Source organism: Lygodium microphyllum, chromosome 8 (genome assembly GCF_053477565.2).
Source record: "Lygodium microphyllum isolate KBCC chromosome 8, Lygodium_microphyllum_v1.1.10, whole genome shotgun sequence".
NCBI classification, from domain to species: Eukaryota; Viridiplantae; Streptophyta; class Polypodiopsida; order Schizaeales; family Lygodiaceae; genus Lygodium; species Lygodium microphyllum.
In genome coordinates, this window is record NC_141142.1 from 42,064,842 (window position 1) to 42,136,930 (window position 72,089).

At 40.7% G+C, this 72,089-nt stretch overlaps 1 protein-coding gene across 2 annotated transcripts; it reads right to left on the bottom strand.

The window, feature by feature from the left end:
* Positions 1-2,544: 2,544 nt before the first annotated feature.
* LOC148032208 (MIF4G domain-containing protein / MA3 domain-containing protein) lies at positions 2,545-51,713 on the bottom strand. Of its 2 annotated transcripts, XM_087682861.1 has the most exons (11): positions 50,805-51,711; positions 50,540-50,607; positions 25,808-25,890; positions 23,809-23,908; positions 13,931-14,016; positions 12,717-12,799; positions 12,420-12,550; positions 10,806-10,907; positions 10,282-10,572; positions 9,675-9,797; positions 2,545-3,182 (listed from the first exon to the last, which is right to left on the bottom strand). In XM_087682861.1, exons 1-11 carry the CDS (start codon positions 51,538-51,540, stop codon positions 2,760-2,762), a joined length of 2,226 nt encoding a protein of 741 aa, XP_087538987.1. In that variant the 5' UTR covers positions 51,541-51,711; the 3' UTR covers positions 2,545-2,759. The 2 variants fall into 2 exon arrangements, with proteins under 2 accessions (XP_087538987.1, XP_087538988.1); XM_087682862.1 differs by lacking the exons at positions 2,545-3,182; positions 9,675-9,797 and adding an exon at positions 9,822-9,940 and having other exon boundaries at positions 50,805-51,713.
* Positions 51,714-72,089: the final 20,376 nt, after the last annotated feature.

The following is a 72,089-nucleotide window of genomic DNA, read 5'->3' on the forward strand; positions in this document are numbered from 1 at the left end:
AATCAATTGCATTACCAGCTTACCTACAACCAAGAAGGGGTAGCATAGCATTTATATGGTGGTGGATACACTCACAAAGGTAGCTCATTTTATTCCCATGAAGACTCAATTTACAACATTATAAGTAGCAAGCCAGTTCATAGAGTGCATATTTAAGTTGCATGGGCTACCACAAGCCATACTTCCATGACCGACATATCAAGTTTATGAGCAATTTACGGCAAGATATTTTCATCTCAATGGGGAAAAAATTAGCTTCATCTATAGCATATCATCCCAAATCGATAGTCAAACGGAGTGGATGAATGAATGGCCTAAGACTTACCTATGATATTTTTGTTGACATGATGTGTAATATGCATGGGATTTATGGATTCATTTGAGTTTGCCTACAACAACTCTACACATTCCAATATAGGAGTCCCTTTCTTTGAGGCTTTATATGAATATAAAGTGTCCCTTCCTACGATCATATTTAGTGAGAATATTAATCCTTAAGGACAAGAAGAACTAGAGCATATGCAAGCCCTACTTCAACAATGCAAAGTGAATCTTAGGAAAGCACAAAATCAAATGAAACTATCTATGCTAATGAGAAGAGACAACCTCTAGAGTTTCAAAAAGAAAAGCATATGCTTCTAAAGATACCCAAATCAAGGTATTCCACTCTTACATATGACTCCAAAAACAAGCTCACATAGATATTAGTGGCCATACAAGATTGTCAAGCGTGTGGGTGATCTGGTTTATCACCTAAAACTCCCTTCCTCCATGAAGATTCACAATGTTTTTCATGTGAGCTTAAACCTTTTATTGAAACCCAAGTGAATTGTGGAAAATCCACCTCCTACGGATGAGAAGAGCACAATTCAACACATCCATGAGAAATCGTAAAGCAATGTGAGAAAAAGCTCATATGTCAAAAACCGGAGAGTATTCGATCAAATGATACAATCTACCTCTTAAACAAGCTTCTTGGAGACCAACAACTATGTTGATGGAGTTTCATTATCTCAGAGATGTTATTTTGACTAAAAAATAGTTAAATTTGACTCTTGTTTTACAACAAATTGCTTTAAAATAGCTTTTATCCTAAACTAATGTTAAAAAATGAAACTTATATAAACTTAAAGTACATAAAATAAGCTTCATTTTGACATATGACACATTTGATTCAAAGCAACCCATAGAAAGTTATTACAGTTTTACTACATTAGCACTTGTAGTAGACATTCTATCTATCGTTTACAAGAATCTGTGCATGGTAATTCTGTGAGCTAAGTTTATAACTTTATGCTTCCAGATTAGATGTCCATGTGATATACTTGGTCCTCAACTCAAAATCCAATCCAATTCCTTTATATTTATTTCAAAAGTAAGTAAAATTAATCGTTACATTGGCATAGCATAAAATATATAAAGAGGCTTATTTGTTTAATAGTTCAACAATAATCAAGTTTATTTTCATCTATTAAGCTTCTTATACAACTTTCATGACTTACTTTACCTTCTTTCTATTCTTCTTGTCTCTATCTTTCTCGTCCTCTCTCTCTCTCTCTCTATTCTACAATCTTTCTTTCTTCGCTAGTCTCTCCCCTACATTTCCCAAAATGATAATGTTTCTTTAGCAAGACATTGCAACTTGACAATTATGGACTGCTATAAAAGCCGGTTCCCCTAAAAAGATGAAGTTTCTTTTGGAAAGCGATTGTAGACATTGAATTTTGAAATAGAATAATGGCTCACCAAATTCAATTCCAAAGCCATTTCAACCTTGACTCATTTTCCCACATATAGGTTCTTATGGCCCTTCAAATTTCAAAAAAGGAATAGAGCCATAGCTTTCTAATTCACCCCTAGCGCTTAAGTTTCATCCTTGTGAACATACTCCCAGATACTTAAACTAACAGTACAACATTGCAGGAGTCAATACCAACTCATATTGTGCATCAATTTGAATGAACCTTTAAATGCACCACCACAACACCCCACCAACTATTTTTTGCACAAATCTTGGATGCAAAGCTCAATAACCATTCGCATATGCTCTCTAATACATATGATCTGACTTTAAATTTGTATTTTATAGTTTCCAATACATTGAAACTTACTCCTAGAAAAGTGCCTTTGAGCTAATGCAAAGAGTAGCCAAATTTAGGTCTCAGGGCATGTCTACCTAAGGCTACATCTTTTTTTAAACAAAAGAAACAGGAATCAAGCTTTAAAACTCATTAGTCATGTGTAATGATTTTTCCTGCACATCTCTCACACTTACAGTGGACTCAAACCATCTATCATAACTGTATATGCGTGTTTGTACAGGTACATGTGCCTATTACCCGACCTAGTCATCATCCATAGCCATGTCACGTGAGGGGAGGGCTGCTTAGACTATCCAAGCTTCTGTGATATTGCTGCAAGGGATTAGCATGATGCAAACTCCTGAGAATAAGTGTTTGAAGTCCAACACACAACAGATAAGGTTTGCATGCAATAGGAAACTGGAAGCTAAAAATACCCTCACGAATCACAACTATGAGTCCAATGTACCTGAATGTGTAATAGAAAGCCTTGATAGGCCACATACATTCGCAAACCAGGAAATCGTGCATTAGCAAAGCATGTGGACCCATCAAAACCCCAAATCACAAACAAGCAACACTGGTAGTAACGAAAAAAGATGATGCATTTGAAGCTGTACACCAGGCAGAAACGAACCTCTGTAGTCAATGTACACAGAGCAAATCATCGAAGCAATCTTATTTCAAACCCATGCTGGTGGAATTTGCCAAGGCTTTCTTAGCAATGTGAGCTCTCTGTATTAGCAAAGTGTTTCTTTGTTCATCATGCAAATCTGATGTTTGCACAGCCTTCACTACATGTTGGTGAAGGAAAACAGACAATCCACTTCGAAGTAGGTCAAGCTCTTCAGCAGTAGCAATTCGTGAGAAGGTGTTCCAGACTGTCTCAGCAGTATACGAGGTCAATAAGACTTTAAGAAAAATGCGAAAGTGCCATATAACTTTTGGGTTTAATGTCTTAGCATCAGTGAAGTCCACTACTTTTAACACAGATAGGGAAAGGGAATAATTTGCAATCACGTCTGCAAGAAAATGCGCCAAATTCGAAATCCTCCGTGTGTCCATTGAGCTTAGTTGCTTAAAGTGGTCCCATAGACAATACTGCATCCACAAACATCCAACACTTATCGTCTGAGATAACCAATCATCAATGTTAGATATGCTTCTACATGACCACAATAGAGTCTATCACAAAAGATAAATTGAGAGCCCAACAGTAAAATTTGATGGGCTATGTTACAATATAACTCGTACATGCACCTAAGTCTTACTGCACATTGACATCACACGACCACATTTTCATTAACCCAATCGTAGAAATTTCAGAATACCAAATACATTCCATAGTCATAGAAGAGAAAATGTCACCTTTGTTGTTAAGATAAAACATTCTGTTACTAACAGTTCCTATGGTGACCCAGAAATATGACACATGAAGAAAAGAATCATTATTGATACTAGCTGCCTGAGGGACACGATTAAACTTCACCCAAAAGAGTATGGAAAAATCCACCTTAATCTGGCATTCAGTCATGTCAATGGAGAAACAGCATCAATAAAAAAGGTTTGATTCATGCTACACACGTAATGAAAACAGTCAATGTGTGTGATAGGTTAATAGCAAGGAAACCAATTTCTCAGTTATAACTAAGGCATCATGTATGGTTATAAGTGTACATGACTTGGGCTTCAAGAGGATCACTGGTTTCCTTTCTTCTTGTGGCCTAATGTACTCTCTACTTTTCAGCCTTATTGCACTTTTCTGCACCTCTACTTCCAGACATGCAAAGCCATTATGCAGCTAATGATCTCCTATCTGTTGGCCTGTCCTATCTGCAACTCTGTCAGCAAGAAATGTAGAGTAGGAACAAGAGTCATGACTCATCAACATGTAGAACCTTTGATACCATGGCCTAAGTCGTCCTGAATGCGATTAAGCAGCAGAGGCCTTCTCCAGTCAAGTACATAGACGAATATTCTCAACTCCATTGTGGGATACTCTTCACTGAGCTACTCATAATTAAGTGGATCTAGATTCATCTCCCCTTATCCGCAAAATAAGAGAGCATTCATGTGTTGGTTCAACCAGTGGTTCAGACATAATATCCTACAAAGGTTACTAGGTGGCATTTACCTTCCCTATCTTTGTTGTAAGAGGAGGTTGTCAATTAGAGCAGTAAAACTAGGCACATGTATATTTTAGATATCTTTTACTACCATGCTCTTTGGGACCTTTAAATAATGCAATAATCTTTTTTTGCAAATCAAAACAGAGTAAAAATGACTTAATGGGAGTTTCCAAGTCAAGTTCTAACTAGAATTTGAGTCTCAAAATATTCATAAGATTATCGTGGTTTCCATGATTCATTACAATTTTGTGACACCAATGCTGCAAAGTATTCATAAGATTATCATGGTTTCCATGATTCATTACAATTTTGTGACACCAATGCTGCAAAGAAGGAATATCAAGACATGCACTTGGAGTGATGCAAACTTGGCAACTCTTGGGATTAAAAGTTAGTCTTTTCAAGAAACAGGGTGTGTTTTCAAAGAGTTCAAGCTTCTCCAGTTTATTTTGTACCTTATCACAGTAATTCTTGGGATTGAAAGCTAGTTTCTTCAAGAGGGGGTTGTTTCTTCAAGATTTCAAACTTCTACTGTCTGTTCTGTACCTTATCATAATAATTCAGCTGCTACTTTCCATTACTTCTTTCTTGAGAAAGAATTTCAGAAGCCTACTGTAAAATTTATTCTTTTTTATGCATTCAAACACTCAAAGAGAGCAGTTGATACATGCTAGGGCTTTGGTGGCAAGACTTCTAGCATACATGTTTATAAAGCCACATACAAAGGCTTCCAGAAAGCTGGAGCTCTAACACTATTGTGCCTATCCTCAAGTTAGGTGATCCTACCTTACCCAATAACTATCAGACTATCATGGTTGCCACTGACTCTCTACAGGGGCTACAGAGACATTAGGATGCACTACATTCTTATGCATTGGATAGTGGGCTTTCAGTGGGCTGTGGTAAGAGTTAAAAACCAAGGTTATGGTATTTAATACCACATCACAATTGGTGAGGAGATCAGCACCTCTGTTTACTTATGGGCAGGAGGAGATGGAGTGTGGATTCTTATACATACATGGAAGTTTTACTCACACTCCACTTTCCCTCTATGAGAGGCAATTGATACTAGATTGATACCAGGATACACAGCACTGGGCAGTTTGGAGAGGATGTGCTCAAGCCTCATATGTACACTTCCACAAACCTCGCACTAAGCTCTGGCCATTTGATACTCTAGTCACATCCACATTAGTCTATGGAGTATAGATATGGGGGCCAAGTGTTGATCACCGCAGCCAATCAAGTCACACTTATGATGGATGGAGATCAATGGAGAGACCCCTCGTATCCATGATCTCTAGGATGATCAAATGTAAGGCCTCTATCCCACATGAGATCATCAACGCTTAGTTAGGGGCTACACTGATTGTAGGAGAGACCCTCACCAAATCAGTCTCATTCAGACACAACCTACGGGATCTAACCACACACATACATGCATGATCGACTCTCAAGTCCTTTCAACAACTTGCTAGAGAGAGAGATACCTCATGAAGGTATGCACGAATATTAGCTTGGTTTTAGCATGGAAACTACCCCCCTTTTAGTATTTCCTTACTGCACCATCTCTTAGTCTGCTGAGCCATTCAACGATTGGCAAGAGTGGAACCTAGTTAGTCGGATAATAGGTATAGTTTCCATGCATTTTGGAAACAGGAGTTTTGAAAATAGGAAGAAACAAAGCTTTAGAGTTTCAGCCATTTGAAATTTTTGTGGGAATGCTGTCAAAAGTAATAGGTATGCTCTGATACCATGTCAAAATAGGTGATGGTGCAAAGAGACAATAGGGTTTGCAAGGAGTAACACAGCATATGTACGGCAAACATTGAGAGAGAGGAAAAACTCAGAAACACAAGAACACGGTGACAATGCATTGAATCATGCTATGAGAGAAAAGTTGATACAACGGAGTTGAAGCTCATAAGATAACTGCACTGTCCTGTCTGAATCAGGCAACAACACCTATGGGGAATCTGCACAGTGAAGGGAGCGAAATGCAGTCCTTTGGGCAGTGGGCTATCGAAGACATCACTAGAAGGTGAAGGACAGCACATCATAACATCTATCATTTGAGAATCTGACTCCAAGGTCAAGTTCATGAGACTCATGGTAATGCGATAGACCATAGTGGATACATTAAAAAAGGCAATCTAAAGCAACAATGTCACAAAGCCAAGTCTGCCACATAAATGATAAAGGGCCGTTGGCCAACCAATTAGGATTAGGGAGCCATGGTAAATTGTTAGCTGCAAGCTTCCCAAACATGAAACAAACAAGACATAGGGCTGAAATAGTGTGCACATGGCTAACTCAAGTCTGGAATCTGCAGAAAAACAGGCTGAATGTCTACAGCTGAAGCTTACTTTTCAAGAAGAGAGCTTGCAACATTGCCAAGATGACCATGGGCTGATGTACAACAGTTGTAGCAGGTTTGCAGCAGTTTGAATAGGTGATGTAATCGCAAAACATGCAGGGAACAAGCGAAATAAGCCAGCAGCACAAAAACACAGCCAAAAAGGGGGTTTAACCCTCTCCATAACTTGCAGTGTCCGAAACACCGTTTTTGGGTAAACGACACAACCTGAAATAGCCGTTATGTTTCAGCAAGATGGAAATGACGTTTCTAGAAACACTAATACCAAGAGGACATGGTTGGCATTGGTACAACGAAGATGGAAATGGTGTTTCTAGAAACACTAATACTAGGAGGACACGGTTGGCATTGGTACAACAAAGATAGCTTTCTACCAAGAGCATCTTCTCGATACCACAGATAATGGCTTTATTGTTTGTCCAAGGTACATGGACACCCACCTTTCCCATGGGATTAGATATGCTATTGGCTAGTTGTGCACCTCTTCACATGAGTTAAAGATTGAGACTAGCACATATAGATCCACAACCTGAGAGGAGTGCACATGTAGCAGTATGTTAAATATGTCAGCTAGAGCTAGAGATTGAGGAGCACTACATTTGCCACTGCTATGAGATTTGGGGCCACTTTTATTGTCTCTTCAAAGACATGTTTGAGCCACTATCAAGAGTCATGGATTACACCAATCAATGATGTCTTAGCCTCTTTCTCCTTGAGATACGACCCCTTAGAGAGACTCTTCTCAAGAGTAGAGCTCTAGTGCACGAAGGACCTATCCAGAGGTAGCTTATAGATTTCTTTATGAGAGAGACCCAAGAGGCTTCAGAGCAATCCCAATCTCAATCTACATCTAGGAGGAGCATTCAAGATACCCCGACACACCCACACCTATCTTTGATTAAGCAATCCAGCTTGGACAATCCAAATGTCCTAGATCCCGACCCATGCATCAACAACACATGTATGAGGTATAGGAGATTATTGCTCCCATCTACCTTCATGATATTACTTGTCTTGTGTGACGAAAACTACTAGGGTTTGCACTGAGGAAACACAGAGTGTATGACCGCGACAAAAACACAAAGAGACAAACACAGACACAGAGAGCAAAACTCAAAACTCAAAACTCAAACACAGAAACTCAAACACAAACAGAAGAAGGAAGAGAAGAATACAACTCTAAAGTGAATGAATGTTGTAAATGAATGTAAGAGTGTACAATGTTGTGTGCTCAAGGATAGAGCAATGTCGGAGAGTGAAAGTCCACTGAAGATGGATCTCAAGTCTGTAATCACCAATCGGAGTGTGAAGAGAGAGGAAACTGCAAAACGCTGACACCAAGGGCTGCCAAAGATAGAAGCGACAGCTACAGAAGGGAGAGATGATGATGCTGCCGGACGGCTCCAGAAGGGTGCAAACGCATGCTATATGTTGTCGCCTGATAGTGGAGATGCTGGCGATGGCAACTAGAGGCCAAACACAACCTAGGAGATGGCACCAGACTAGGCAACAACTGGAAGAAGGCACTAGGGCGCTGCGAGGCTGGAGGGAGAGGTGGTAGTAGTCACGAAGGCTGGACAGCCACATGGAGGTAGACTGATGGCTGCAATCTACACTGGAGAGTGACACCTGCACAAACGGAATGGACTAAATGGGGACAACTTGTCTATTTATAGATGTTGAAGGGTACCTCAAAAATTAGGATTTTTGGGAGACCACTAAAACTCTCTCGGACCACTCCCCTTTTTAGGATTTTTCATTAATTAAGTGTGTTTTGGGGTTGTTTAAGAATGCTAATCAGCTGAAAAGCATGTTTTAGCTCAACATCTCGGTCCACGTGCATCAGGATTATCGCTCATGATTGTATCAACCACAACTTTCTTTTAGCTTTTAGCTCTATAGCCCTTAGCTTTCAAAATGACTGTTCATTTACATTACCGTTTTTATAGACAGTTGTATCATCACACAGATGGTTGTAACTCATAGCCTTGTAGGTCACTTTGGCCTTTTGTAGACATTAATAAATCATTTCATGTCATTTTGTCTTTCCTAGTGGATATTTCATTTCATTTCATTGCTTTTTTTCATCATTTCATCTCTCTCTTTTTTTCATGATCTCTCTCTCTCTCTCTCTCTCTCTCTCTCTCTCTCTCTCTCTCTTTTTTTTTCATAAAAGGCAATTGTATTAATTACGAAAAAAGGTACAAGATTACATGATTACATGATTACAAGAGACACGAGGGCCCTAGGCCAACGTGTGGGAAATCCCCGTACTAATGCACTAAAAAGGTTACACTCTCTCTCTCTCTCTCTCTCTCTCTCTCTCTCTCTCTCTCTCTATTTATTTATTTATTTATATTTATATATATATTTTTAAATTTTGCTTGAGGTATCTCTCTCTCTCTCTCTCTCTCTCTCTCTCTCTCTCTCTCTCTCTCTCTCTCTCTATTTATTTATTTATTTATTTATTTTTAAATTTTGCTTGAGGTCCATCCAGATACGATGGACCAGTAGGTAATTTGCTGATAATGCAGAGTTTTAGAAACAAGAGGACTATTGATTCATCCATTTTAAGCCCATTGAACATTTGACGTTCTGAAGGCATAAAAACCTTTTTCTATGCTAAGGATGCCAGTATCCCTCTGAACAAAAGTATTGTTCACTGGCTTTCTTTAATCCCATGGGACATAACGACCTTTTGAAGGCATAAAAACCTTTTCTTCAGCAACAACACCAATCCTGTTCCCACACAAACTAACACTAGTCTTGCAATTGAGCCACAAAACCAATTCAGGAGTCAATCTGAAAAAATGTTTCCATTCTTTACAAGCAGATCTGCAGATGGCAGGTATTTTATACTGAGACTTCAAAAGATATTTTGCAGCACACTTAAGGCTAGATTCTAAGTGTTTATGGACAGAACAAACTCACCACTTTTTACCAATTCTTCACTTACAAAGAGCTGTTAAGTGTTCATTGTTGAGAAGAGAGAAGAAAATTGAAGCTGTCTTTAAATTAAGAGACATTTTCAAAAATGTTTTGATGATTTGCTTATGAACCAGTTAGAAGCATAGTTAAAACAGCTACCTGCAATGTGAACTTATGGTTCTTGTCATACTGACAAAGCTTTCGAACCAATAAAGAATAGTACTTGTTGAACATTTTTTCTTGCAGGCAGCATTCCACAATCACTCTCAATATGTCTCGATCCTGCAAAACAAACACTTATTATATTCCTCCTACAGTCCCGCCCTTACTCCCGACAAAGCTCCCCCCTAGCCCTTCCCCGCACTGTGCTCCTGCAGTGTCACTTCATTTGGAAGCACTACAATCACTCTCGATATCTCTCAATCCTGCACAACAAACACTAATTATTCTTCCTCCTACAATCTCTCCGTCCCTCCCAACAAACCTCCCTCCCTAGCCTTCCCTCACCCTGCTCCTACAATGTCACTTCATTTGGAACCACTAAATGTATCACTAACTACACTGTATTGCCATGTCAGGCACAATCTTAGAGCCTGCTATTGTTAGTGGAATCACCCTTTGAACTGCCCAAACAATGTCACTATTGCATTACAAGTATGCACTAGAAAATCTTCAAGTCGGCTCTACTTTGCCTACAGATGTAAAAGACTGTGCGAAGGCAACATTGAAAGAGACCGGCAACAATGAAATTTTCCGGATGATATACCTGCTTCCCTGGGAGATTAAGCCGAAGGATCTTTTCAAAAGCATCCAAGTAGTCTTCACCACTCATCACAATACAAAAAACGGCTCTACGAGTATCAGTGTTCATCCGCTGCAATGCTGCAAGCTGCAGCATTTTCTCTGCATCTCCTGCTTCTTTATCCATCAGGATGTCCAGACCTCTAGTTTCTTCAGCTTCCATAAGGCCACCTCCTATCCACCATTGCCCTTTCTTGTCTGGATCCAGGAGTTTCTTCCATGTAAGAGCTCGCAGTTGCACTTCTTCCACTCCCAACTGTAACAACACAACAACAATCTCAATCCTAATTTCCCTCTCCTTCTCTACCTTTCAGATGATCACTCTAATTAGAGGACCTTTTGGGTAGGCTTCTAATACATCGTTCCTTTGTTTACTTATTAGACAAGATAATGGATGGGCATAATGATTTATCATACTTTCATCCCATTGGTTACACGGTATTTGAAATTGTCACTTTAATTCCCTCCCTCACTAAAAATAGAGAAGACCTTTTGTAGCCACTTCTTCAAGCGTGCATGAGGTGTTGATTCTGGTTTGACCCGCTTTTTGTTGTTCTTTATCTCGAGTATAGTCTCAAGCATAAATTCCATCTGTCCAAAAGTATCATATTAGCCTTGGTCTAATAACTACATGTGACAAACAAGAGAAAACAAGCTTCTAGGTTATTATCTCACACTTTCTCAGTCAAAAAGAAGAGCAATTGAGTTGCAATAATCTACATTGCTAGTTAGACAGTCATGATGGAAAAGTATAAGTCAGAGGCTAACTACATAAAGCCCTAATCATCAACTGAAGAGATTACTGGCAGCACTTTCTTTCCCAAAAAAAGAAATTTCTATTAATAACGCCTTGTTCATTGCAAATATTAAAAAATAAACCCCACATACAAGAATGCATTGTACATTTTCACCAGATCTTAATGCAATAGATAACACACTCTACTAGTCATAAGACAAATTTCCAGAGATGAAAGGCAATAAGAAAGGATCCTTGATAGCAGTCACAGACACAAAAGCTAATGGATCAGAGAAGTAGGTGATGGTTAAACGATCTTTAAATCTAGCAAGAATTTTGGACTACTGGATATTCATTTTTAAACAAGAGCCAACCAGTGGCTACAGTCCTGCCACATATAGAAAGAAAAGAACATTTGGCTAACATTCTACCTTAGATAAGAAGAAAATAATAAAGAGCAGAGAATACAATGTGGACAAGCACTAGAGTCCTTTGGAAATGTGGAAGTACTAAGTAATGCGTAATTATAAATAAAAGGAGGAAACTTGGTAAAAAGCATTGCATGAAAAAGGAGGTGCACAAGCGGACAAGTCAAATCTCTGCATATAAGAGCATTCAATAGCAGACCTTACGTGTAAGAGTAATGATCATATTTGAAAAATTTAAGTAAAAACCACAGAGAGAAAACCCAAAAATATTAATAAATGCTAATACTTTCCTCAGAACCAACCACATAGTGCCGTGTGAACATTCAAAGTCTAGTCTCTATTAAACATACAACTTTTAAGTCAATAAGAGGCATTCTGTGCCTGTGTCCTGCCTTTTTGGCAGGACCAAAAGACGTGTCTTTGACAACTCAATAAACAACTAAGACAATACAGGTTTACACAAACAAGAGGGTAGTTTGAAGTTGCTGCCAGCAACCCACAAAGGGAGGGTTGCAAAAGTGAAAAGAAGAAGCAAAATCAGCAGTGTTTACAGGATAGATTTTCATCAAAGTCATCAGTACGATATTTGGCAGGTTGATTTCAGAATGTTGCAGACTTCCACATATACAAGTTTTAAAGCTTGAGAAATTAATATATACAGGTATAAACAAAAATGCCAGATCTGTTGCACATGGTCTGCAGGTTTCCTGTGAACTGGTAAGTGCCAGTTCAGAGGACCAAAATCTATTAAAAGCTTCAACCTCCTACAAGTTTTTATGTTTTCTTTCATAATCCATGCACCAGAGATGGAACTTTTAATCAATGCAGGCAAAGTTCTTTTTAACCTCTAACTACTACATGGGCACATGACCACAACTTATATGCACTACAGCAGGTTATATGAGTGCAGCACACCTTAGTAACAAGAAGAAACTTTACCCTTTTGCCAGTCAATACAGTTGTTTTGCCTTGTGCAGCTGCTGCCTTTAGCTCCTCATACTGATGCTGAACAGCCAAAACAAACTCCTTCATGGCCAAAGGGTCATCTGCTCTTAAACTCATCCCACATGCTGCAATAGAAGAATGCAGAGATTAAATACTGTGTAACAGGAACTAGAGCAATTCCTTCAATCCTATGAAGCATTAAATTCACAAGTTCGTTTCAGAGACAGCACTGAGTTGAAGTTATTTGAGTATTACAAAGATATTAACCTTCAAACCATCATCCAAACCTACATTGTAAGATGTTCAATATTGTAGCCACATCCAGCTCTCCTAGACGCTTGCTTAATAATCCCATGAGATCATAAATTAATTCTCTATATAGAGAAGTATTACACAGAAGTTAGTAATAGTTGAATGTTTCTAGCAGCAAATATACGAAAAACAAAAATAAGATTGAACTTGGATGCACTAGAGCATTGCTTTACTGTGAGTTTTTGTGATTGCACATACAATGAAAAAGAAAGCAGAAAAGAATCACGAAAAAAGGCCTTGATTTATCCAAAACTTCAGTTAATGTGAACTAAATTAACCAAGAACCATTACAGCACGTCCACAATTGCAATGCATGCCCTTACAGGAGCGTTACAGTTGTTTCTATGGTAAGACTGAGAGAACGCATAAACCCACTAATATTTCATAGTTTCATAACAGTAGTAAATTCCACTGCTTGATTTCAACCTTCATCAATTGGCTTGATACTAACTAGACTGTTATCACACATGTAAGGTCATATGTACTGAACAACAACTGGATAAGAGCACTAAAAATGCATGCATCTCTGCTCCTTGATTGTTGCGTTGATACTTGCAAAAGAAGAACGATATAAAGCACAATCCTTGTGCCAAGGCAAGTTCAACTAATAGTGAGGCATATGATAACTCAACTAAAGAACATGTGCTTACCCAAATTGCTAAGCATAAAAACCGAAATCAGTAATAACACAGTTTATTTGGAAATTTGATTAAATTAAAACCTCCTATCCTGTATCAATCTTTCTGCACATTACTATAATTCTGTGATTGCAATGTATATCAGTATTCTGCAAATCACTCCTTTTTGTACCATTCACAATATATTGCAACCACAAGTCTGCAAGTATAGAACTGCCTCTTTTTATCTAATCTCATGTCTCTCTTAAACTTCTTGGTAAGCCCTGCACACATTTAAATGCACAGGGACCAACACTGGATGTACACTTCTGATCTCCAGATCTTGACAGGTAATGAAGGAGCATATCTTCTTGTATTTAATCTTCAAATATGATATGATATCTTTCTATTACTTTCTCATGGTTCTGAACAATTTCATCATCTGTTAGGCCTTGCCACTCTAATCCAACAAGATAAGCAAATCCAACTGCTAGACACTATTTTGCCAAAACATGTCTATACAAACACACATTACACTGGTCACTTTCCAAAAAAATTTACTCGATTCAAAAATACCTTGAGATCAATTTGAAAGTATAGATGTAGGACAGCAACAAAGTAATGTTGCGGACAGCTAAACTATCTCCCTTGTTGAAATAATTCTGCAAAATATGGAACTGAAATCAATGCAATCACCGGTGAAACAGAGATTAAAGTAAATTTTAGCACTTTGTTACATTAAGTTTGTCTAAAGAGGGCAGATAGCAGAAAGTATATATGTCCATGTATTATCGATCAAAATGTGAAACTGACAAACTGTCGCCCTTACAAGCCAACTGAAATACACTAAGCAGAGTAAGAAGCAATATAACATATACATCATATCTATGTGTAATACTAAGCAGCAAAAATGAAAAACAAGAGAAGCATTAACAATCAGTAATAAGTAACATCACAGCAGGATAGGTACACAAGTGTGGATAAATATATCATCCAACCAAGCCAGCATCAAAATTTTAAGATGACATAAGCCTCTGCAAATAAGGAGGTTCTCAAACATAATTTCCTATTGTTTCAAGCTCATGATCATATTAAGCTATTTATTTCTTCTGGCTAGAAAAGCATTTTTTAAAAACCACTTGAGATACAATGGATATGCCCTCTTAGCATGCATAGCAGGCTGACTGCAGCATCATATATTAGCCAGAAAAACTATAGCATGGATGACTTTCTTCAGTCCAACCCAGCCCTAAATTCTACCTCTCGATGCCCTGCTGTAAAGCAAGGTAGCCCTGATGTCGCAAAGACAATTACAAACTGTTATGGTGATACATATAAGCAGCATCCCTAAGTTTCTAGCTTGTTGAATTCCACTGCACAGCTAACTCATCCAACATGTCATCAACAGTGATGGGGGATACCTGTTCTTGACAGCAAATTGTTACTGGCATCAAAAGTGGAACTCATTTATATCAAGCCACACTCCAGCAGGTCCTTGATATGTGCCTTGGGCTCTTCTTACTCAATCTTGCTTGTATAAAGAATGATTCCACTCTTAGTATAGTATTGATTTACAGTCTTGCAGTTATTAGTTGAGTAACACCCATGGAGGATCATCCAAGAATAGCAAATGAAACTAAGCAGCTCCATGCCCGCTCTCTTTACAACCCCTTCTCTAGAGGGAATAACACTTCTTGCTGTCACACATACATCTTCAGCACCTTGCTACTTCACCTGAATGTGAATCTAATAATGGTGCAAGTGTCCCTAGCAAACTCTTGACCAGCTTCCACACCTTATCCCTGATAACTATCATTGAAAGCGATGCTCCACCGGTTCAGAAACAAAGGGTTAACTAACATTAATCACCCTTTTTAGCTCGTTAAACATCCCCAAAAATCAAATATTAGGTGAACCTAAAGTGTCTAGGCACCACCCAAGACATTCAGTTGGCTCACATGTCTATAAATAAGGGATATGTCCAGCCACTCTGCACTCTACACAGTTGCTGCCCATCACTCTTGCTCATGTTCCTTCCCCACCTGTTGCAACTGCTCCACTTGCTGCCACAACCTACTGCCACATCATCATCAACTGCTGGTAGCTGTATTTTCTCCAGAGCAGACCACCCTACTGCCACATCATCATCCATCAGCTGGCAACCAGTTTCCAGTTTTCTGTGTAGCATTTTCAGAACCTGACATAGCTACTTTTGCTGCTATTCAGGCTGCGCTGGCTGACATCATCATCAGTAAAATATTGCCTGTTTTTTCATCAGATCTGCTGCTGTCTGGAATCCCTGGGTTCTTCTACAGCTGTATTTTCTCCTCCAAAGCCTGCATTTGCTGCTGATCACTCCTCAAGGACTGCTACAGCTGTGTTTTCCTCATCTCCAGCTGCATGGCTTTGGTGATGTTCTGCTTTGGGATTTTCTAGAGGCCGTCTCCATCAACTCCCTCACTCGGCCCGCTCCTTGAGAGAGAGAGGTTTTCCCCCGCTCTTTGGGCATCCCCTGTATAATTCAGTCCATTGAGTTATTCCTTCAGTCTATGTGGTGTCTTGCGTTTTTGAGTATTTCTCTGAGTTCAGTTGTTAGTTGTGTTTGTACACATTTTGTGTTTTCTTTGCAAACCCTAAAGTGTCCCTCCTCACACCACCATGCACAAGATTATCAAAGAGCCAAGGTTGCCCAAGATTAAATCATGTGAGAGGTGAGAGAATGCACAGAGATCGAAGCTCAAGCTCAACTGAGAGTACAGTTGACAGTGAAGAGAGTGAAAGTAAAGGCACAACTCCCAATGCAATAATCTAAAGAGTGTGTAATGCAAGTACAAAGTACAACCCTTAAACCTTAGGGTTTCTAGAGTGTGTTCACACTTGAAAGGTGTAAAACACAATATGTGCCCAAACTATGACTCCTCTGTGAGTGTAGGAGAGAGTCAAACCCAACAAAATCCCCTAGAGTGAAGAGTGATCAATATACAAGGGTCATCCACCAAAGGAGATCAATTTAAAGCATTGTAGAATGCTTCAAATTTGTCAGGAGGAAGAGCTTTGGTAAAGATGTCTGCCACATTACTAGTGGTAGGATAGTAGACAAGACTGATATCACATGCATGTAGCCTCTCTCTGATAAAGTGATAGTGGATCTCTATGTGTTTCGTGCTTGCATGAAACACTAGGTTCCGTGCCAGTGCAATGGCACTCTGACTGTCAATAAACAAAGAAGTAGGCTCTGTGACAGATACATCTAAATCAGCCAACAAAACGTCTCAGCCATACACATTCAATTGTGGTAGTGAAAGTTGCCTTGTATTCAGCTTCACATGACAATGTGGCAACAGTAGATTGTTTCTTGCTAAGCCAAGAGATGCAAGATGAGCCAAGAAACAAACAATAACCACTAGTAGAGTGACATGAATCATAATCACCAGCCCAATCTAAATCACTATAAGCATGTAGCTGCAGTTGTCCCCCCTTGGCATAAAGCAATCCAAGAGTCCTAGTATCTTGCAAGTAACGAAAAACATGCTTGACAACCTGCCAATGTGACATGCGTGGCCGGTGCATATATCTGCTTAGGGTTAAAACTACAAACTAAATGCCTAGCCTTGTGTTGCATAAGTAAACTCCTGGAGCATATGTATGGATATCAAACAAGTCACTATCATCATGCAAGGACAGCTTGAGTCCAGGTCCCATTGGTGTACAAATTGACTTGCAATCCTATAAGCCAAACCTCTCAAAAAGTCTATCAATGTATCTAGATTGTGATAATCCAATGCCTCTAGCATCATGAATGAACCAAATGCCCAAATAAAAGTGCAAAGGCCCTAAATTTAACATCTCAAAAGTTTGCTGCAAATTTTGTTTGAATGCTGAAATCTGATCACCATGTGTCCCTATAAGCAAAAGATCAACATAAAGACACATAACCAACAAGATCCCTCCTCTTTACATACATAAAGTGTAGACTCTAAAGAGCTGATTATGAACCCTTGGCTAAGTAAAAAGGCATCAATCTTTGCATACCAAGCTCGGGGAGCTTGCTTCAAACCATACAAAGCCTTTTTCAGCTTTCACACCAAGTGTTCAGATCCCACAACTGCAAAACCAATGGGTTGTTGTACATACACTTCTTCTTGAAGTTCCCCACCATTATACCAAAAGTCATTTTCTAATGGGCTATTCAATGTCCCTCATCAAGATCTGCCATAAATACTCCATCAACACCTATCATCACAACTTCTATCAATGTCCCCCACTGCCCAAGCTAGGATTATCTGTCACCGTGACTCACAAAGTCACATTCAACTTAATCTCACATGTGTAGTTCACATGTGCAAAACTTTAGTATCCCAACTTAAGTGTCTTAAGAGCATTAAGTAAAAATTCACGACCTCGTGATAGACCTCCCTCTTGAGCCTTGCAATTGCCCTCGATTGCATAGCAATGATACAAAGGTATCAATTACGATTGAAAATACATGTGACATCATAAACAAGCAACATCTATAATTATTCCTTAATTAGTCACACGCCCTTTGCACAACTAAAATCTAGCCACTTAAATCAATTATGATCCACACATGAATCGTCAGAACCAAAGGTTGTACACTGACATGCCATTTTAACTATATTAATAATGCAAAAACTGAGCATAAATAATGCCTCAAACTACAATGTATCTACACATCACCTACATCATATACATCTCACATGACCCATGCAAATGTACATCACTTGCACATCATATATAACCCATGCATACTCATCTCTTGCATCCCACACAAGTGTACATCACATACCATGCAAATATGCATCACATCCAAACGTACATCCCATGTATTCCATGCATATGTGAAGTTTTAGGGCCATGGTATATACACCCATCTACATACCAAACCACAATGATAGTTATCCACTAGGCAGAAATATTGTCAATACATAGTACCCCCCCAAAAGCAAAACGAGTAACTTCAAGATTGCTCGATATGCAACCCATCCATCTTTGCAAGAGTGGAGGTGCTACCTCCTACTTGAGTATCAAGCAAGACTCTAGACCATCTTGCCCTCTATTGAGCCTAATAAGCCGGATCCACAGTCAATTTTATCTAAAATACATCTAGATAAAGTGAAAACATTGGGGATGATCTCCCAAGTCACCCTCCTCCATCTATTCGCATCCATGCACCTAGAAACCTTACTGCTAACTCTCTTATCCCTAAAACCCAAACTAGATTATGGACCTTTTGCTCTTAGGATCAGCCCCAATCCCATGTGCACCAAACATGCTAGGAGCACTAGATGAATTGCCAAACATTCTTGTTCATGTATCGTGTAAAATCAGCCTTCCTTTTTACAAAAGAGTGGTGAAATCCTAAAAACACATTGATTACAACAAGCAATTGTTAGCAAACATGTCAATTCATTTGTGAGTCTATGCATGCCAAAGAGGGCTGAGCACATCTTAGATACTTTAGGTATTTTATATTTGTCATTTTCATGGTGTTTATGGCATTTGTTACTGGCCAACTTGACATCATTTATGGCATGGATTTTGGCATTTGCCTATATACTCTAGTCACTCCTTGCTTCACTGTGTCATTCACCACCTACACGTTCTAGTGGAGAGAGGGAGCCAGTGTTGGTCCTTCGCAGCCAGTGACTCACATCGGATCTCCATTGTCTCATATCTTGATATATGGATTCCATTTCTTGAGCATCTATTCACTTGTGAGTTCTTTGTGCAATGTTCTTTTCTTTTGCAGTGTGCCTCTTTTTTTTGGCAGTGTTTCTCTTTTCTTTTGTCTCTTGTGTTCAGCAATCTATTATAGAAGTTTTCCACACTTCCATCACTGCATCCATTTCTGACATGGTATCAGATTTCAGGATCAGGTTTCTGCTACTGTTTTCTGCTGGTGCAGGTTTGCATTTTGACTTTTCATCTGCTGCTTGGACCTGCTCTCCACTGTGCAACTGATTTACAGCTTAGGCAACCATTTTCGACCTGTTTTCTGCGATTTTTCTCCACATTATCCTGTCTGCCATCTACATTTACAATTTTGGACTGTTTCAAGGCTGGGGACCTCTTTCTAACCCCCTCTCTCTCGCATTTTGGGGACAGCAAGCTGACACGACCTGTTTTGCTGCAAGTCGACAGCATTTACTGCAGTTACTGACTACGTTTTATCATCAACCTCTACATTTTGAGTGTTTGTTCTTGTGCAGGTCTAGGCAATAGTCTTTCACATTGGTTCTACTTGTGTTTGATCCGTATTTTCATTTTGTAATACACTACTCCAGTTTAGATAGGGTTTGTGAGAGGGTGGTGAGCTGGGGCAATTGTGCCTCATCTATACAGGTATATCATTGGACAGGTTCCAAAGAGGAACCTCTCTGTCGCATCGACCGAAGTCTGGCAAGTTCAAATCCTGGAGCTGGGATTGACATCTGAGTTCATGATGGGCTGGAGTTTGACACTGAGCAGGCTTGGCTCCTAGTCCGAGTTCACATAAGGAAACGCTTTGGTGGTCTAGCCAAAGGCAAGGAATCCATGGTCACATATATTCAAAGGTATTTTTGACAAGATAGTCACCTATACTACTCCAAGACATTGTTAACAAATATTGAGAGCTACTGTCATGAGGACATGTATTTTTGAAACCTCACTTAGCATGTGGATTAATTTTTAATCACATGATTAAGTAAGTGATGCACATGTGAGGTGCAACTAGGGTTAAAGTAAATTTACGAGCCCGAGACCCGAAGAAATCACGGGATGTCAAAGGCAAAAGTTGCTATAAGTTATGCCGCATAGGTACTTGGTGGTATCCGGTGCTAGTTGTTGGCCTAGGTCATATTTGGCCATAAGTGTCAGTTGGTGACACTAGAGAAGTGGCATTTAATGATACCTAATGTCAATCCGATGGTCAAAGATGGTACAGAGACACTCGGAAATGGAAGTTGCCTAGCCAATTTAACTATTGGCTAGTCAAATTATTTTTCATGGCACCAAAATAATTATTAGATTAATTTTCAGTATTTTAAGGCTGAAAATTAATATTTAATTATAAAAAATGCTAGAAAAACCATTTGGGAAGGCTGCCACTTGTGAAAAATGCCCATGCAAGACTGAAAAACGTCTTTAGAGATTGGAGAGAGGCATTTCTATAAATTCAAGCTGCAAGAGAGAGGAGGGGGAGGCTGCTGGTCTGATTTGCAGCCATTGGAGGACCTTCTGAGGTAGCCAAGGACAAAAGAAGACCAATCAACAGCAAGAGACGGCATCTACAGGCTATTGAGGTAGGGCAGGAGCAGTAAATGACTGATTTTCTTTAATTTTTTGCATCTACATGCTGTTGTAGGACAGCAGCTGCACTTGACTGATTTTCAGTCATTCTTCGCAATAAAACTCTGAATTTTCTCTCTCTACAGCTTTCCCTCTCATCTCCCAACCATTTCACAACCTTGCTCCGAAGATCTCAGCATTTGGACCCTTGGAGACTGAGAAATTGCAAATTTCTCTGCTGTAAAGCCTAATTTACAACAGAAATTAGGGTTTAGCAGCAGCCTTGGGAAGTGTGCCAGAAATTGAAAGCTCCAAGACTTGGATTCAACAAGGCTAAAGGTGAATCTCAGCTGAATTCAGGTGGAGGACTAGCCAGCCATTGAATTTGGGGCATTTCCATCGTCAATAAAGTGGGTGAAGGCCAATTGAGTGCTCGAATCAAAGGGCAAAATAGATTGAAAACTTGGGGTCACTTTGAACAGCAAGGGGAGTTGAAATACCGAAAGGGATTGGGAGAATCCCATTGTAAATCAACTTTTTCTTCAATAAAGCTAAAGAAATACCGGAAGGGGCGCCAATTTTGGGGCCAATCGGGTGTGCATTGTCCAAGATCAGTAGGTAAATTTGTATTTTCAGATTTGCATTTATTGTTTGCTACTGTAATTAAGTTGTAATCAGGGACTTACCAACCCATCCACGAAAGAAATGTTGGTTTCAGCTGCTATGATTTTTCTCTATTTTCAAGAGTTGGTACAATAAACATTGACATCAAATTCTCTCTAAGGCATCTTGGTGGTGGGTTGGCCACTCCCTGCCTCGATATCCACAGTTCTCTTCCAGTGATTATTTTTGTATGGACTTTGATGGGTTCTTACCATTGTATCATTCTATTGTAGTAGATCACCCATGATCTGAGAGAGGGTGTTAGCAAATATGTCAATTCATATGTGAGTTTGTGCATGCCAAAGAGGATTGGGCAGATCTTAGATACTTTAGGCATTTAATATTTGTCATTTTCATGGTCTTTGTGGCATTTGTTGCTAGCTGACCTAACATCATTTATGGCATGGATTTGGCCTATATATTTTGGTCACTCCCTCCTCAATTGTGTCATTCACCACCTGCACGCTTTGGTGGAGAGAGGGAGCCAGTGCTGGTACCAGTGACTCACATTGGATCTGTATAGTCTCATATCTTGGTACATAGATTCCATTTCCTGAGTATCTCTTTGCTTGTGAGTTCTTTGTGCAATGCTCTTCTTTTTTGCAGTGTTTTTCTTTTCCTTTGTCTATTGTGTTCAGCAGTCTATTACAGCAGTTTTTCCACACTTCCATCATTGCATCCACTTCTAACAGCAATAAATTCATAAAATACATAATAGATCCAAGAGAGTGGAAGGTAGGTCATGACTCCAATTCTATTGGGAAGTCGATTGTATAGATGGCCTAAGACAAGCTTGAGCTTGCAAGAAGAAAGGGCAACACTTTATGTGGCTACAAGGGCCACATGAGGAAAAAGAGGATTGTCCATAGTCTCACAATAAAGAAGGGGAAGAAGAAGAAGAAGAAGAAGAAAAGAGGACCTTGTTTGATAGGTATTTGTAGTGTTACAATACTCAAGGTATTGAGGAATATAGCTACTAGCTAGATATGTAGAGTGCCATAAAGCTAGAAGCTATTATAGATCTCAAACATGGATATCATGGTTAAAGTGGACACCTCATCACCACAAAAAGGTGAATGATGGAATTGTATATATGGCATATGTAACTCAACACCTGGCAGCAACAGCATCGCTTAGATTGAGCAAGCATTTCTACCATCAACTTCTTGGGAGCTCAACAACCTGTAGGGAAAAGTCGAGCTAGCTTCTTTTTTTTGGAGCTTGAAATATTGTAAGCAATAGACATATTGGTAGAAAGAGAGAAGGTTTCATTGCAAGAGGGCCAAATGATCATGATCCATTAGAGTATCATGATGAGTCAATAAATTTGTTGGTTTTGGGATAGTGGACCACTAGCTAAAGTTCAAACTCACAATCCTAGAAAATGGATTTTTATGCAACACCTTCTATCCATCCAATGAAATACATACTCTATTCTTCTCATATTCAATCTAAATGGCTAGGACAAATGGCATTTTAGCAGTTTTAGGAGTGCCTTATATGAGGCATGGATCTTCTCCCCATTTTGTACAAAGTTCATTGGCATACATTCTAACATTTTCAAGCTCAAAAAGGTCGTTCCCCACATTCCACTAAGGACTAGTCACATGAATATGGCTAACAGTAGACCCCCAAATGACCATCACAGAAGGATTTGAAGATGATGTGCAAAGGCCTACCCTTCTACTCAAGAAATTAACAGAGAGCTCTCAGAATTGACAATTTAGGGGCAACTTGATAAAAGACACTTTCAAAACAATAGGCAACACTATCCAAGAAGCCTGCTATTAAAGTCACTAGACACACCATAACCTTAATGCCCACTCCAACTGCTTGCACACGGAGATTATGTCACTTGGCATGCGTAGAGAGCAAGTTGTAGGAGATCAGTTTGATCACATGGTTTGATATCATCCATTCCCAAAGAGGCAAGAAGGGAAAGATATTCCGTAAATCAGGCAACAAGGAGTTCCATTGATGAGATACAAGCTCATTCCTTTTCTTGGCATTTCAATAAATAGAAGTCATTTAAATGGGAAAGGAAAAGAGACAGTCTATCTCATCTGAAAATTCATTCGCATGTGTTCATACAAGAAAAAAGGTAAGATTGTAGAATACCTCGAACCATGGATATTTTCCTTAATCCTGGTATAATAAAACTCCTAGGCTAGCACACATTAAGCTGGTCATAGTACTCATAAAAGTAAGACATCTTGAAGCAAAGCTTCTTTCATGAAGATAATTGAAATACTAAATTCTATAATTCAAATATCATTGAACACATTGAAAATAGTTCATAAACAGACCCTTGACTGTGACTTCCAACAAAAATAGGAAGCTAGCCCCTAACCTTACAAAGTTCTCTTAAGAATTCCCTTGATATGTGATTGAGACAGAGGCCTTGCTCATGACTTCCAGGCGCCAGCATAAAACAAAACAATCTCAATTTACCACATTTTATCTACTTCACAAGAGAAAATATCAATGTTATGCAAAGTTACCTCAAAGCTCTGTGCAAGAGATGCTATAAACTTAGCTCCAAACACCATCCCAACAGAGCAAGATATGCCTGCCACAAATGCAGCAAAAACTGCTGCATACCTGTACAACTAACAAATGGTTAGAAAACTTTCTGAACCACCACTTTAATTATCATCAGCACACTACCGAAACATACAGTTCCCATCTAACAAAAAAGAGGTCACAAAAAGTAAAAGCAAAGTTAAACATAGTCATTGACCACTTATATTAGCTAAAAAGACGAATATGGATCTGAAATGTCAGCAGCATTGATGCATCCTTCCTCCAGATAAAGGCATCATAGAATCAAAAACTAATGTGTAAACACATCCACTCTGTGATTATAATTGGTCCCACTTCTTGTATGTCCTATGAACTGCGCAATCCACAGAACCAAACCTGTGTGCATAATATAGTCAATCTCCTTATTGATTATCATTCAATAGTCAACTTATTCCATAACATTGTAATAAGTTGGAGTAGGTGGCTCTCCTAGACCCAAGAAAAGAACCAAGCTAGCCCTTGTACGTGGTTGTCACCTCCGATGGCATCTGATTAGTACCTCCGATACTAGTACAGTACTAATCAAACTAACCAATCTTGGACATACGTCAGATTGCAAAAAATTTGTACATACAATTTTAAGGCCTATACTTAATGTTGGGACTTAACATAATACACTTCAAACATTATGTATGATATATTGAGGGTGTGTGCATGTGTGTTGTGAGAGGGTAAGTCTAAACAACACCTACAACCACCCCAAATGGTCATAAATGGGTACTTTAACATAGTTAGATAGTTTGGATCAGACGCTATTGAACATCATCGGATGTGTTGTACCAAACAGGACGGATCTGACTAGCCCATCTGTCAGATGGACGTGGACAACTAGGCCCTTGTAAAGAACCTCATCACAAGCTCTTTTCAACCACCCAAACACGATGAGGCAGAAGTGAAGCTATATTTTACTATCTTTCCCTTCTTTTTGGAAGGAAAACTGCTCCTTAATACCATAGGGTAGTGCAGCTCCCTGTTGACTTGGATGGCACCTCTAGAAATTGTTCCAATATTCAGCTTCATCCACTTGAACAGGATACATCAGCTTACACCGGGTAGGGTAGGGATCAATAGACTCATTCATCTTCTTTTAAGAGCTTTCCCATTTGGCCTTTTGCTCCATTGCAGTGAAGTGATGAAGAATGGCAGTGAGCAAGACACGACTCCCCATCTTGGATAGATATAGTGTTCCTGGCTCTGGCTCCTTGTAGCTTTATGTTTTAGAGTCGAGCACAGTCCCATAATTTCTTTTAACCAGTGTGGTCTGCAGTGGTTATAATATACTCTTTTGTCATTCTCGATTATGCCTCCGCCCCCGGCCCTCTCAGTATTGCCTGCTAAATCTACAAATAGACTGCTCAAATGAAGCAACTAAATCTATCTTGTTCATACCAAACAACCAAATCTATCTTGCATTTTTAGAGCAATTATAGAAGCAAATGATTCCTTAACATGGGACCCTTCAGTGAGTTCATCACAACCCCATCCAGTTTGATGCTTCTTGACACCCTAACCTCTCCAACTCCTTGCTCATAGAGATCTAGGATCACTTTGGAGAAACTCAGAACTGTGGCAGAACTCTAGTAGACACATGACACCTATTTTTGTTGTTGCTGTCAGCAGAGTCCACTATAAATATCAGAAATCACCTTAGTAATTCAGACAAAATACAGGAAAATGACTCTTCTTAGAACAGCCTTGCACACTTGTCTACAATTCACCTCTCTCATACAACACATTCAAAGCTTGAGGCCAACTTTACTAGACCTTTCTTTCTCATACTTACAACAGTCTGTATCCCACTACAAGTTCAAACCTATAACCATAGAAAGCACTTTTTTGTGTGTGTTGTAACAAAAGCAGTTATACTAGTTATTCAGCTCTCAATAACTTCCATAAATGCAAGTTGTACACTCTTACTGTTCATTGCCACGAGGTCCAGTAGATACTGCTTCCATGACTTCATCAGTAACAATATCTGTCATTATCCTCCTTCCATGGACCTGATAAGAGGCATCATTTAGACATCTTTGAAGTGTGAGATGTCTGATGGTGCACCCAACTAAACATTTTCAGCATTAAATTTCTGTTGTATGGCAACAAGAAAATAATGTATAACTTCTGTGTTACAGTCCAAATTCAATAAATTATAAACAACAATAATAGATACGTCAAATTTTGATGAAGAGAGGAAACGTACAAAAACAACTCATTCATATAAAAGAATAATAAATGGTAGATCATGTAATTAGAAAAAGGCGAACAGTATTTAAAGGAAATTGCCTACAAACAACTCAGTCAAGTGAGAAACTCCATTAATTATGGGAAGCCTATGCTGCAACCTATATGCAATTTTGCTGGAGACAGACATAGGGCTCAAACAGAATATAGCAGCCCCTGAACATCCAAGAGCAGCCCTAAGCCAATATGTGAAACATTTTGGCAAAACCATAGCATGTAGCTGCATGATGTGGCTTTGAAGCTATTCAAAATACTTCCATCCGTGTAAGCTGGTTGAAGCCAGTTAAATGTACTCTTCAAAAGAACCAGAACTTGAAGATCCACCTCAATACTCCAGTAAGGAACATACTATCACAAGGAAAGGATAGCTTTAGAGGTATTTTGATGTAGATACTTTGTGAGGTTTAAAAATGCATCCACATTTCAATGCGGAGTGGGCAATTATCCAAAAGAAAAAAACCCTGCTCAGATGCATTCCAATAGAAGGCAGTCCTAAAAAGTTCGAGAACTATTAATCCATGCACCAAGCAACTAGCTTAAGATTGATGATATGAAGTTGAGCTCGGCTCAAGCATATGACAGCTAAAATCTATGCTGAGCAGTTCAGTTGCCACACGCATCCCACCACACTGGAGCTGCACACGAGAGTTCATTCTATCTGCAATCACAACTCCGTTGGCAACTAGATAGGCTGTTGGAATTCTTCTAGTCTGCTCTTTTGCAGACCTGGGAATTGCTTCAATATTTGATATCCTGGTATCTTGACAATTTTCCTCTTAATAACTTCTTAGGCATTATCATCAAAGCCACCAACTCTTATGAATGTTGGAGTTGTTATTAAATCAAAAAGGATGGAACATTCATATAATCAGAACACTCATGATAAAGTTCCAAGATGTTACGGATAACATGCTCAAGTTCTGGAAATTGCTTGTTTAGTTCAAGGGGGATATCCAATTGATTCAAACGAAACTCTAGCAAGAAAGGTAATGTTAGAGTTCTTTTTAAATCACAAAGATGGAACCTTTACATAATCAAAACACTCATGATAAAGTTCATAAATGTGACAGATAACATGATCCAGTTTGTTAGAGTTGTTTTTAAATCACAAAGATGGAATGTTCATATAATCAAAACACTCATGATAACATGATCCAGTTCTAAAAATTGATTGTTCGATTCAAGGGGGTAATCAATTGATTCAGCCCACAAACACATCAGAAAAACCTACTGAAACTCACAGCATTCTTGGGAGTGTTTCTTCCCATAACTATAAAGGAATAGGCTATGAAATGCCCTTCCAGGAACCCACCTGCAGATGAGACACCACCCAAGCCATACTCATGACTCATGTCACCTGGAGTCTGCCTCCTTAAACATCCACTAAACATAAAGGCACGAGATCCTGAAAACAGGATGCAAACTAGATAGGTTCAAAGATCACTGGATTGAGACACCAGTTGGGGCTCTGATATTCAGTCATTCATCAGGACATTACTAATGATGATGTTCATCATCAAAGAGCTGCCATTCAAGAGGCAAAGTGTTTTCCTGTATGCGTGTTAAACAGTTTACGAGATAGCAAACAGCTTGTTCCTCTCCTTGGTAAAACTTAGGCCACCACCAAACATGCTCAAGGTCTTTCTGTTGCACACGCTCTTGTTACTACTGCGTGTAATGAACAACCTATATCTTCTGATCATGCTTCTCAAAGTGAGCATTGGTTGACTTGTAAAGCAGCCAAAGTAGGATTCTATATATAAAAATGACACATGGGAGTTAGGTGACTTGCCTCCTAGCAAGCGTGCTATATGTTAAGCTTAAAGAAAAAGCATTGCACATTAAATCTTCATTAGCTCATTAAAACAGCTCCAAAACTCAAAGATTACCAAAGTTTTTGTGTCCCATAATCCAAAACCCTAATTTTGGGAGGATCCACATCTATAAATAGGAGGGTGCCCAACCATTCAATTGATCCCTTCTCTTGCAGATTTCAAGTTCCAGCCATCAGTCTTTTACTGCCACATCAAGGGCCCAATTTTCAGCTAGTGATCAATCCTCAAGAGACGCCCTTCAGCAGCATTTACTATTGCTCAATTGACACCAGCATTCACCCTATTATAGCTGTAACCAACCTTCCTCCTCGGATAGGGTGGTAAATAACCTAATTAAGCACTAATTATAGCAATTAAGAAAGTCACAAAATTGAAATGCACACTTTACCATACAATCTTGGACATTGAACACCCTGTTGGCCCCAAAACTAGCACCCCTTACGGTATTTCTTTAACTTTTATTGCATATGGATGGTACAACTAAGATCCTTTGACCTCCTCCACTAATCCAACTACCTCTTGCTGTCAAAACTAACCAATAATTTACCCCTTGGTTTGCTTGGGGATTGGCTTTCACCCTACTCTTTGAAAGACAAATTCAGCCCCAAATCTCATATTGGCTAGCTAGCCTCTTGAATCTCCTTGAAATTCCTCAATTTCAACTATTGGAATTCAAGTCCTAAGCCCTCAATTCTAAGCATGCATCCTAAGGCGGCTATCAAAACCCTAATTTATTTTGTGGTTGGGGGATGAGAGAGAGTGTTGTAGAGAGAGAAATTTCAAAGTTTCATCGCGAGAAATACTAAAAATTGCTGCTGCCCTACTCAAGCAACCATGGAAGGTGTCACCAATAGCTTAAGACCACCAAAAAGACTACCACTCCCCCTTCTATGTTGTCATCTACACCAAAAGGACCTTGGGCTGCTGTCATCTACTCCTAGAAGGCTCCAAATTGTTGTCACATGCTATAAAACTGAAATCACATTAGCAACCTCTCCTTGCTCTCTAATAGCCTCCTTCTCTCTCACAATGGCAGGAATAGACTCCACCAACCCCTAAAAACGTTTTTCCCACTTGCATGGGCAAGGTTTTGCTAAGTGGCAACCTTTTAATCCCATTTTCCAACATTATCCAACTTATTAAACTAATTTTCAATAAATTAATTTAATAATTAAGTTAATAATTATTCTAATGCTCAAAAAATTAATTCCACCATTCATAATTAAATTGGCTAGCCCAATTTGTCTTCCAAGCACCCTTGAGCAGTTATTAGCCCTTAGATCGGCATTAATTAGTCTCTAATGTCACCACTGACATTATTGGCCAATAAATTGGTCTGGGCCAAAATCCAACACGGAGTACCACCTAGTACTTGTTCGACATAACTTATTATAACTTTTGCCTTTGGCACTAGCGGATATCTCAATGTCTTGGGTCCCACACTACAAAATAATTAACTTGCATCTCACATGTGCAAGTCACATTAGCACATTTGATTAAATTCTAATCAATTGCTAAGCAAAGCAATAAAATTACACGTCTTCGCGACAAGGACGACCTATTTCAACCTACATTTTGGCTTTTTACAATCAAAGGCAACAATTTACTAGTCATGTCCTCCATGTTGGACAACTCTCTTGACTACCTCAACACCTAACTAGCTATTCCCAGTTGCTACTCAACCATTCAATCTTTGGTAGACAACTACATTTTCAGCCTCATCAATTGTTACACACTCCTAAACACTACATTTTTGCTGCTTGCATCTCTTTTCTCAGCTCCAACTAGTGATTACAAACCTTGCGATCCATCTCTCGTGGGCATCACACTTTGAGTCCTCCCATTGCTCTATCTCTAAGCATTCTATACATTCTTATCTTCATTTACAGCATTGATTCATTCAACCCATAGTTTTCTATATTCTCTATTTGTGTTCCGTTTTTTGGCTTTTATTGCATTTTGTCTAAGTTCTCGTGTTTTGGTTGTGCTCATACATTCTATGTTCTCTTAGTGCAAACCCTAGCATCACTTCCATATTACATCAAACGGCCTAAAACAATAGTTAGGAAGGGACAAAATGCCGAAACCTTCAGAAAATATTTCAAGACATAAAAAGTCTATATGGAATAGAATGCATTGTTTATGGCCAAAAATTGAAAGATTGGGACCTTTTAATAAAGCATAATCTATTTTGGGCCACAAATCTTGGTCATTTGCACTTCTATCTTTATACTTAGCTCATAGCAACTAAGGGAAGATTATTTTGAGACAATCTAAGTGCATCGGGCTCCTTGAGTGTTTTCAAGTGCAAGACCACAAACCTATCTCTACTCTAGTTGAGACACCCCATAGGTTTACAATTGAGGATGCAGGATGTTGAGCTAAAATTGCATTAGCTTCTTTGAAACAACTCCAAAACGTTCATAATTGATGAATTTCGCCAAACTTTATTAAAAGATGTGCAATCCTAGAGAGTTTTGTGTGTCCCACATGCAAACCCTAATTTGGGAGATCCAACTTTCTATAAACAGATAGGCTACCCTTCATTCAGCCCTAGTTTTTGCAAATTACAAGAGTTAGTTTTGATGTCCACACCTCATTCGCCAAGTGGGTAATGCTGAAAATTCAGATTAGAAGGCTACCACTTGGCAAAACTTGCTCATGCAAATTTGAGAAAGCTGAATTGGGACTGAAGGGAGAAGGAAATCTCGTTTTTGCATTTTGGGGAGAGAGGTTTGGTTGTAGCCTTTTCTTGGGGACATTTCTCAACCATTGGAGACCATTTTGGTGAAGGTAGTTACATATTCCTAAACAAGGGAAGCTGGTGATAGTGGCTGATGCAATTTCTCTTGAAGATTACAATCTCAGCTGCTCCCTTTTGCAATTAGAGAATCCATTTTGGGCTGAAAAACCAAGTCAGCAGCTCAATTTCACCAAATTCTCACTTCAAATCTCTGAATTTTCTCTCTATAGCAATCTCTCTTTCTCTAGCCATTTCCCGGCTTTGCTCCAAGTTTTACAACAATCCAATCATTAGAGGTGGAGATTTTCAGTAAATATTTGCTATTAACCCTAATTTACAGTAGAAATCACAGTTCAGAACCACCTTAGGAAGCGTGCCCAAATACCAACCAGCCAGCATTGAATTTGGAGCTAATTTATTTCCCAAGGAGTACAAGTGAAGGTCAAACCCCCCAGTAAATCATAGGCAAATCGATTTGAAGGCTTATTGGTTATTTATGACAGCAAGAGGCACTTGGAAGTTGGATTAGTGGAGGTTGAAGAATCTCAATTGTACTCCATCTATTTGTAATACAAGTTAAAGAAATACTACAAGCACCACATTTTAGGGCCAACAAGTTGTCCAATGTCCAAGATTTAGTGGTAACATTTGAATTTTTTGTTTATGTGAATTTTATCCTTGCTATAATTGTTGGTTAATCAAGTCATTACCATCCTCTCCGAGAAGGCAAGCTGATTTCAAGCCCTCTTGGTGGACAAGGAGATTTGGAGTATGCACCCTATTTCCATCCTATTCCATCCACTCCAGTGCAAGGTATACTAGACTCATCTTTTGATCCTTCTTTTACTTCTTTTGCTTTGCAATATGTTTGTAGAAATCATAAGGAAGAAACAGTAAGGTATGTTGACTACTAAAAAGGACCAATTCCTAAATGTCACATCGAGGTGATTATAAGAAAAAGTTAGGTACATCTCCTTCCACCCTTCTTTCTTTTCAATTTTCTTCTCAAAATCAAAATAAATTTGGTGTTCCTTCTTCTTCATTGCATGATGCATCTTCATTTTTTCATTTTCCATCACTACATTTACAAAATGAACAAAATGCATCTTCATCTTTCTATTAGCAGTCATGTTTGTCATTCCTTGTCACCTCTTACATGTGAGCCTCAATTTGAATCAAAAAAGGACTTTAGGAGCTCTAACCTGCCTATCACTTATTTTGACGGAGGAGACAGCTCATTCTAGAGCACTCATTTTATTGCCTTTCAATGCATTCTCTCCTCCAGTCAAGATTTTGTGTGCATTTCCCAAGCAATTTTTGCATACAACAATCTATCTCACCTACCGGACATTGTCCACCATTTCTGCAATTTTTCTAAGCCCTTTTGGCATTTGACCAACATTTAATGTCAGAGTGCAGCAATGAGGAAGAGTAGGACAGACTCAGAGAGAGAGTGAACACTGAGAGAGAGAGAGAGAGAGAAAAGGAAAGTATAAACGCAGAAAATCTGCAGTGTAGTATGTTGTATAAGAGTGCAGAAATATACACGAGGGCAAAGAAAATATCTGCATGTGTGTGCAACTTGATGACCTCGATCTCCGTCAGCCCATCTCAACCAACAGATCTCAAGATTAGAACCTGAATGAATGACTGAGTGTGCCACCAACTAGCTATTTATAGCCAAAAAATAAAGAATGCCCAACACCAAGTCGGCTGCAATAAATGCAACCGACTGCAGCAGAAACAATTAAAAACTGTCCGACTGCAGGCTGCTGACATCCATACTGTGCTGACATGGCATCTTGCTCTGTCCGTACGCTGCTGACGTGTCCTCTGCACTCTGCCGTACTGCTGTCCACAGAGAAACCCTAAACCAGCCTGTCCACCAAGGGATGACTCTACCTCTAACACCCCCTCTCAAATCCTAGACGAGGCATCAAACTAAGGAATCTGGAATGCTAACGAAGTAAAGCCTGGGGAAGTGCCTTCGAGAACAAATTTGCAAGATTATCCTCCGTCTTACAGTACTCCACATCAATGGTCCCATCCACAAGCTTCCCCCAAATGAAGTAATGCTGGATCTCAATGTACTTCGTCCAGGTATGGAATACAGGATTCTGTACCAAGGAAATGCAACTCTCATTGTCACACCACAGAAGAGTAGAACAAGTCTGGGGGCAACCAAGCTCCTCCAACAATCTCCAAAGCCACATAAACTCACATGTGGTGGAAGACGCAGCCCAATACTCCGCCTCAGTAGAAGAAAGAGCGACCGTGGGCTACTTCTTGCTACTCCAAGAGATAACACCTGTACACAAGGTAAAAGAGTAGCCTGTAGTAGACCGCCGGTGCTCCACATCGCAAGCCCAATCTGAGTCACTCCAACCTACACGAACAAGATCCAAAGCATCTGAACCTGCTGGATAAGAAATCCCTAAGTCAAAGGTCGCTCTCAAATACAGAAGAATCCTCAGGGCAACCTGCCAATGCACCTGGTTGGGTTCACTCATGAACCCCACCAAAAGACCCACAGCAAAACAAAGATCAACACAAGTGTTGAGAAGCCAAATCAAGGATCCAATCAACTGATGGTAGCGGGAAGTATTCGTCGAGGGAGAATCGGAGTGTGAAGTGGCCTTCTAGTTCGGATCCATAGGAGTAGTAATGGTCCGACAAGTCTCCATCTCAAAAGTCACCAAGAGCTCCTGAATGTACCTCTGCTAAGAGATGAAAATCCCCCTCTGAGACTGATAAATCTCGTGACCCAAGAAGAAATGAAGAAGCCCAAAATCCATCACCTCGAACGTCTAATGTAAAGCTGTCTTGGTCTCTAGGACCTTTTGTGCATGATCCCCTGCCAGAACCAAATCATCAACATACAACACAAACAACACACGACCAACCTCGGAAGTGTGCACATAAAGCTACGGATCAGCCTTGGAGCGCCCATATCCCAACTTCGACAAGAAACGAGTTTATCTTCTCGTTCCATGCACGCGCAACCTGCTTGGGGCCATACAAGGCCTTCTTCAACCTGTAAACTTTCCCATCTAAGGATCCAAAGCCAAGACGCTGCTCAACATAGATCTCATCCTGCAAATCACCATTGAGAAAGGCCGACTTCACATCCAACTGATAGACAGGCCATCTACTATGGTCAGCCAAGGCAAGAACAGCTCAAATAGTCGACATACGAGCAATGGGGGCAAAAGTATCATGGAAGTCAATGCCTGGGCGCTGAGCAAAACCTTTAGCAACAAGGGGAGCCTTGTGCTTGTCCAAAGAACCATTGCTAAGTACTTGGTCTTGAAGACCCACTTGATAGCAATCACCTTCTTGAGAGAGGGACGAGGCACAAGAGACCAAGTGTCATTCCTCTTAATAGCCTCCAACTCAGCTTCCAATGGTCAAACTGCAAAGCCTCCTTCACTGAAGTGGACTCACGATCCTACATAACACGGGTCATCAAACAATAGTTAGAGCAAACAAGCTCCGTAGAAGGTGTCTGATTCCTCCATGATCTCCGCGGTCCATCCTACGATTCCCACTCCTCAGGGACCCCCTCGATCCATGAATCTCAGAGTGTGTCACGGGCCCAACGAGGAGCAAGACGAACCTCTTCCCGTCGCTCTCCATCTGCTGAAGACTCGGGTACATCCACCGGCGGAAGCTCCTTGGGGGTGGCCGGTGGAAAAAAGACTCTGAATCTGAAGAAGAATCTCCATCAAGAGGCTCTGGCTCCAAAGGAACTGTCTCGGGAGCCCAACTCTCCCCTGCATCTCCAAGGACAAGGTGCTTCTCACCCCCCTCTATGGCCGGAACTTCCACCAACCGCACATCTCGGCTCATGGAGACATCCCGCTTGACGAGATCAAACAGACGATAACCTTGGGACTAGGAGCTGTAACCAATAAAAACCTGTCGTTGAGAAGCCGCCTCGAACTTATCATGTTGTGTCTTCGAGGTGTGCATGTAGGCGTCACACCCAAAGATCCTGAAATAAGAGACATCAGGCTTCGTCCCAAAGTAAGCCTCAAAAGGTGTCATCTTGTCAACGGCCAAAGTGGGAGATCGATTGAGAATGTCAACTGCAGTAGCCACGGCCTCAGCCCATAGAAACTAAGGTGTCTATCGGTGCTCCATCATGGTGCGCGTCATCTCAATCACACTTCGGTTCTTTCGCTCCAAAATGCCATTCTCTTGAGGAGTGTTGGTGTTAGCAAACTCCTGGTGAATGCCCCTATCTACACAAAAACGAGCAAACTCATTAGACATAAATTCACCTCCCTTGTCTGAATGTAAGGTCTTCAGTAGCCGGCCAGATCGGTTCTCCTCAAAAAGAAGCCAATCCTTGAAATGAGAGAAAGCCTCTGACTTCAAAGTCAAGAAATAGGCCCATGTCAGCCTGCTGTAGTCATCTACGATCAACATGAAGTACAAGCTCCCCTTCAAGGACTCGGTCCTCATCGGGCCACAAAGATCCATAGATACAAGCTCCATGGGTGAAGTAGACCGCCTAGAAGCTTTGTTGGGAATTGCATCCCGATGCAGTTTTCCACGAATGCATGAGACACATGGCTGATGGCTCACCACTATGTCCAGCAATCCTCGGACAAACGACCCTCGCGACGCCTTCCAAAGATACTCGTAGGTCAAGTGGCCAAACCAATCAAAAAAAAATAGCTCAAACTGTGTCTCAGAGGTAAGAAGAAGAGAGGTAAGAGTTGTAGAAGACTTCAATTTGTAGATGTCATTCTCCTCATACCCTGCAGAGAGAGCCTTCCTCTATCCACGATCAAGTACTCGAACAGTATCACTATCAAACTCCACCAAGAGACCAAGAGACCAAGAGAACAAATCTTATGGACTAAAAGTAAATGATACCCCAAGCCTGGCACATGCAACACCTCGAAAGTGTGGGTACCACCACATCCATCGGGAATAAGCTGTATCTCACCCCGCGCAGCAATAGACACAGAAGAGCTATCTCCAATGAGAATCTGCCCACGCGACAGTCGCAAATGGGTAACACCAATGGAAGAGGGAGTCATGTGCCATGAGACACTACTGTCCACGATCCACTCACGAGCCTAGGGAGCTGCCATCGCAGCATCAAAAGTCTTCGGTGTGGAGTCCTCAATGATTGCTAAGTGTAGAAAAGCAGCTGATGAGGTACAGCCACCGCTCCAGAATCCTTTGTGTCCTTCTTCTTGGTATCCTTCTTGTCTTTGTCGGGGCAATCTTTCTTCTAATGACCGGTCTTACCACAAATATGGCAAGTCGACTCATTCTCCTTGTCCTTGGATTTATTGTCCTCCTCCTTCGTCTTTTGGTCCTTTCCCTTCTTCTGAGAGGCTTAACCAACCAAAGCCTCCAATTTGGAAGCATTCTGTCCCTTCAATTGTTCCTCTTGGTCTAAGACTGTAGGAACCAACTCTTCCCACCGAAGAGTCGACTCTTGCTCTGATGTAATGAGAGCGGAATAAAAGGTACCAAATCGTGGCGGCAACTAGGACAGTAAAGTGATCGCCATGTCTTCGGAGGAAATAGGCTTCCCCACATTTTGAACCTGCATCTGAAGCTGCCGAAGCTTGTTGATGTGTTTCCGAAGCAAAGAAGACTTATTCGCGGACAAGGTCCGCATCTGCACCTCCAAAGAAACCCTCTTCATCAGGGTCATCCGGTTGTACATCTGATCCATCTCCAGCCATATCGATGTGAGCTATCACGGCTATAGTGCAAGACAGAAACAGAAAAGATCAAATCTTGGCATTCAGTTTGTCCCCATGAGACTGGGCCTTGGTCAACTCTGCATAAGCATTGGAAGAGAGTTTTGACTCATCCCTCACCGAGGGCTTGTTAATCTCCTCCATCACCAGTTCCGCCAAATCATAAGACTCCAAAATGGCCAACATCATCACTTGCCAGATGCGGTAATTGTCACCGTCAAGCTTCTGATCCGATGGAAGAGCCGGTAGGACAGGCACCTTCTTGTCCATGATCGCTTGGAACTCCGAATCAGTCTCTTTAGACATGTTCACCTACAATGCCTGCACAAACACAAAGTCAACCCCCTCTGACTGTGTAAACGCAGCCTTCTAGGGCTAGTTCCTCCGCTGCCCAAACCTTCTTCACCCACCGGAGGCGATGAAAAAGTAAAATCTGCAATGGAAGGCCTCAAATGTAGCCTTCCTCCCCTTCAAACAGCAATAACCTGCAGCAAATTCACCGATTGGACTCCTTTCCCGCACACCCACACTCGCTTCAGCCTTGATCCGATGTGCAACCCTCCTACTCGCCCTCAAATCCTAGAAACACAGTCTTGTGTCGCGCTGAAATCTGCTCTTCAAATAGGTTCAGCACTCAGTCAGTCCGTTTTCATTGCTTTGATACCGTGTTAGAGTGCAACGATACGGAAGCGTAGGACAAAGACAGAGAGAGAGTGAACACAGAGAGAGAGAGAGAGAGAGAGAGAGAGAAAAGGAGTGTAAACGCAGAAAATCTGCAGTGTAGTATGTTGTATAAGAGTGCTAGTTTGGCTGCAATAAATGCAGCTGACTGCAGCATAAACAATAAAAAACTGTCCGACTGCAGCCTGCACTGTCTGACTACAGGCTGCTGACATCCGTACTGTGCTGACGTGGCATCCTGCTCTGTCCATACGCTGCTGACGTGTCCTCTGCGCTCTACCGTACTGTTGTCCACAGAGAAACCCTAAACCAGCCTGTCCAGGGGATGACTCTACCTCTAACATTTAATGCAGGTCAGCCATATTTTTAGTCCCAGAATACAGTTGGCCAATTTTTTATGGTTGTGCCTATATATTTGGCACTCCTCCCACTTGGCAAACACATTCTCCCATATCTTCCTCCTTCCTTGGCAGGTGCACACGCCAACTCCATCATCTTCCTCCATCTTCGGCGCTACCATCATCATCAGCCCAATCTAGTGCCCTCGCTGACATTGTGGGCTGCATGTAGAGATTGATCAATACTCCTATATTCAGCATTCTTTCCTTGTTCAGTGCAGATTTCCTTCTTCTTTTCTTGTTCAATGCAGATTTCTTTCATCTTATCTTGTAGTCTTTCTCTGTTCCTTTGTCAATGTTCGTGTTCCTTCTTCCGTTGCACACTCACATGGTATCATCACCTGAGAGAATTTCTCGCAAAGGAGACAACCCCAAATTGCCGATGTGTCAATACTTTAGAATTTTTGAGTGTGAATGTACGGCCTTGCCACATCAACATTTTGCTGAAAACGCAGCTTTCTACTTGGAGGCATCTGTTTTTCTTATGCCAAGTACCTATTTTGCTGCCCACTCCCTCTCCTACTAAAGGTGTCAAGCTTCCTTAGTCAAGCGACAATCTTCTGCTACAAACGTAGTGTACCTTGGTCAGCTAACTCTCCTCAACAAATGTAATAGTCCTTGTGTAGGTGGCAATCTATCTCTACCATGCAGATCCTCTATATCAACTTCCTTGTGATCCTGTAGCCATTTCCTCCTATTTCGGGGCTATCTACAGCCAAAACGCAAATTTCTTGTGGGTGTCTTGCAAGATTTTGAAGATGTCTTACAACCAATTTCATTGCTTTTATGATACAAATGAGGAGCCTTCTCAACACTCCTCCGAATGGTGGTGAGATTATCACGACGACTATCATACATATCGTGAAGAACAGAGGTCACCTAGCCTGTTTGTTTGGAAACCCTCTCCTCCCTGTTCTCTCCATGTTTCTCAGGAGGCCCATTCTACCGACCTCAAAATGCCCTCTATGGCACCTTCCATACAAGTGTCCGTACTCCTTTCTTTGCCCAAAGAAGACCATCTTAATGGTTCAAACTACTCACTTTGGTTGTGTAAGGTGGAATGTATCCTTGATGCCTTCGATCTTTGGAAGTTTGTTACCCACCCTATTCTCTGTCTAGTGGAGGATCCTACAATTGGATCATCAATGGATCGTGCAACCCTATGGGATCGGCTCAACTCTAAAGCCCGATCTTTCCTCTTTATGAGCTTATAGGATTCTGTCTTAGTGCATGTGTGTAGTTGTGGAAAGCAACGGAAGTGTGGACAAAGCTTGCATCTTTGTATCATCAAAAGACATTTGCCCATTGGATTACTCTCAAGAAGAAATTACAGATGCTCGTTGTTGATGATTCTCCTTCCATGAAAAACCATATCAACAAGTTGGAGGATATGAGGGATAAGCTCACATCCCTTGGCACGATGATCTCTTTAGAGAATATGGCTACAATTCTTTTGACTCAACTACCATCTCTCTGATTTAATATCTTCTATGCCAACCTTCTTACATCGAGGATCCGTGAGAAGCTTCTATGGGAGGAGCTTACCCCGCTTGTTTTAAAGCATGATGAGCACGCTAAAGAGATAGTTAGTGGACCCACCTCCACCGAGGCTTTCGTTGCAAGTTTGGGAGAGGAAAAGAAAAAGAAAGGAAAGTCAAAGGCTCAAGACAAGAGAGTTCTTGAGGCTCTCGCTCGGATTCAGAGAGGCCTAATGCCCATACTATGGGAAGGGAACACATCTAGAGGAGAAATGTTGGAAGGAGTACCCTCACCTTCCTCTAGGAGCAAAGGATAAAGCTACAGCATACGAGCCTTCTACCTCTTCTCCAGCAATTACCCATGAGTCAATGTTCCTTCATGTTGTTCACTTGGAGGAGCCTTCTTTCGTGGTTGCCTTGTTTTCTAAGAGGCCTTGGCTGGTTGATAGTAGTGGAGCTTCTAGTTGTATTACTCCACAAGGTGATTTGTTGCAGAATCTACGCCCTTCTTCTGAAGGTTCTGTCACTGTCAGTGACATTCTTTCAATGCCTACTAGTGGTATTGGCACTTTACCTTTGTTTCCCAACTGCGCCTCAAGCTCCCTTACACAAGCCCTTTATGTTCCAGTTGGACTTGGGCTATCCACTCCTCTCGATTTATTGCCTTACTAGGCTTGGTACCCGGGTAGCAAACTATTTGTATTAAGGATTCTTCTACATGGGTTGTTATCACAACAGGTTGGCAAGAGAGAAAGCTTTACAGGCTCGATTCCCCTTCCCGTAGGGTCCTCCGAGGCAATTGTCTATTACTACACCTATTTCCACTTGTGCACCATCTATTCCACAGGTTACTTCCCACCCCCCCTCCTCTCCTCCGGTGGTTCCCTCATACCCCCAATCCCTTTCAAAGGGGGACAATCTTAGTGATACGGTTGTGCATTCCCTAGCCGCTAGTGTTTCAAAGGAATTTCCCAAGATCGTGAGGACCTTCTTCATCGGCAATCTACGTCAACGGACTTCATCAACACTGGCATTCCTCTACCATCCCAGGATCTGTTTCTTCCTTGGCCTTCCGCCACATCTAGGATTTGAAAGGGGGTGTCAACAGCCATGTTTATCATTCCTTGTCATCTCCTACCTATGACCCTCAATCTAAGTCAGATGAGGACTTTAGGAACTCTAGCCTATCTATCACTTGTTTTGATACAGGAGGTAGCTCATTCTAGAGCACTCAATTTATTGCCTTCCAGTGCATTCTCTCCTCTAGTCGAGATTTTGTGTGCATTTCCCAAGCAATTTCTACATACAATAGTCTATCTCACCTGTTGGACATTGTCCACCGTTTCCAAGATTTTTCCGAGCCCTTCTGGCATTTTACTAGCATTAAATGCTGATCAACCATATTTTTGGCCCTAGATTGAAGTCAATCAATTTTATGGTCGTGCCTATATATTTGACACTCCTCCCACTTAGCAAACACGTTCTCCCATATCTTCCTCCTTCCATGGCAAGTGCAAACTCTAACTCCGTCATCTTCCTCCATCTCCAATGCTGCCATTATCATTGGCCTAATCTGATGCCCTCACTAACATTGTGGGCTGCGTGCAAGGACTGATCAATTCTCGTGAATTCAACATTTTTTTCCTTGTTCAATGCAAATTTCTTTCTTCTTTTCTTGCAATCTCTCTCTGTTCTTTTGTCACTGTGTTCGTGTTCCTTCTTCCATTGTACACTCTTCGTAGTAACAAGGAATGACTGTCCCGAGGGCCCGAAATGCGAAAACGTTGTCCCGAACGGATGGGCCAAAATGGGATGGGGGACGTCCCCTGTCCCATCCCCAACAGCCATCCCCCCGTCCCAACCATCCCTTGCCCGTCACCTTGTCATGTCTCCTATTAAAGGACGTTTTTAACATGGGACCCTTTTTTTTGTGGTGGAGTGGGTGTCTTTTAGGGGGTGGGTTTTTTGTGGGACTTCTTCCCAAGGACTTCCCCTTTTGTAACACACACACATACAAAATCAGCATATTTTGTATGAAGTCGAATCAAATTAGCCCACATTACACATGCAATTATTCTACAATGGAAAATACATGTATGCATGCATGCACATGCATATGTTCTTTGGTGGTATACATTCACCCACACACATAATAGCATGGGGCCAGTTTTGGGGACAAAGATGGAAATAGGGACAGGGACAAGAAGCCATCCCCTCTTACCATGAGGGGGGGCTCTAACAAGGGAATGGGACTGGGATGGGGAAAGCTACAAAATGGGCATCCCCTATTACTATGCCCACACATCCACCCACCACATCACATGCATACATTTTCAAATGCTATTTATGTATGTCTTTCCCTCCTGCGTCTCACCCCCGTCCCCGTCCCTTGCTTTTAGCCATCCCCCATCCCCGTCTCCAATCCCGTTTCCTATTCCATGTTACTATGGCACTTTCACACTTTCACACCACAATTTAAAAACTCACCCATGCCACCCTCTTCTTGCGTTGCATCACCATTTCCATTTACACCATTCACCTTCCCCTATCAAATACCTCATGTTGCACCTCACAGCACATTGGGGGTTCTTCACATATAGGCACGGCCTTTAGAACCTCTATACCTATTGAGAAACCAAGTCATTCAATACATTTCTTCTCATTCATTCCTATTTTGGTTTCCATTTATAGCCCCAGAAAGGCTTTCTAGGCGCTACCCGAGAAACCAAGGCGCCACCCGAGAGACTTCAGTGGACACCACTTAGCATAGTCTATGCTATAAATGTGTCATTGACTCCACCCATTTATCCTTCTACACATTCATTCCTTCTGACATTATGTTACTCTCTTCCATCCTCTCCATTGCTGCTCACACCCCACATAGAGGACATTGCAATTTGTAGTCTCCATCTCTTCTTGTATTAGGCATACCTTGTCTTCCACACCTTTCACACTGCGTATTAAGCTACAGACACTCTCCACCAAGTGTCATCATCCATCACCTTGTGACTAGCGTTTCTCCTACTAGCGAACTCTCTTACGTGCTCCAAACATCTATGTTTCATAATTTGTGGCCTCTATAGGCTCCATTTATCTGTGGCTGCTCCATCATCACGCGTCCTTCCTTGAGGTAACTACATGCATAGTTGAGGGAGCCTCATACAACATCGGAAGCTTCTCCCACACCTTTAAAGAATTTCAACAAGAGGTGAGCACCGATAGAACCTCTTTAGAGATGCATCGAGGAAGAGTAGAAAACACAAGGGCATCATCATAATCCCATGTAGGCATAACTTCCTCATGGTTGATAGGGTCCCAATCATCTAGAAGAGGAGTCGAAGGTTGGGAACCCTCAATAGCTCCTAAAATCACATACCATAATCACTTATGCACAAACCATGCTTTCATGACAGAACTCCATGTGAGATAATCAAGGCAATCAAGTTTATCATCAATAGAGTAGCAAGAAGGTGCCATTCAAAGACGATAGGAAAGGAAGATAAAGAAAAGGGAAGAGAGAGAGAAAGGGAGAGAGAGTATAGCCAAACATGGCATAGACTGCACTTGCGCGAGTTCACACACAATGTGAAACACAAGATCTAATCAAGAAAATAAGGTGTCTACTGACAAAGACAAAATCGGATCAAACCTAGAAAAGCACTCGCACAGCCTACAAGAATGAACAAATCTGAAAACACAGATGCTTAGCAGCAAAAATGCAGTCAATAACAGCATTGAATGCAGGCCATACAATAATTAAACAATGCAAACAATTGCAGATAAAATGCATGCAAAAGAGGGCTGGAGACTGAACGATTCACAGCAAATAGGTATTGCTTGGGCAGCAGCAAGCAAGACACGACCGACCAGTAGCAACAGAAGAAGTGGGTAGTGTCAAAGTGCAGCAATGCGGAAGTGTAGGACAAAGACTGAGAGAGACTGAACACAGAGAGAAGAGAGAGAGAGAGAGAAAAGGAGACAGTGTAAACGCAGAAAATCTGCGGTGTAGTATGCAGTACAAGAGTGCAGAAATACACAAGGGGGCAGAGGAAATATCTGCATATGTCTCTGACTTGATAACCTCGATCTCCGTCAGCCCGAGCACAATCTATCTCAGCCAACAGATCTCAAGATCAGAATTTGAATAATGAATACTAAAGTGTGCCACAAAACCGGCTATAAATAGCCAAAAAATAGGAAATAATTGCAGCAGGTCGGCTGCATTAAATGCAGCAGGTCAGCTGCATTTAATGCAGCCGACTGCAGTAAATACTGTCCGAATGCAACAAACTGTCCGACTGCAGGTGCTGACGTGGCACTGATGTCCGCACTGTCCAAGAAATGACTGGCTAACACCCCCTCTCAGATCCTGGACAGGTGAAAAGACTGAGGGATCTGGAATGCTGCCGAAGAAGAGCCTGGGGAAGCGCCTTCGTAAACAAATCTGCAAGATAATCCTCAGTCTTGCAATACTCCACATCAATGGTCCCATCTAGAAGCTTCTCTCGAATGAAGTGGTACTGGATCTCAATGTGCTTTGTTCGAGCATGGAATACTCGATTCCGTACCAAGGCAATGCAACTCTCATTGTCACACAGTAGAAGAATAGGACGAGTCTGGGGGCAGCCAAGCTCCTCCAACAATCTCCGAAGCCACACAACCTCACATGTGGTGGAAGATGCAGCCCGATACTCCACCTCAGTAGAAGAAAGGGCTATCGTGGGCTGCTTCTTGCTACTCCAAGAGATAACACCTGTACCCAAGATAAAGCAATAGCCTGTAGTATACCGTCAGTGGTCCACATCTCCAGCCCAATCTGAGTCACTCCAACCTGCAAGAACCAGATCGGAAGCATCTGTACCTACGGGATAAGAAATCCCTAAGTCAGAGGTCCCCCTCAAATACCGAAGAATCCTCAGGGCAGCCTGCCAATGCACCTATTTGGGTTCCATCATGAACCCTGCCAAAAGACCCACAACAAAACAAAGATCAACACGAGTGTTGAGAAGCCAAATTAAGGATCCAATCAACTGGCAGTAGCGTGAAGCATCCATCACGGGAGAATCTGAGTGTGAAGTGGCCTTCCAATTCGGATCCATAGAAGTAGTAATGGGCCGACAAGTCTCCATCTCAAAAGTCACCAAGAGCTCCTGAATGTACCTTTACTGAGAGATGAAAATCCCCCTCTGAGACTGATAAATCTCGAGACCCAAGAAGAAATGAAGAAGCCCCAAATCCGTCATCTCGAATACCTAATGTAAAGCTGTCTTGGTCTCTCGGACCTTCAGTGCATGATCCCCTGTCAAAATCAAATCATCAGCATATAACACGAACAGCGCACGACCAACCTCAGAAGTGTGCACATAAAGCTGCGGATCGGCCTTGGAGCGCCGATATCCCAACTTCGACTGAAGAAACGAGTCAATCTTCTCGTTCCATGCACACGGAGCCTGCTTGAGGCCATACAAGGCCTTCTTCAACCTATAAACTTTCCCATCCGAGGATCCAAAGCTAGGAGGCTGCTCAACATAGATCTCCTCCTGCAAGTCACCATTCAGAAAGGCCGACTTTACATCCAACTGATAAACAGGCCAGCCAAGGCAAGAACAGCTCGAATAGTCGCCATACGAGCAATGGGGGCAAAAGTATCATAGAAATCAATACCTAGGCGCTGAGCAAAACCTTTAGCAACAAGGCGAGCCTTGTGCTTGTCCAAAGAACCATCGCTAAGGTACTTAGTCTTGAAGACCCACTTGACACCAATCACCTTCTTGTGAGAGGGACGAGGCACAAGAGACCAAGTGCCATTCCTCTCAATAGCCTCCAACTCGGCTTCCATGGCCTTCCGCCAATGATCGGACTGAAAAGCCTCCTTCAATCAAGTGGGCTCTCGATCCTCCATAACACAGGTCAGTAAACAATGGTTGGAGTAGACAAGCTCCGAATAATGTGCCTGATTCCTCCATGACCTCCGCGGTCCATCATGCGGTTCCCACTCCTCAGGGACCCCCTCGATCCCTGAATCTCAGAGGGTGTCACAGGCCCAACGAGGAGGAGGTCGAACCTCTCCCCGTCGCTCTCCATTTGCTGAAGACTCAGGGACAACCATCGGCGAAAGCTCTTCAGGGGTGGCCAGTGGAAGAGAAGACTCTGAATCCGAAGAAGAATCTCCATCAAGAGGCTTTGGCTTCAAAGAAACTGTCTTGGAAGCCCAACTCTCCCCTGGATCTCCAAGGACGGGATGCTCCTCACCCTCCTCTATGGCCGGTACTTCCACGAACCGCACATCTTGACTCGTGTAGACATCCCGCTTAACGGGATCAAACAAACGATAACCTTGGCATTGGGAGCTATAGCCAACAAAAACCTGTCGTCCGGAAACTGCCTCGAACATATCACGTTGCGTCTTTGGAATGTGCACATAAGCGTCACACCCAAAGATCCTACAATAAGAGACATCAAGCTTAGTCCCGAAGTAAGCCTCAAAAGGTGTCATCCTGTCAACGGCCGAAGTGGGAGATCGATTAAGGATGTGAACTGCGGTAGCCACTGCCTCGGCCCATAGAAACTAAGGTGTCTTGCAGTGCTCCATCATGGTGCGTGCCATCTCGATCACACTTCGGTTCTTCCACTCCAAAATGCCATTCTCTTGGGGAGTGTTGGTGTTAGTAAACTCCTGGTGAATGCCCCTATCTACACAAAAACGAGCAAACTCATTAGACATAAATTCACCTCCCTTGTCTGAACGCAAGGTCTTCAGTCACCGGCCATAACAGTTCTCCTCAAAAAGAAGCCAATCCTTGAAATGAGAGAAAGCCTCAAACTTCAAAGTCAAGAAATAGGCCTAAGTCATCTTGCTGTAGTCATCTACGATCAACATGAAGTACAAGCTCCCCTTCAGGGACTCGGTCCTCATCGGGCCACAAAGATCCGTAGATATAAGCTCCATGGGTGAAGTAGACCGTCTAGAAGCTTTGTTGGGAATCACATCCCGATGCAGTTTCCCACGAATGCAGGAGACACATGGCTGATGGCTCACCACTATGTCCGGCAAGCCTCGAACAAATGACCCTCGCGATGCCTTCCGAAGGTACTCATAGTTCAAGTGGCCAAACCGAGCATGCCATAGCTCGGACTGTGTCTGAGAAGTAAGAAGAAGAGAAGTTAGAGGCTAGAGCTAAAGAAGACTTCAATTTGTAGACTCCATTCTCCTCATACCCTGCAGAAAGAACCTTCCTCAATCCACGATCAAGGACTCGAACAGTATCACTGTCAAACTCCACCAAGAGACCAAGAGTACAAATCTTATGAACCAAAAGTAAATGATATCCCAATCTTGGCACATGCAACACCTCAAAGGTGTGGGTACCACCACGTCTATCTGGAATAAGCTGCATCTCACCCTGCGCAGCAATAGACACAGAAGAGTTGTCTCCAATGAGAATCTGCCCATACGAAGGTTGCAAATGGGCAACACCAACGGAGAAGAAGTCGTGTGCCATGAGGCATCACTGTCCACAATCCACTCTCAAGCCTGGGGAGCTGTCATCGCAACATCAGAAGTTGTCGGTGTAGAGTCCTCAATGACTGCTAAGTGTAGAAAAGCAGCTGATGAGGGTGCAGCCACCGCTCCAGAGTCCTTTGTGTCCTTCTTCTTGGTATCCTTCTTGTCTTTGTCCAGGCAATCCTTCTTCCAGTGACCGGTCTTACCACAAATATGGCAAGTTGATTCCTTCTCCTTGTCCTTCTTGGATTTGTTATCCTCCTTCTTCTTCTTTTGGTCCTTCCCCTTCTTCTGAGAGGCTTGACCAACCAATGCCTCCGATTTGGAAGCATTCTATCCCTTCAATTGTTTCTCCTGGTCCAAGACCATAGAAACCAACTCTTCCCACCGAAGAGTCGACTCGCGCCCTAAAGCAATAAGAGCAAAATAAAAAGTACCGAATCATGGCAGCAACTAGGATAGTAAAGTGATCGCCATGTCTTTGGAGGAAATAGACGTCCCCGCATTTGAACCTGCATCTGAAGCTGCCGAAGCTTGTTGATGTGTTCCCGAAGCGAAGAAGACTTATTCACGGACAAAGTCCGCATCAGCAACTCCAAAGAAACCCTCTTCATCAGGGTCATCCAGTTGTACATCTAATCCATCTCCAGCCATATCTCTCGAGCCACTATCAAGTGCTCGATGTGAGCTATCACGGCTATAGTGCAAGACAGAAACAGAAAAGATCGAATCTTGGCATTCAGTTTGTCCCACCCATGATCGCCTGGAACTCCAAATCAGTCTCTGTAGACATGTTCACCTATGATGCCTGCACAAACGCAAAAGCACCCCCCTCTGACTGTGAAAACACAGCCTTCTAGGGCTAGTTCCTCCGTTGCCCAAACCTTTTTCACCCATCGGAGACGATGAAAAAGTAAAATCTGCAATGGAAGGCCTCAAACGTAGCCTTCCTCCCCTTCAAACAGCAACAACCTACACCAAATTCACCGATTGGACTCCTTTCCCGCACACCCACGCTCACTTAAGCCTTGATCCGATGTACAGCCCTCCTGCTCGCCCTCAAATCCTAGAAACGCAGTCTTGTGTCGCGCTGAAATCTCCTCTTCAGATAGGTTCAGCCCTTAGTCAGTCCATCTTCACCGCTCTGATACCATGTCAGAGTGCAACGATGCGGAAGCGTAGAACAAAGACTAAGAGTGAACACAAAGAGGAGAGAGAGAGAGAGAGAGAGAGAGAGAGAGAGAGAAAAGGAGAAAGTGTAAACGCAGAAAATCTGCAGTGTAGTATGCTGTATAAGAGTGCAAAAATACACAAGGGGGTAGAGGAAATATCTATGTATGTCTCCAACTTGATGACCTCGATCTCCGTCAGCCTGAGCACAGTCTGTCTCAACCAACAGATCTCAAGATCAAAATCTGAATAATGAATATTGAAGTGTGCCACAAAACCGGCTATAAATAGCTGAAAAATAGGAAATAATTGCAGCAGGTCGGCTGCATTAAATGCAACCGACTGCAGTAAATATTGTCCGATTGCAGCAACCTGTCCGACTGCAGGTGCTGACATGGCACCTGCTGACGTGGCATTGATGTCCGCACTGTCCAGGAAATGATTGGCTAACAGGTAGACCTTCAACAGCAGAAAATAGCACTCCATGACCTAACATGGACATATGATACCATGTCAGAAGTGGTGTAGCCATGGAAGTACAGAAGACTGTTGTAATAGACTGCACATCACAAGAGAAAAGAGAAACAAAGGAACACTACAAAGAGAGAACTCGGTGATATGCTCAGGAAATGGAATTCATATACCAAACATGAGATAGTTTCATACAATAGTGAGTCACTAGCTATGTGAGCACTAGCACTAGCTCCCTCTCTCCAATAGGACTTGCTCTGGTAGACAAAGTGAATAAGTCACAGAGGAGGGAGCCCAAATAAATAAATAAATAAATAAATAGACATAAATAATGCCCAAAATGCATCAGATCGACCAGCATCATAATGGCCTAGAAATAAAGTCAAACAACCAAAAATGCTGGAAACCATAAGAAATGGACACCAAAAAATAAATAAAATAATCCCTTGTGCACAACCCACAAATACACATGCAAAGACTCACTCATGAGTTGACTTATCCACTTACAAAAAGTTCCCAGCCCAGAGTAACCAAGGCCTACCATGATTGTAGAGGCAGTGGATATCTTCTTTGAAGAAGCCCAATTTGTTGGATCTTAGATTTTTCTTTTCTTTTCTTTTAATGGCAATAAATTAACAGCAAGATAGTAAGACTTTACTCTCCATAAAAAGAATACTTGCAAGGTTGCAAGGCAAGGTGTTGGTGAAGAAGTATAGACAATGTAAGTGATGAAGTAGATGAGGGATTTGTTGAGGTAGTAACTAACATGATGTCACCACCATAGTGCAATTGCCAATGGAAATTGCTACAAATATGGTGGATCCAAGTCAACCACTCCGTGATGAGGTAAAAGAAGAATATGAGCACTGAATGCAGGGACTTTCACCTTGGATGGACACTCACATTCACAAGTTTTCCTCCATCCCAACGGCTCCGTTTCACAATAACACAATGCAAATGAGAGGGAGACACAGAGTAATGCAAAGTGTCGTGTGAAATAGAATGAAAAGCAAACTGCAATGATACCACTCACACAATGGCCTTTTAGGGACATTGTTACCAAGTGCTGGAACACAGAAGCAGAAGCACGAGCTGATCAGAAAATGGAATGCAGGGTGTGTGTGTGTGTGTGTGTGTGTGTGTGTGTGAAACCTCACACCAACCACCTGAACACCTGAATATCTCACAGACTGTCCAAATCCATGAACCACATAAGTGCAGGCAATATATACAGCAATCCAGCAACGATGTCACCTGATACAGCCTGCCTGAATTACCATTTAAGCCAATCTAGCTTCAGAAGTACAGTGCAGCGATTATTTTTAGCAGTAAATCAGGCTTCAGAAGATGTCCGATTGACATAATTGTAAACATCTTCAGAGTCATTGGTGCAAATTTTACTGCTTTTTCTAATGCTGTGATCATAATTTGTCTCTTCATTCTTCTCTGTTGATGAGATGGGTAATAGTATACTTTCTAGCATACTCATTATGATGGATCATACTAAATCATTTTCCTGTATTAGTACTCTAGTGTGTGGCTGCATTACAGGTTGAGCAGCAGCTGAGAGTTGTTGCCCAGCAAGGAGATGATTTGTCCACACCAAACAAAGATAACAAACAGCAATGTCCAAAAGTCAACCAAAGCTGTGATTAATGTTGCACGCACCTACCCAAGATGTCCAAGGATGTAAATAATTGGTTTAAAGGTAAGACGGAACATGAACTAGAACACTGTGGAACCAACTTTAAGAGAGAGTAATGGACATGATGTGTGTAGAGCTGACTTTTCCTAACCTAAAAAGGCAGCGTGGCCAAGCAAGGTGTCTATTGCAAGTGGCATTACAACAACAAGAGCTCTTGTTGTATAGGTATCAAGAGGGTAAGTTATAGTACATAGTCCTTGATAGATAGTGCAGATTTAATCAAACTCAAGAATAAGATCAATTTCAAAATTATGAGAAATGATCCGGGAATAACAAAGAGCATTTTTAGATTGTAGAAGGTACAGCTTTGAACAGCTGCACAACCAATGCTCTCAGTTTGCTAAGATGAAGTTCTGTAGAGTTCTATCATTGCCTTCAAGAAAGCCACTTTGAGTGACATTATTATATGATGATATTGCATTTTGACATGCAAATGTTACTAAATTATGGGAAAATGGAGAAATTGATTACCGAATTGACATCAGGATTTCCTAAAAAGCATTGCTGAAGTTTCAACTGTTTAGGAGCTACGCACAAGCACAACTGCCCCACACAACTGCTTTCATCTCAATGATCATCCCATAAAGAAGTTGCTTTCATCAACTGGGTGGCTCAAACATTGGACTTGCAAGTTGCAACAGCAAAGGAGCTGAGATAAGCACATTTAAAACATTGACATGCCAACATCGTAACTGACCTGGAACAATGACACAAATTCCTGCGCAATTGATTCAACATTGTCCTCTGAGAGCCTGTTCAACAAGCCTTGAAAAGGCAGCAAAGACAAAATTTTAGTGCAACAGCTCTTTTCTAAGTCATTGAATTAAGCTCCTGAAAAACAAAGGAAAAACTCGGTAGGTTATTTGGCCCACTATAATGCTTCTAATTTTCTTGTCTGATTCTTGTTTATACTGCAAGGTCATACTACTAACAGCAACAATGATAAGAGTTTATATCTGCACCTCTCGCTCTGCGTCTCACTTGAGTCAACTCATTTGAATCAGAACCTGACATTCTCAAATGGGGTGCCACATACTTTTGAGATTGCCCACGCTCTGAAACAGGATTTCGTGCCTCTGCTGGTGCATCAGTATTCTCCTCCCCTGAAGAGTCACTGCGATCTGTGCCCTCTCCTGAACATTCAATCAAGTCAGTGCGTTCATCCAACTCGTCACTTTCAGACAACTCTTTGTCATCCTCCTCCAAAGAGGCTCCACTACTTTCTGGCCCTTCGGTGTGGTTTTGACCCTGAATGTGAGCTTGCTTCCCGGCTTCCGGGCCCCTGCCTCCGTCGCGTTCTTCCATGAAATCTGCCATGCCTTCCAGCAAATCCGAAATGCCATCAGCCGGGCCTGGAAAGAGGCCACCCTTCCGTTTCAGCTTTTTGGCAAGCTTTCGTTCAAGCTCCAAGTCCTCTTCTGCAGTGCTACCTGACCCTTTCCTCCTGTCCATCTCCAGGTACTCTTCGAACATAGTGCGGTGACGCTTTCTTTCAACTGCCTGCATTCCCTTCCTCCTCTTCATCTCCTTCTCCTTCTTTTTGTTCTGCACTGTTGACGCTTGATCAGGGTTTGTCTTAGACGCCCCCAATCGCAACGTCAATCCGTGAGGTATCTGGGCTATAGATTCGTTTCGCTTCGTTTTCTGCCTGTTTTTCATGGCTGCGCGGCTTTTCTTGTTTCTCTGCAGGTGTTCCATATCCAGCGTATGGCGAAAGCAGGCAACTGCTCTCCCTTTGTCTCGAATTCGGTCTTCACTCTCTTAGATAGTGTACTTCAGAACCATGTACCGCGAAACCAACCAATTAACCTGCTATCATCCTACATAGAACCCTCCAATACCTTTGTCTAATACCATGACAAAGCCTCTAGGAGACACAAGCGAACCCTGAGAACTCTATCACCCTACATAGAACCCTCCAATACCTTTGTCTAATAACTAGGAGGCAAAGAGAGAACACTCAGAACACCAGTCCTTTGTCATCACCATATTTGGAGGAGTCATGACTTGGACAATCAAGACTTTGACACAAAGTCTCTCCTTCTAGTGGCTAATTGTAACATCCTAGCATCAAGGGTGGCCTCTTGTTGTCTTTAGCATATATGTGTATGTGTGTGTGTATTTATTTGTAAGTTTATCTACACACTTTATTTTGTGCAATCTTGCTATCGAGGTACATTATTCCACAAAGTACGCTATGTAATAGCATTATTTCCAAAATTAGAGTACCAAGAATAGCATGCTCATGATGAACATAACCAATGTCAAAAACATTGGAAAAAGAATGAATATTTTTCCTTTTCAATATCCCAAAGTCTACAATTTTCAGAAATCACTTGATTTGTTTACAATGACATATATCATATGTAATTAAGATTAGCAACATTAACGACTAATTATCATATATAGCATTATAGATCAAACTTTATAATACATATTATAATCTCTTATTAATATATTCTACCAATTTCATAAGTGTTAAACATATTATTTAACTTCATTTAGGCAATGTAGGCCATGGCACGGTCAACATACCTGTGTATGCCCAAACTCCATCTTACTACGTCAATGAGCTCATTTCTTGCCACTGAACACCGTACCTAGATATTGTGAATGGCTAACTCGATGATGTCTAAAACAATCTTATTGTATTCAACGTCAAGTGCATCAAGTTGCAATGTGGGAGTTATGAGAGACCCTATTTTGGGGTCTAGGAGCCACAAAAGTGGCCCCTAGCAAGAGAGGGCCAATAGCCCCCCGTAAGGGGTCCAAGGGCAACACCCTCAACCCGACAATCAGAGAATATTCCCTAGAATATTATTGGCTGATTAGCAAAGGTCCATATTATGGTAAGTCAATCAAACTAATCTAACCACCTTCACATGCTATAAAAGAGAGGCCCCTTTAGAATCATAATCATCTATCTTTTTCCTAGTCAAATCTTTTCGAGCTAACCTAAGCTCTTCACCTATTATTTGCCTAGATCATCATCTAAGCTTTATAATGAAAGCGCACAGGTGGACAAAGCCATCTTTCTATCTATTTATTTTGAATTAAAGCAATTTTTTTTCTGATATTTGTTTATGTGCTCTCTATTCCTTATTCGAAATTTGTATATTTGCATTGTGTAACTTTTACATGGTACTAAAGCCTAGGGGACTCTTGGGATTGAAGAGTATGTGAGAGGTAAGGGCTTCAATAGCAAAAAGGAGTGATGTCAACATCATCTGCAAGTAGTTGCAGCATATTAGGAAGCAGTTTTGGAGTATTGGGTAGTGGTGCCACTATCCTAGCAATTCAACATTGAGGATTTGTCCACCAACTTTCAATGAAGGTAAGCTAGATTATATAAACTACATGTTATGAAAGTTGAAATTTACAACTATTCTTAATTCTTATGAGCTCCTAAAGACTATTGGGGATGGACACAAAACCACAACCTACCCCCAACCCATCAATTTTGTATGTAATGATTACTCTACATGCTAATCCTTTATGGACTCAAAAGCAAAGGAATGTAGATGTGTTATGTGTATTAGTTACAAGCTATTTTGATAGTATGTTAACCTTGATTTAGCATACAACCAAGGTATCAGAGTCTTGGAAAGTACTTAAGAATAAATATGAAACATGAAACCAAACAAGGATCCAAAACCTAGAGAATTAGCTAACTAGCACCAAAGAAGTTCACTCGCGCACCAGTGCATGCACTGCAAGTAACAATACAAACCCTTATGATACGATGATTGCCCAAACTCTCTAAGTCAATAGCTTAGAAAATACCTAGCATAGATCAAATCCCTACCATACATAAGCTCTAAGCATTCACACAAGCTTCAAAATTCATGTTTTATTCATGCATTTATATGGCACAAGGTAGGCCCTACCATCTGAGAACCTTTCCAAGAAGTAGGAAGCATTGAACCCTATTAAATTCCTCTATGGGAACCAAAATACCACATCAACCCTGAATTTATTGTTTATTACATCATCAAATAATGACTCATATGCTGCTCCAAACCCTCCTAAACTTAGTGTTAAACAAGGACAAAGCATTGCTTAAAGATAGGGAGTGACATGCACCCAATAGATGACCCTAGAATCATTGTTAAAGTTCAAAACTCTATGGACAGCAAGCTACCCTGTTCTTTTCATTGTTGTACCATGTAACCAAGTGGCTAGCATTGGGTACATGGTCCCATGGGGAGGCAAAGCATACATATTTAATAGAAGATGTAACAACAATGCCACAAAACACAAGCAATGAGTTAGCTCAACGATGTCTTTGGATTTGTCCACCAAAGTTTGATGGACTGATAAAAACCCTTAACACTCAAGTGAAACCTCAAGCCTTGACATTTGAGGAATTTTGTGCATACTAATGGAGGATGAGTTGCAACTTAAGCTCGAGAAGGAAGCAATGGAGATGTTGCATCCTCTATCAATATAAAAGGCAAAGGTGGTTTCTCCACCAAAAGCAATGGTAACAAAAAGAATATGATCAATAAGAAAAAGTCTCAAGAAGAGTGATTCTACCATAAGAAGAATTGAGATGCAATTGTAGATTTTGTCGTATCAAGAAGGTAGATGAAAAGAATGGTAGCCCAAAAAGTATAGGGAAGGAGACAACCGATATGATTGAAGCAAAGCTAAAGTTATTAATGGCAATCACTAAGGAAGTATGTTCCTCGACACAAGAAGCAGCATCCATCACTATATAGTGATGTGGCCTTTGCAAGAACCCATCACTGTGACAATTGGAAAAAATGCAATATACCTTGTTGAGGGCACAAGTACGATTTACTTTGTTGTTGCAAAAATGGTGAACTCAAAAAGCTTTAAATGTATTACATGTATCAGACATTAACAAAAACTTGTTATTGGATTCTTCTAGAATCATTATTGGCTATGAATTGAGATTCAACAAGATAGGTGCATAAATTCTCCATAGTGCTGGCAAGATTGTTGGCAAAGGAAGATTAGCTTGTATGAACTAAGTTCTCTTACAACGATTGTTGGAGTGGGTACAAGTAAATTTTGGCATAAAAGGTTTGGTCACATAAGATTTGAACAATTAAAGGAAATGCATAAGTAAAGTATGGTTACTCACCTACCTATAGCGAGTGAAGAAATTTAGAAGATGGTGGTGGTGATTCCAACTTAAAGGATTTTGAACACTTTTCCAATTTGTGAAATTTGCATGGTGCATGCTTAAGGGCATTGGATTTCTTGGTCAATTTTGGGTCGAAGTTGTTAATATTACAATCTACATTCTCAATTGATGCTATATAAAGGTTCTCACTCAAGGGAAAAACACCCATGTTGCCTACATTGGCAAGAGACCATCTCTCTCACATTTTGAAACTTTTGGGTGTGAATCTTATGCATATGTTTCAAAGAACAACTAAAACAAGTTAAAACTAGAAAGTGCCAAATGTATCTTCATGGATTATAATGATAAGTAAAAGGCTTACAAATTGTATGACCAAGAGACAAGGAAGATCATAGCGAGCTATGGTGTGGTGTTCAAGTAAAAATCACATACAATAGAGGAACATACAAGTTCATCCACATTATCATCAAGTGAAGAAAGAAGTGGTCCACTACAAACCTATCCCAAGCATTATCCCTATCCTTGAAGAGGAGAATGTTTAGCAATGTGCCATCACACCATCAAAAAAGCCATTGCTACATCAGGTGAAGGAGCTCTATCATAAAATAATCATATGCCTATATCTCTTGAGGAAAAGTCAAATGGACAAAGAAGGTCTTAGAGGACAAAGGAGCAAACAAATGCTTATGCTCACATAGTCATCTATGGCCTTGATTGGCTAAGTTTATGATAGAAGCAAAGGAGCCAACTGACTGGGAAGTAGGACTTGTAGTTCCATCATGGAGGGCAACTATATATGCTTAGTATGACATCCCAAAGGAGATAAAAAAGTGGCTAAGGTAGCAATGCAAGAGATTAAAGCCAAGAGTGAAGGCATTGAGGGAAGAACCTAGCGAGGCACTTCATTTGCCACCACCTAGTGATCCTCAAGGATCTCACCATATGTGACCTCATCTCTTTCTCTTCCACTAAATCTATGAGACAAGGTTAACTGCTTCTTGGCCTAAATTTTCAACCTCATCTACTCATTCCACCACCTATCATTAGATAAAGTTGCAACTATTGTAGCCCCCACCTTGATTACCTTCATTTACTACTACTACTACCAATGGTACTATGAGTACTAAACACCTCGTTCTCAAGGCCTTTAATAGCCTTGAGGTTCACCCCATTGTTCTCACCTACTATTGAATAAAAGCACATAATGAATGATGGCACTCAAGAGCTAGTGGATCAACTACCCATCATAAAGAGGTTATTGGCACCAAGTGGGTCTAGAAGATAAAGTGCGTGGAAAATGGAACCTTAGAAAAGTACAAAGCAATATTGGTTGCACATGGATTTTCACAAGTTAAAGGGTTTGATTTTCAAGAATCCTTTGCTCCAACTACCAAAATGCCACTACTCACACAGTACTTGCAATAGCCACTCATAAAAAGTGGCTAATTTACCAAATGGATATTTTATTCTCATTCTCGAATAATGAGGTGTATGTGGCTTACTCACTAGGGTTTGAGACCCCCCGTGTGGACAATAAAGTTACAAGTTGAAAAAGGCATTGTATGGGCTAAAAGATGCCCCTAGAGCACTGTGCCAATAGGTAGATAAATTCTTTTTATGCTTAAACTTCAAAAGATGTGCCTTAGATGCTAATTTGTATGTTTATAAGGATGGTGAAAAGTCTGTAGTGTTTATCCTTTACATGGATGACCTTGTTATTATAGGTGACTATAAAGATATAATCCACCAAGCTCAAATGGCTTTGAGTTTTAACTTTGAAATGATAAATTTGCAAAGATCTGTCTACATTCTCATCTATTTGTGCAAAATTAGGTCAAATATTAGTTTTCTTGTTGGTGTTTTGAGCAAGTCCTTAAATAAACCCCATCATAGTCATTGGAAAGCTGGGATATAGGTGCTCATACACTTGAAGAAAAATCTCAACTATGGTGTCACATACAATTCTAGAGCTTCTCTAATAGGGAATTTTGATTTAGAGACTAGGAGACAATGATTCCAGGAACTCACTTTCTAGTTATTGTTTCTCTTAGGACTTAGGAATCCTCTCTTGGATTGATAAGAAACAATCAATTGTAGTATTGTCTTTTATGGAAGTAGAGTACAAGAGTACAAGACAACTTGATTTACTATATGTGAAGTAGTGTGGTTAAGGAGGATCCTATGGCATATGGAAGTGCAATATGAAGAACCAGCTATGCTAAGATGTGATAACCAACATTACATGACCATTACCAAAAATCCAATGTTCCATGGATGTAACAAACATGTAGAGATCTAATATCACCATGTGCATGATTTGATTTGGGGTCGAATAGAATAGTCAACCAAGGAGAATGGAGTAGGAGCCTTCACCAAAGCACTTATGAAGTTTTTGCTTCAAGCTCATCTTTAGAGACTCGACTCAAGTTAAGGATGTTTTCTCTTGCGGATAGACATTTTGGTTTGGGGGGGGGGGGGGGGGGCTAGATATGCTCAAGCCTCCATCCTCATAAGCTACCATCAATTATCCATGGTGATCAAAGACATAAGGTCTTCATTATGAGAGAATCCATGTGTGAGCTTGGACATTGGTTGGGTTCTAGCCTGTATGTTGATTAGGTACATGTGACCAAATAACAAAAGGTGGCCTTTGGGTTAGATCAAGCAGTCAAGTTAGTACCAACTCAAGGCATAATATATTGAGATGCAAGTTTTGGAAGTTATCAGGGACATGTATCTTGGGATTTGAGAACCACAAAAGCTTCCCCTAGTTAGGGGATTCAAGGCAGTGCCCTTTGAACAACAATAAGAAGAATATTCCCTCGTCAACTAGTGAAGGTTCCTAATATGATAGGTTGATCAAGCTAACCTGACCACCTTCATAGGCTATAAAAGGAAGTCCCCTTGAAAACCATGATCATCTATCTTTTGCCTTAATAGATTTCTTCTACCTAGCCTTAAGCTCTTCACCTATTGTCTATCTAGATCACCATCTAAGCTTCACAATGTAAGCGCATGGGTGGATTGAGCCATCTTTGACTTCATTTGTTTGGAATTAAAAGAACGATATTCTTCTTGTATTTGTTGTGTATTGTTTGTTCCTTGCTTAGATTTTGTATGTTTCACCGTGTAATTTTTACAAAAAGGTTTTAACTAAGGGGAGTGAGCGCTAGCAATAGTCAATTAGGGGGGTCAATAAAAGGCATTGGGGTTGATGGTCTATAGAATAAAGGGAGCACATTGGTCAATAAAAGTATTAGTTAGGGACCTTTATCCTTATAAAGGATGCTTCCAATATAGGTGCAAAGAATCTAATTCACAAATGTAAAATAATACTAATTTCTCATTGCCAAATTTTTTACTTGTTCCCTCTTTGATACATCTTCCATCCAATAGCTCATCTTAACCTTAAGATGCCTCTACTTTAGCAAGGTCAATCTCATGCCAAGGGGCCACCCCTCCCTCACCCCCCATCCCCAAGTTGATCCATCCCCTCCTCCCTAAGTTGGAGGCGATTATCAATCCCAATGCCACCTATAATATAAATAATGAAAAACCCAAATACAATTGAAATAATGAAAATAACACCAAATAATGAGTAGGTAGAAGGAGGATGAGTGTTTCATGGTGGGGGATCATGAAGGCATAAACCTAAACCTATTCTTGTGTTCAAGGTCTCTACTCCAACCTTCCATTATTAAGCGCACACACACACACACACACACACACACACACAAAGAGAGAGAGAGAGAGAGAGAGAGAGAGAGAGAGAGAGAGAGAGAGAGAGAGAGAGAGAGAGAGAGAGAGAGAGAGAGAGAGAGAGAGAGAGAGAGAGAGAGAGAGAGAGAGAGAGAGAGAGAGTTATAAGCATATCCAAGAGGGAAGATGGCCCAACACAGCATGTCCAAGGGGGAAGAAAATGCTAAATTGGGCGCAAGAGAAAGAGTTGTTTGAAGGGCTACAACATTGTGAAAGCAAGAGTAAGCACAAGGAATTAGAGAAGAGAGGTTTGCATTTTCATCATAAGGGTAGGAGAGGACTCACAACTACATGTGCACCTAGGGAGGTTTTTGTGTTTTACATTACAAAATAGAGCAATCAACTTATCAAATGAAAACATTATCAACTTGTACAATGTGGAGAGTGTGAAATGGTACAATATCATAGAGCCATATTATGGCACAACAATGAAAGCAAATTCCAAGTTTCCAAAGTATATAGATTTGATATAATTGAATGGATGATACGACACTCATAAAATATTGTAATGCCATAAAATAGATAGAGCTACAAGGATAAGTAGGATCCTTTGACACAAGACTAGTAACCTCTCATTTGTAGTGTAGAGTCACTTAAGTGCAAAGCTGCTTCCTTTGATAGCAAGACATTTATTTGCTTAGCAACTCTACAAAAGTGCGTAAATCACTTGTCAATGGAGGCATATCAAATTTTTAATGTTTAGGACTTTGCTTGTCATATTGGTTATCTATGATTTGAGCTTTTGAAGCAATGACTCCTTAATTAACTTTACTCGTTCCACCTACCCCAAATATGTTGCCCTTACATCGTGTCTATTTCCCCTCAAAAACTCCTAGATGCCTTTATCAAATATAGGTAAAGTCACTTTTAATATGTTCAAGTATGGCCCTATCAACATCATACCCTACAAAACCTTCTATATAAGTGCCTTTGGAACATGACTTCAATCTCCCCTAGCAAGACTCTCCCATTTCATCCTTGAAGAGCTTCTAAAGAAATCATCTATTGTTTGTCAAGGAGGGGAGACATATAGGGTGTCATAATTGTTGTCACATGTAGGATGTAGATTTTGATCCTTTTGACACAAGTACTATAGCCAATACAATTTCTTAGTATCTCATCAACTAATCCTTTTGTCAAGGAGGGGAGACATATAGGGTGTCATAATTGTTGTCACATGTAGGATGTATATTTTGATCCTTTTGACACAAGTACTATAGCCAATACGATTTCTTAGTATCTCATCAACTAATGCTTCTTCCACTATACTCTATCATGCCTCCATCATTGGAATAAATTTATTTAAAAAAATTATTGTGGACAACAACAAAGACTTTCTTCTCTCAAGCTAACTCTTCCCTAAGTCTTATCTTACACTCAATACACGTTACAATAGAGCTCAAGCTCTTCCCAAGCAAGCTTTAATGATTCCACTCTTCTACTATTAGAATGAATAACCCTTTGATGCCTCTTCTCTAAAGACCTACACCCCGCAATTCATCCAATGGAAATTCTCCTTATGCACCAAGTAATTGATGTCTTCTTGTAATCTACACCCTCTTCTTCACATGCGAATCCCCCCCTTAAAATGAGAGAGAAAGTGAGGGAGGAGGAGGAGGCTGCTAGTTGTCATTATGCTTGCTGGTAGATGTTCACAAAGCCTCCATCCTTGATTGCTAGATACAAATCATGTCATGAACCTCGTAAGGGAGCATAAATATACGTGCTCACTGTTTCATATGCACTCTAATAAATTCCTCAAAGAAGAAAAGGAGGTTTGTGGGACTTATTGAAATAAACTCAAATCTTTGTTAGGACATTGGAAGAAACATCAACATGGTGTACTCTTTTGTATATCTTCTTCATTGTTGAACATAAATTTTTCATAGGTAGGTATATTGGAACATTGACAAGACCGTCAGGAGAATACAACAACATAGCTCATTCAATGCTTGTAAGAAGAAAAATACTAATATTGTAAATGATCAATGGAACCATATGCATGATGTATTGCACAATGCACAATTTGTTCTTGATCCAAAGTTTTGATTATATCAATAGTCCTCAAATGCAAAGGTGATGAACAACTTTAAAACCATTTGAAAGTGTTTGTTTCTTTTGCAACAAGGTAAAGACATACTTGTGAAATGTGTTAAGTGCATGTAAAGGAAAGGCATCTTTGGTGACTCTTGTCTCAACAAAACATCTAACAATCTTAAACTCCCCATGTAGTGGAGAGAGTTTGGTGCAAGGATAGAGAAGCTTCAATATGTGACTACTCTTGTTCTATTAATTGTTGTATTATCTAGAAGTTGTGGGAGAAATGGGTCTATCTTTAACTTTCTCCAATTAAAGAAAAGGAACCGACTCAACTCTTCCAAGGCAATGATCTAGTGTATCATTTCTCAAACTTGTGTTTTACTAGAGAATCACTTTGTTCCAACTCAGCTCTTTCGAGGCAATGATCTAGTGTATAGTTTCTAAAACTTGGGTTTACTAGAGAATCATGTCATTGTTACACTCCCCTAAGCTATATATTCTATACAAGTAAAAGAGGGAACACAACTCACCCACAAAGCTATAAGATATAATATAGGGAGTCAGGATGAGAATGAGGTCATTACACTGAACCTTTTTTTGATCTCCTTTTAAACCAAATGTCTCAATTTCAGGTGCATTTTTTGATGCACCTTCCGTTCTATCTCTTAAAACTTCTATTTGAAGTTCTTACATGCCACATGTTTGACTTGTAGTTCTTCCTTGAGTTTCTCGAGTGCCTGAACGTTCGACTTTTAGTTCTTCCTTGATTTTCTCTATGGAATCACTACTTAAATCTTGATTCTCCTTATCCTTAATCGCTAGCTTTCTTTGACTAAAAGATAAAACACATTTGGAAGAAGGGATACACCTAATTTGTTTATCGTAGGTTGATTGTTTGGTTTTGGTCATGCTGTCATGAATGAATTGGAGATTTTCAAAGGAATCGTATCTAGCCATCTATTGCCTTCATTAGTCATGAGATTGATTAGGGGAGATGATAAAATCAATAAAATATGCAAAATAATAGGCTTATCTATGGAACAGGTAAGTATATATTTTAGTAAAACTATGAAAGTTTTATCCCTAATGTAAATGCTTAATAATCACTCATCCATATTTATATATAATGGTTTAGCCTCATTAATTGGCTAGTTTTGGGAGGGGCTTGACTTTGTGTTTGAGCTAGCTCTTCAATCAAGGCAGATATGCCAAAATTTTCATTTATTCTTCACCTCCTCAAATCCACCCTCTTGCTCTCCATCTCTTCAAGCACATATTTAATAATGGCCCTTATCTTAATCCCTCTCTATGTTGACTTGTTTTGGTCGGTCATATATATCGTTAAGCTCATGTTTTGGTCAGTCATATATAGCATTAAGCTCATTATGCAAGGTATCAAGTTGATGTCGGGTCATTGCAATGGGACAAAGTCAATTAGTGGTTTTGCTCTCTTGCCTTGGCTATATTCATGAGAGTCGTGTCACTTTTGAGGATCAACCCAATCCATGGCTTTGAGTACCTATGATTTCTAGTCTCTCATTGACTATTTGTTGTCCCCATCCACCACATCTTTGCACATTGTGACATTCTAGAAATGAGATATATAATGGAATAGTATTGTTGGGCTAATCTAAAAGACAAAAGACATGGATAGATACATTATAGTATGACATGTGTTATTTGAGTATGTGATATCTCTAACTCTATGAATGATGTGGATGATGATTTGGGAGGGTTGATGCTATGGTTTCCAACCTTCATAGCCATTCCTTCATGGATGATACCAATTATCACATTGATCTATTGGGGAAGTGAAACACAACTTTCTTTTGTGCAAGTCATTATGATCCATTTGCCTCAAGTGTAACATAAAGAAAGTTGAAGACATTTTCTTGGCCCTCTTGTCTTTAGTAAGAGATACAAAGTCCCCGAGAGTCAACTTTGAATGAAGTGACTTTGAACTATTCAAATGCAATTAATGTTGAAGGTGTGAATCATTCCAAAGTTGAAAAATCAAAACGGCTACATCTCTCACATCAGTACCCCCAAGTAACACGCAATCCCAACATTGTGGAATCCAAGGTGTCACACCTCCCTTGACCCTACCAAACCCATTGAAATGGAGGTGGATCAACACTTGAAGATCTCTATGATATACTTTATAGAGGCTTGAATTTTGGCATGTGTCTTTGTAGCAAGTGGCCATAGCATGGCTCACTTCTTCTAGCTTGGACTTGTGCAAGTTGGACAAATGATCAAACTCTTCTTTTTGACTTTATGTTGTTGGTAGCTATCCAATATTCTTTTTATTTTCTTCTTATTTAATTGTCACTTCATCAAAAAGATGTCCTTCTAGCATAAATATTCTTGGATCTTTTAGCTTGTGCAGTAAGGGAGGATGTCAACAATTACTAGCATCAAATGCTCTATAAGAATTGGGATAAACTTGCACTTTTTGAATGCCTTATGGAGACTTGGATTTGTACGAGATTTGTACAAACAATTTGATTGCCTCTTGAGGATCTTTGACATCCTTAAGTTTTCTCTATCAAAATTCCCCATCATGTGCCACACCTCCATCTCAAAGACAATGGAGGCAAGATCATGAGTGCCATGAATGAATGGATGCTTCATGATCAAGCATTGATATCCTATATTTGATATTGTTGAAGTGATCAATTTCTTCTCTTTTACATTGCAATAGGCTTGAGAAATCTGTCATTACAAAGGAAATAGCTTGTTTTAGTAATATAGCGGTGAATATATTATTTATAAATAAAAATGTATAATTTATCCCTTAATAGATTTATTGCAATTTTTTATATCCTAGACCCAATCTATTCCTTCAGCCTATGGGCCATAGACATCTACAATATTCAAGATTTCTGTTTCTCACACCTTTAGGTATCTTGATATTTAAGGGGTGACAAGCTTGCACAAGTAACAACCAATTGACTACCCATAACAATGAGAGTTAGGCTAGCGCTTTAATAAATGATGGCTCCATCTTGTTTCAAGTGCTTTATTATATTACATCCCACCTCAAGCCAGAAATTATTTAGATTTTGAGTACAGAGATTGTCATTGAAGACACCTTCTATGATGTAAATTTTAGAGGCTTCTATTAGGTAGACATAACACTTCCACCATGATTTAAGGGTTCAAATACACATTAACTTGCTTATTTCCTTCATTTTTTTCAATGATGACTATACCCATCCTAGTGTGCAGTTGGTAGTTTTCTAGAAGTTTGTTTGCAACTCTTGTAGTTGATAGGAACACCAAATGTATCAATATAGTATAGCAAATGGCATTTACAATCAAGATCCTAGGTGGATTGATTGTTGGAGAGCACATTGGACAAGCTTTTCATATTATTCTATTTTTTGTGATGCTTGTCAATTTACAAGTGCAATAAGAAATTTAATTAATGTTGATTGGCCTCTAAGAAGGCAATCTTTGCATTTCTATGGTTATTGATGGTCATCATCTAGCAAGCAACAAAGTCGTGATCAATACTATGTGTGTTTGAACTCAAAAATTTGTAGAGCTAAAAAGATTTTAATCTACTTTTTAGCATGTTTATGATTATTGTGATGTCAGGGCAATAACCAATTTTGTATTTGGAAAATACTACACATTGTAGTATTAAGTGATTAAAAATATTTTAAATCAATTTTTAATTATTTAACACTATGAAATTGCAATATTAACCAATGTGGTAATTATGGTTTTTCTCAATATTTTTTGAGCACTCCTTTGGTTAATAAGGAAGTGTTGATGTTCTAAATGCTAGATGTGGTGTTTCCACTTAGGTTGATGATATTTGGGCCATCCAAGTGAGGGAAATAAGATCAAGAATGATCTTTTGAGCTACATGTCTCCGTGAATTACTCTATATCATTGGGGCCAACCATCTTGGGGTGGAACATGAAGCTCCCCCCCAACCCACCATCCCCTAGCAAGTCATAGGCATCGTGCCCATTATGGATTCTCCATAGAGGTGTTCATCCTTAAGAAAAAGACAATAGAAATTAAAATAAGTAGGAGGAAAGAGGCTAATGATTTTAGCTAGTGTCCACCAGTGTGAGTATAGTTGCTCCAAGGTGCTCTATGTATGTGTATGCGAGCATGCATGCATGTGTGGGTGTAGCAATGAATAGTAAAAATGGGTTTAAAAATAGGACCCTAAATTTTTATCAAAATGAATCATTATGACAATGTAGTGATGATCATTATGACATTAGAGTGCCCAAAATTACACTAATTTCCTTCATTGTGATATCTAGTGAAGGTTAACATTTTCACCTAGGAGAGTCATTATAATACAAAGATGGCTTTGTTCACCCGTGCACTTCCACTGTGAAGCTTAGATGGCAATCCAGACATATGATATGCAAAGAGCTTAAGGGTAGCTAGAAGAACTTTGACTGGGTGAAAGATAAATTGATGATGGCTTTAGGGGGGTCTTCCTTTTATAGCTTGGGAAGGTAGTCTAGTCATCATGTCTGACCATATTATAAATCTTCCCTAATTATCTAGGGAATATTCGATATTCCCTTTACTATCGGGATGCTACCCTCGAACCTCCATTAGGATCCCCCAGCTGCTAAGGGCCGCGTTTATGGCTTCCAGACCCCAAAATAGGGACCCTTAATAACTCCCATACCTTGCAAAATCGATGCATTGTGTCTAGAGTTGCAACCAACATAACTACTTTATCTAACCCAAAGGCTAGATCCATAAAGGTCACCTTTTTGCCATCTAGTCATATAGACCTCATTTGACATACAAGTCAGGACCCACCCAATGTTCGTGCTCACACATGGCTTCTCCTCATACTGGAGGCCTTACAACTTAGAGCACCATGGATCATTGGTGGCACCTTACGAGGGTGCGGCATTGAGCATATCTAATACCCCCCCTCAACATCCACCCACAGGTGAACTACATTCTCATCCCAATGCTGAGTCTCTCAAGATGAATTCAAACAAGATCCTTCATAAGAGCTTTGGTGAAAATATTTGCTCCATTCTCCTCCATTGGACAATAGAACACCTCTACTATCCCATCCTCTCGATCAAGTCATGCACATAGTGATACTAGATCTCAATGTATTTGGTGAGTGCATGAAAAATAGGATTTTTGGCAATGGTGATGCAACTCTGATTGTTACATCTTAGCACTATTGGATCTTCATCCTATACTTCTATATGCCATAGGATCCTCTTTAAGCATACTGCTTCACATGCAGCAAAGTAAGTTGCCTCATACTCTACTTCAGTAGAAGACAATGACATGGTTGGTTGTTTTACTGATCCAAGAGAAGATTCCTGAACCTAAAGAGAAACAATATTCAAAAATTGATTTTCTGGAATCACTATCACTTGCACAATCAGAGTCATAGTTTCCCATAAGAGCACTTTCGAAACTATATGTGATATTGTAGTTAAGAGTTCCCTTCAAGTATCTGAGCTGTTGCATCCTAGCTTTTCAATGACTTTCTTGGGGTTTGTTTGAGAACTTTCTTAAAACCCCAATAGCAAAACTGATATCTGGCCTATTGTTACACAAGTAGATGAGGCTACCAACCAAGCTCCTATACCTCCCAATGTTTGATAGTGCTAATGTATCCTTAATGGATAACTTCACATTAACCTCCATAGGTATAGCTATCTCCTTACCCTCGATCATCCCAAATGCTTTTAATATCTCCCATGCATACTTCTTTTGAGAGATGAAGATTTTTCCAAACTTCAAATTGAAGGCAATGCTTCCTCCTCCTTGAGGGTAGGGACAGCTCTTGGGATAGGTTTATAGTGGACTACTTCTTCATTGGATGATAAAGTGGAATAACTTATATTCTCCTCCTCCATTATATGTGGTTGCTCCTTAAACACCACATCACAGCTTGATATGATCTTCTTTGCCTCTTGGTCATACAATTTGTAAGTCTTTTGCTCATCACTATAACCTAAGAAGTTACATTTTATGCATTTTGGATTTAAGGTGTTTCTCTTATTGTTTGGAACATGTGTATAACATTCACATCCAAAAGTTCTAAAATGTGAGATAGATGGTTTCTTATCAGAATAGGCCTCATGAGGAGTTTTGCCCTTAAGAGCCCTTGTGTAATTCCGATTGAGAATATAGATTGCAATATTAATAGCTACTCCCCAAAATTGGTTAGGCAATCCCTTGCCCTTAAGCATGCATAATGTCATTTTCACAATTGTACGATTTTGGCATTCAACAATGCAATTCTAGTAAGGTGTATGATGTGTCATCAATTGATGCTTAATCCCTTTACTCTTGCAAAAGTCTTCCAACTCCTTTGAGTTGAACTCACCACCACCATTTGTTCTAAACTTCTTTGCAAATTGTCCTATTTCATTCTCAACAAGTTTTAGCCATTATTTAAACTTACCAAAAGCTTGAGCCTTATGAAGAAAGTACACCCACATCTTTTTATTGTAGTCATTGACGATCAACATAAAATAAGAAGATCCTCCCAAGGCTTTTGTAGGCATTTTATCTCACAAGTTAGCATGCACCAAACTCTAGAGGAGCCTTTGCTTTGTTCTTACTTTCTTATGAAAATGCCTTTCTCTATTGCGGCTTGCCCATCATACAAGCTTCACACGGTTCTTCCATTTCAGTTATTGTAGGTAGGCGAGTAACCATACCTTGCTTATACATCGTGTTCAACACTCTTTCAACACTGCAAAAACAATGTGATGAAATTTTTCATGCCAAAGTTTAATTGTACCCACACTAGTGGTGGCTGTAAGAGTAATTAGCTCATACAGGTTGTTCTTCCTTTCTCCTTTGCCGACAACTTTGCCAACATTATTGATTATTTCTACACTTGTCTTAGTGAACCTCACCTCATGAACAATATCAGTTATCAATTGATATATCAGATTTTTTCAATGCTCTAGAACATACAATACATTTGAGAGATTCTCGAGTTCACAATTTGCAGTAACAAAGAAAATAGTACATGTGCTCTCATCAAAGCATTTTTCATCATTCCCAACCATCATGGTGATGAATTCTTGCAAAGGCTTTATAGAATTGTATCAACCTTTCTTGTTAGTCATGTGATGGGAGGTGCCACTATCCAATACCCACAAAGTCAATGTTAGATATTTATTGTGTCAAGGAACACACTTCCTCAATGGTTGCCATGAATAACTTACTCTGCTTCAACTGTATTGGTTGTCTCCTTCCTTTTAGTCTTCACGATGCCATTTTTTTCATCTACCTTCTTGACACGATAATCTGCAATTGCATGTCCTTTCTTCTTACAGTCGAAGCACTCTCCTTGAAACTTTTTCTTACCATCCTTTTTCTTTTTGTCACTGTTTTGGTAGAGAAACCACCTTTTTCTTTCGCATTGGTAGAGAATGTAGCATCTCCACTATTGCTACCTTCTCAAGTTTTAAGACTCAACTCCTCCATTAGTAGTGCAATAAATTCCTCAAATGTTAAAGCTCGGGGTGGGTCTCACCTGAGTGTTTAGGGCAGTTACCAATCCATTAAACCTTGGTGGACAAATTCGAAGACACCTCCAAGCTAGCTCCTCACTAGTCTTTTGTATCCCAGCGCTAGCCAAAAAAGAAAATGGCAGTAGCTGAACTAGAAGCCAAAAGAGAAGGAATGACAGCCTTCTAGTTGGAAAGGACTCGCCAAGTGGTAGGTTATCAAAGAGAGATCTATGACTTGAAGGATAAACTCAACGTTAGGAAGAAAGAAGAAGATAATTGGCAAGGAAGGCTTGAAGAAGAGCGACATGAACTCATAGGGTTGTAGAGGGAGTATAAGCTCATCCTTGTGCAACACGAAGAGTTGAAAGAGTAGCTGAAGAGAGTAGAGAAGGCGACGGAGGAACTTGAGGTAGCAGGTGTAGAGAAAGCTAGAGGGAGGAAAAGCTTTGAAAAAACATGGAAAAAATGGAGTGCAGGTTACTATGGAGCTAGAAGAGGAGGGAAGATTAGAGAGGGAAATCGAGCACATGGAGAAGGAAAAAGAAGAAGCAACCCAGAGGTGGAGAGCTAGAATTGAGAATGACGGCCCTAGCACAAAGATAGAATGAAAATCTAGAGCAAATGAAATGAAGAGAAAAAGAATGGGTCTCCAAAAGCGAGGGGAGAGTAAGGAAACTAGCAGGCCATCTGGCCCACGACGAAGGGAACAAAGTGTTGATAGAAAGCATGACAGAGGTCATAAAAATGAGCATGGAAGCCCAGCAATGCACCTTCCTCATCACCATCTTAGATGTCACACATTCAGAAGAGGAGGAGGCCATTGAAGCCCTACAAAAGAAGCTAGAAATTACCTACATGGCCATAAGGCACAAGTTGTGTGTTCCATCTCACGAAGAAGAACCAAGCCTAAGCGTAATACGAGAGCAAAGGGAGTAACTACTAAGGGTAGGAATAATTGTACAAGAGATGGAATGGATAGGATATGTGCAAGAGCAGGGACCACAAGAGCCAATGAGAGAGGAAGAGCAACAAGTGTACTACCACTAGAAGAGGGGCAAGATTTTGAAGTAAGGCAACAAGATGAGGAAAAAGTCCCCCAACCACCCTCTCCAAAACCAGAAGCCCAACAGGAAGTGCCACATGAGGATGCAATGGTAGAAAGAAGAGAGGAGATCAGAAAAAGAGGGAAGAAGATGCTAGAGCAAGCATGCACAAGGCTAAGGGAATGACCCCTAGCAACTCAAAAAGCCCCCATCTTATAAAGAGAAGAATGCTTTCCAGTCAATTGGAACCTGGAACTCGCAGTATGGGAGTAGTGGGAGAATAAGTGCAAGCCCTTCAAAATCACCTTCTGATATCCACCCACACTAAGCCATGTATTATCTCCTAAAGTGGTGGAGGAAGTGATCAGCGTGAGCATAAGTCTTAGGGAGCGATGGAGCACAGAAAGAGAGACATATCCAACACTGTGGGGGATAGAGGCACAGGACTAATGGGAAGACAAGGTCCTGGAGATACTCGAGATTGTCAAAGGGTACAAATCACAGCCAAGATGGAGGTGGAGAATCTGGGATGGGACCTTAGATGCATGGATGTCATTTGGTAGCACCCTACCCTATGAAAGAGACGACCTAGTGTACATGCCATATCTAAGAAGGGTAGGGGTGGACTTTAACCTTGACATCCATGGTCGCTATGACTTCCCTAAAATCTACAATGTAAATGCTACTAAGCCAGAGGAAGCTCTTGTATTCTTCAAAAATGACCTAGGACCCTCCATCACCCACTTTCTTAGCAAATTCTCCTTCTGCCATGATCCTACCTTTATCACAACCTATAACTACCTTAGGCTACTTAGGGTTTTGCTTAAGAAATCACCTACCTCTCACGAATATTGCCTACCACTCCTATTTTTTGATTTGAATGCTGGCATAGATAGTTGCACTATGACCAAGCTCATGATGAGAGCCACCCTCCTCCCATCCTTTTGCATGGCCTTACTAGAGGGCATAAATGACAGCCAATTCACTAGGTATAGTCATCCATTTTTGTCAACAACTCCTCTGAATGTATGCATGAACCTAAAAGACTATTTGCAAAGTAGGGACTTCCTTAGCAAATCACTTAAGCCCCCAGTTGCCTCCTCTCACGACTCGAAATTTGAGGATTAGTTCCTCACATGCATTAAAAGAAAAGAAGAAAATTAAAAAAAGTACAAAGTAAAAAAAGGAAAAAAAAGAAAACATGGAAAAGAAAAGGAGAAAGAAAAGAGAAAAAAGAAAAACAAGAGCAAGAAGGGAAAAGAAGATCAAATGGAAAATGGGAAAACACACCTCACTTGATAAGTGCCATAATCACTGCACCTAGGGGTCCTCAAGTTAGGCACGTCCAGTGGCCTTGGTTGATTGATTAGCTCCATTCCTAACCCCCTAGCCCTTTTGCCCCCACTCCACACTTGGGGCACATCAAGGACATGACACACTTAGGGAGGTCACACTCGCCTATGGTTAGAAAACGCGTCTTCCTAAGCTACACTCACTACACTTTTCCCAAACATGAATTGGGTCCTCAAGTGTGGGACAACACCCCAGGCTGACCCAACTCCCAGTTCCACACAGCCACAATGCATGGCATAGTGAGATAGGCACACCCCAGGTAGTGCACTCTCTTTTCTTTTTCATGAGAATCTGACAACTTGTGCCTAACCATTGACTTTGGAGGCCCCCCTGGCACCCACTCAATATACCCTCGGCTCCCACAACCTCAACCATCTTGATATGCTTCTCTCCTATGTTCAATCCCCATGAAGGCCCCATCATCGACTCACATGACCACCCTTCAATCAACCAAGCCCTCATCAACAAAGTCCTTCAAGTGCCATGGGACCGGCACTTGACTAAGAGGGGGTTAATGTTAACCCCAGCGCAAGACAGAGAAAAATGAAGCAAAAGAAAATTCAAGAAAACTCAAAAATACGGAGCAAGGTGAAAAAAGGCAGCCACCGACTAAAGAATAAGAGAAGAAGATGCCAAAAGTGCAAGGATAGTCTTGAAAGTCAAGGTGAAGGCAAAGGCACATTTTAAAATGTAAAAGCGCCCCCAAATTTTTGTAAAAGAGTGCTAGGCTCCCTCATGTGCAAGTTGTAAAGAGTAGATGGTAGGCATAGGTGAAGGCATAATGTAAGTAGAGGGGAATAGGAAAAGAGAACCTTGGGAAGATGGCTGGTCATGTAAAAAAAGGGGATGGGTGCCCAAGGGGATGAGTGCATGTATAAAAGACAAAAAGTGAACAGAGAAGATCATTCTTGGTGTGTGGCAATGTGGCTCTTTTTCTTCTTCCTCTTCTCCTTCTTGCTTGCCTTGTGCTTGTGCTTGAGAGAGGGAGTGAGTGCGTGAGGGTGAGGGACCGTGGTGGAGAAGCTCTCCATCTTCTCCTCTCTTATTCTCTTCTCTTATTTCGTGTACACGGCCATGGAGCATGGAGGTTGGATGTGAAGGATTGAGCTTGCTTGAGGTTGCATCTTGGATCATGGAGCTATCGGTGTGCTTGAGAGAGGAGGGTACTCAATCGGGCATTGAGGTAAGCTCACTACACTCGTAGTCTTGAGAGTATGTACGACTATGTGAGAGGTAGACATTAGCATTTAGCTTGAAACACTTGAGCAATAAGTGATCCATGGGTCTTGGCGGTCGAGCAAAAGCTCCCACAATCTTTAACACTAGATTGCCATAAATTGCTTGTATGAAGAACAAGTAAACATAATTGTCTTTGGGAGTTTCATTTAATCTAAATATTGGATGTTGTGCATGTACCATACAAAATAGAATAAGAAGTAACCAAGTCTT

Coding starts and splice junctions, on each gene's coding strand:
- LOC148032208 (XM_087682861.1), bottom strand. CDS start 51,540: ATGGAACACCTGCAGAGAAACAAGAAAAGCCGCGCAGCCATGAAAAAC. Junction 14,017..23,808: donor CTCTTGCACAGAGCTTTGAG/GTAACTTTGCAT, acceptor CATATTTTGCAG/AATTATTTCAACAAGGGAGA. Junction 10,573..10,805: donor TGAAGAAGTGGCTACAAAAG/GTCTTCTCTATT, acceptor GTGTTGTTACAG/TTGGGAGTGGAAGAAGTGCA.